General features: G+C 32.2%; 5 protein-coding genes and 1 non-coding gene across 6 annotated transcripts; 3 read left to right on the top strand and 3 right to left on the bottom strand.

The window, feature by feature from the left end:
- Window positions 1-6166: 6166 nt before the first annotated feature.
- On the bottom strand, window positions 6167-6273 carry LOC128040746 (small nucleolar RNA R71). The gene has a single exon (XR_008195552.1). It is a non-coding gene; the product is annotated as a small nucleolar RNA R71 (small nucleolar RNA).
- A 15694-nt stretch (window positions 6274-21967) lies between these two features.
- Window positions 21968-24426, bottom strand: LOC105767967 (hypothetical protein). Its single transcript, XM_012587596.2, has 4 exons — window positions 24298-24426; window positions 24141-24218; window positions 23971-24072; window positions 21968-22231 (listed from the first exon to the last, which is right to left on the bottom strand). Exons 1-4 carry the CDS (start codon window positions 24298-24300, stop codon window positions 22154-22156), a joined length of 261 nt encoding a protein of 86 aa, XP_012443050.1. The 5' UTR covers window positions 24301-24426; the 3' UTR covers window positions 21968-22153.
- Window positions 24427-33460: 9034 nt separating this feature from the next.
- On the bottom strand, window positions 33461-35250 carry LOC105767968 (probable xyloglucan endotransglucosylase/hydrolase protein 32). Its single transcript, XM_012587597.2, has 4 exons — window positions 34925-35250; window positions 34717-34817; window positions 34404-34621; window positions 33461-33978 (listed from the first exon to the last, which is right to left on the bottom strand). Exons 1-4 carry the CDS (start codon window positions 35118-35120, stop codon window positions 33612-33614), a joined length of 882 nt encoding a protein of 293 aa, XP_012443051.1. The 5' UTR covers window positions 35121-35250; the 3' UTR covers window positions 33461-33611.
- Window positions 35251-48471: 13221 nt separating this feature from the next.
- LOC105767969 (pentatricopeptide repeat-containing protein At3g62890) lies at window positions 48472-51550 on the top strand. Its single transcript, XM_012587598.2, has one exon. The coding sequence runs from the start codon at window positions 48852-48854 to the stop codon at window positions 51009-51011; it is 2160 nt and encodes a 719-aa protein (XP_012443052.1). The 5' UTR covers window positions 48472-48851; the 3' UTR covers window positions 51012-51550.
- Window positions 51551-52580: 1030 nt separating this feature from the next.
- Window positions 52581-58410, top strand: LOC105767971 (uncharacterized). The gene is made up of 17 exons (XM_012587599.2): window positions 52581-52949; window positions 53149-53256; window positions 54554-54599; window positions 54683-54840; window positions 54930-55047; window positions 55169-55251; window positions 55458-55517; window positions 55617-55871; window positions 56118-56214; window positions 56450-56500; window positions 56597-56677; window positions 56798-56869; window positions 57270-57332; window positions 57409-57561; window positions 57700-57757; window positions 57851-57903; window positions 58009-58410. Exons 2-17 carry the CDS (start codon window positions 53156-53158, stop codon window positions 58084-58086), a joined length of 1527 nt encoding a protein of 508 aa, XP_012443053.1. The 5' UTR covers window positions 52581-52949; window positions 53149-53155; the 3' UTR covers window positions 58087-58410.
- Window positions 58411-59384: 974 nt separating this feature from the next.
- Window positions 59385-60277, top strand: LOC105767972 (thioredoxin-like 3-3). The gene is made up of 3 exons (XM_012587600.2): window positions 59385-59597; window positions 59719-59744; window positions 59976-60277. Exons 1-3 carry the CDS (start codon window positions 59448-59450, stop codon window positions 60193-60195), a joined length of 396 nt encoding a protein of 131 aa, XP_012443054.1. The 5' UTR covers window positions 59385-59447; the 3' UTR covers window positions 60196-60277.
- The last annotated feature ends 11812 nt before the right edge of the window (window positions 60278-72089 follow it).

Raw genomic sequence — 72089 nt, 5'->3', positions numbered from 1 at the left:
TTCTGCGTTCGAGATGTGAATGACGCCATGCTCCCATATATTTGGGTTAAACAATAGTTGCCTCAACTACTCTACTTTTAAAAATTTTCATGTGTTTTCATGATAATAAATAAATATTTTTATAAATGAATTTATGTAACTATATTAAATAAAATAATGTGTTGATATTATATTAAATAATCTTTATCATTTATCACAAAAATTGTTCTTTATATAGATGGAAAAGATCTTTATTAATACCAAAAAATATCTTTATCATTTAACTTTTATTTTTCATTTAAATAAAATCATTATTTTTAATTTTAATTATTTATTAAAATCCATAATTTGACATAAATCTTGTTACAATCTTTTTAATTATTTATTAATTTAATGATAATTTTTTCTTATCAAAATCTCTCAACTCACCATTATTGTATTATTTAATTTCACTTTACAATAATTATCTCAATTTCACTGTGGGTCAATGCATTTGATACTCCAATCAAAGTGAAAATAGTGTTGTGAATTTCCAAGCATGTGGACCTACATTAACCCCCATCCAACAAGTGGAGCCATACAAGTCTCAACGCTTTAACTTTTAACTCTAAAAAAAGGTGCAAATAGGTTGACCATGAATTGCCATTTGTGTTACACACTCATCTCCCACAAATTTATTCCCATCTTATCCTAAAATAAAATCCATTTATAATTATGTGTTTATTTATTGAAATAAATAGTTTGAATTTTCCATGTTCAAAAATTTCTTAAATTTTATTGACATTTTCTTTCTTTGGTAATACATTATTTTTTCAATACTGTATGATAGATATATGCATATTTATAATTTGATTCATACATGAACGTCATATTTGAATTGACATTTAATGTCTAAAATGTCGATTAAGCTAATGAAAGACTTGATTGATATAATATTAATATTTAAAATTTTAATTAAAATGTTTAAAAGTTTGAGCAATAATTTGATAATAATGGATGAAACTAATGCTTGAATTGATATTTGTAACATATAAGTGCCAAGTTTCATTTTACTCCTTAATTATTGTGATTTTCATCGTAATTGATTATTTTGATATATTTTAATAATTTTTATAAATTCACTATTTTCAATTTCTAATAATTTTTATGGTATTTTAAATCATCTTTAGAATGAATATAGATAAATGAATGTCCACATTTAGATGTACTTGAACTTTCATTTGTTTAGATTCATTCTAAACGTGCATTTTAGTAATTTTTAAATAAATTTTAAAATTTTTTTATTGACTTGACATGCCACACAATATACTTATCCATGTGGCATGGCACATGTCAATTTTTAATTACTTCTATTAATCACATCAACATCTCTTAATGGTGAAATCAGTTAACAATTTCCATTAACCAAAAAAACTAATTGATTTTTTTTCACCGAAAACCTAATTGGATGCGCTTTCTCTCTAATAGCTTAATTGGTTTTTTTTTTTTACTAAGGGCTTTTGAGATCCTGTTAGCATATTTTAAATGACAAATTCTAAACCTTTTTTTTTGTAATAATAGACTGGTTCTTATTCAATAGCATTGCTGGCAAAAACTAAAAAAAAAGTCTCTAACACAAAGACAATAATAAATGACAAACAACAGTTGTCCCTCATAAAACAAAGCATAGATAGTATCGTCCAAAATAAAAGAAAAGAAAAAGCAAGATGAAACGCCAAAACCAGCAGCATCGACTTTTCAATCCCTATGACCAGCCCGGTTGCTCTCCTCAAGCTCAGTAATAAAGGAAATAAAACGAAAAGGGAGCAAAGCTTTGAAGAAACCTGGAGATTACAACGAACCTTCTCCAAAAAATCAAAGCACCAACATCAACATACTTAAGCCCTCTGTTCCCAGTTTGACCGATCCTTCCACACCACCAACCGAACCAACTCCGGTACATCGGCATCCCAACTCCCACAATCGCCTCTTCTTCGACCTTCCATCGCCAGAACGTGGGCTGCCTCATTAACCGCACGATGCACAAAAGAGTATGTAATCTCTGTAAAAAAACTGTTCATTTGTTTGATATGGCATATAATCGGTCTAATAATCGATTTATCCGCTTCATTTCTCCTGACGGTTTTGATAACAGTTAGGGAATCACCTTCCACAACCAGTCGCTGAAAACGCATGTTTCTCGCAAATATTAAAGCACGTTCACAAGCCCGTGCCTCCGCCACAAAAAGGTCTGAAATGTTTTCAAACAGATAAGTCTCTGCCCCAATAACATCACCTTTATAATTTCTAGCAAGAACTGCTGTAGTGGCTAACCCCTTCTCTTTGATAAAAGATGCATCAAAATTAATCTTAATAATACCCACATCCGGAGGCCTCCACAATTCATTAATCTCAGATCCGGTAATAAAGCAGGGGTTCTCATGGCTCAGCCAGGTTTCCTGTTCATATCCTCTAATAAAACCCACCATTTCATGCCTCGAAACTTTGACCACTTCATGCACAAGCTTATTTCTATGAAACCAGTTACTCCATAATGAAATAGCTATGATATTTTTATGGCGGACATCAGCTTCTATAAATGTTTTAACAAATTTGTCCTTTTGGCTCAGTGAAGCATCCGTCGGAGGAAGCCGAACGTGCAACATGGCCCATATATTCTGCAGTACCTCACAAGACCACAATAAGTGCTCAGAATTCTCCAGATCAACCGTACATAGTGGACACACTTTTTCCCCACCCAGAGCTCGGCGCGCCAGATTACAAAAGTGAGGCACCAAATTATTAAACAGCCTCCACACATGTATTTTAATTTTCTGAGGAATTTTAAGTGACCACAAATCTGTGTAGAAATTCTTGTATTCCTCATCTGTAGAGGATAAATTAGAACTACTATGTAACACATCTGTCATAAGGGCCCGATAACCACTCTTCACCGTGTAATCCCTGATCCTTCATACTTCCAGACCAGAATATCCTCCGACCTACTTTCAGAAATGGGAATGGATAGAATTCTATCCGCTGTATTATCATCAAATAACTTATGAATAAGCTCCCTATCCCAGGTATTGCCCTCCATATCCATTAATTGATTAATCATTGTCCAAGTAGTCCGAATGTTCTGACCTTGAACATACATATATTGGAATATACATATAAAATATTTGGAATAAATTATATAGATATTTCAATTCAAATATTGATGTTATTTTCGAATAAAACGAGAATGATTAAAAGAATATTCAAAAAATGAATAGTAGATAAAGAGTAAACGTAAAATATTTAAAAGATAATATAATATTAAAATAAAATAAAATAAAATAAAATTTTTATTTATTAAGTGATAAGTAATTAAATAAAATAAATTGAATTTGTTTTTTATTAAGTGATACGTAACTTTTATCTACTTATCACTTTCAACACCATTTTATAGAAAAATTAGCATTAAATAATGTTCTTTATGTATCTGCTGCGTAGAAATTTGATCAGTGGTGGATTACTAAATAAGGTAAACATTAAATTAGTCTTTGAATCTAATAAATTTGTACTTTCCCGTAATGGAGATTATGTTGAGAAAGGTTATCTTAGTGGAGGTTTATTTGTGATTGAGACTATGCTTAATAATAATAAAGGCATCACTTATGCTTATATTATTGAATCCTTGACATGTGACTTGCTAGATTAGGTCATGTGAATATTCATTCTCTATAAAAACTCATAAAAATGAATATGCTCCCTAATCTAGATAGTAGTAGCTTTAATAAATGCGAAATCTATGTTAAAACCAAGCATGCTAGACCTTCCTTAAAAACTCTTCTTGATAGGAAGACTGAACATTTAGAGTTAGTTCATATTGATCTAGTAGACTTTAAAAACTTAGAGAGCAAGGGTGGAAAATGCTACTATATAGACTTTGTGGATGACTACTCTAGATATACAAATGTTTATCTTCTAATATCAAAAGATGAAACTAGTAAAAGTTTTCTTTTTTATAAAGCAGAAGTAGAAAACCAGTTTGATAGGAGAATAAAATGTCTTAGATCCGATAGATGTGGTGAATATGACATTAATTTTCTTAAAGAGGTTTCTAAAAAAGACGATATTATGAGTTTTTTTTTTTGCTCCCTATTTCCCACAACATAATGGAATAGCTGAAAGGAAAATAGAAATCTAAAAGAAATTATGAATGTTTTACCCCTAAGTTTTGGTTTACCTGACAGTATGAGGGGGGAGGTCGTACTTTCTACAAACCATATTCTTAATAAAGTGCCTCATAAAAAAATAAACTATACCCCATATGAATTGTGGAAAAGTTATGCCCCTAATTTGTAATAGTTGAAAGTGTAGAGGTGCTTAGCAAAAGCAAGTTTGCCTGCTTTTAAAAAGAGCACTATCAGATCTAAAACTATTGATGCTGTATTTGTTGGGTATTGTAACACCCCACCCAACGTATTTTCCAAGTTGGTGGTTTGTGTGGGCGGATTGTTGGCTAAAGTATAAGCTAAGGAAGGTTGATTTATGCCCTATCCGACAAGTTAAGTTAGTGTTGGTTGTCGTGCCATTATTGGCAGATTATTTGGCTAATCAGGTAAGTCTGTAAAGACCTAGTTGAAGGTTCTTCTTTTGGCAAAGTATAGGTTACTAATCTATAAATCTTGGCGTGGTCGCTGTGGAGAACCTGCCAATCAATGGATTCTCTTGGCAAACCTTGTGTTGGCACATGATAGGTGCTAAAATTAACATGTTTTAATCTCATTCTTATTGTGTTTTTGGGTGATTATTCAATGTTGATGGTGAATTTTATGCTCTTAATCCTTTAAATTCATGTTTCTATACTTAAGAGAGCATTTGAGAATAAAAGAAGCGAAAAACAAATGAAAATCAGAAAATCGAAGCGAGTTACAAAAGCCACACAACCTAGACCATTCCACACGGCTGTGTGAGCCACACGGGCTACCACACGACCATGTGGCAGGCCGTGTCGATTTCATGAGTTGCACTCCAAACAGCGGAAAAATATGATTTTTAGGGTTTTTCGAGCATTCTGAGACTTATATATGACAAAAATAAGAAGATAAGAGTGAGTCGTCATAGAATATTCAATTAATCAACCTAGAGTCAGTTGTTTTTATTCTTGAAGAGAGATATTAGCATAATTTAAGGATTTCTACGGATCAAGATACTAAGTGAAGAAATTGCGTAATTTAGATCGATAATGACAGATGAAATCTAGGAGAATTCTTTCTTGGGTATTATTTTTCTTTTTGGTTTTTAATCGGTTATTTTCTTGATTTGTTCTTTTCGCGTTCATAGTTAATTAATTTAGTTCATTTTAGTTTTAATTAATCACTCGAATTAATCAGTTAAATAATAGAAAGACGATAATAACTAGTACTTTTAATCTTCATGGGAACGATATATTTGCTCACTGTAGCTATACTATTAATTAATAGGTGCACTTGTTTTAGATTTTTAGTTGGTTTACGACTGCATCAAGTTTTTTTGTCATTGCCAAGGACTAAAATATTAGAAAAACTTTATTTCTATTAATTTAGCCCTTTTTATTTTTTGTTTTTAATTTTCATTCTAATTTTTTTTGTTTGTTTGATTCTGACAGGTTCTTTTAGTTTATAACTGGAGAAAACCCGTTAGAACCGTTAGTGTTTGATAGTGAAATTGAAAAGATTGGTCACAGAAATCATACAATGGTTAGAGAAGCAAAGTAAGATCAACAGATTTTAATAGACGATCAAGAGGAAAATGATATTACTGTGGAGATGGAAAATAATCAAAATTATCAACAGCCTCTTGCACCTTATGGTCTTCGTACTATGTTTAATTATGCTAAGCCTACCATGATTGGGGTTGAATCGAGTATCTTCAAATCAACTATTGCTACAAATAATTTTGAGCTAAAGCCGAACACAATTCAGATGGTACAACAATATGTTCAGTTTGATAGGTTGCAAGATGAAGATTTGAATGTTCATTTGGCTAACTTTCTAGATATTTGCGACACATTTAAGATTAATGGCGTGTCTGATGATGTCAAACGCTTACGGTTGTTCCTATCTCTTTGAGTATGAAGGAAAAATAGTGGTTGAATTCACTTCCACGGGCTTCTATCACTACTTGGGATCAGATGACTAAAAAGTTTCTGTTGAAGTACTTCCCACCGGCTAAAACAGCTAAGTTGAGGAATGACATCTCTTCTTTTGATCAAATTGATTTGGAGACATTATGTGATGCATAGGAGAAATATAAGAGTCTTTTGAGAAAGTGTCCTCATCATGGGTTACCTTTGTAGTTACAAGTTTAAACCTTTTACAATGGTTTGAATCCCTCGACTAGGCAACTGATTGATGCAACAACTAGCGGAACATTGAATAATAAGACATCTGAGGCAACTTAAGAGTTTATTAAGGAGATGTCATTGAATAACTATTAATGACAAGTCATGAGAACGAAACTGAATAAAATAGTCAGTGTTTTTAATATTGATGAGGTTTCTATGTTAGCAAATCAGGTTGAAGCTCTTGGTAAGAAAATTGATGGTTTGAATTTTTCTAAGTAGGTAAATCCGATAGTACAATGCGATGCAAATGGAGTGGGAATGATTAATTCAGAATGTTTACCCTTCTGTTCTAACATGGAGCATGAGCAAGTCAAATTTATGGGTAACAATTCTAGACCTCAAATTAACCCCTAAAATAATAACTATAATCCAGGATGGAGGAATCATCCAAATTTTTCTTTGGGTGGTTAAGGAAATCAAAGGTCACACCCTCTCCGGGTTTTCAGCAACCTTATCAGCAAGAAATGAAACCAAACCTTGAGGAGATATTAACTAAATTTATTTCGGTGTCCAAAACTCAATTTCAAAACACTGAGACAACTTTGAAAGATCAGCAAGCATTGATTCAAGAGCTTGAAAATCAGATTGGACAACTTGCTAAACTAGTTTCGAAAAGACAGTAAACTAGCTTACCTAGTAACCGGAAGGGTTAGTTTAGCTTGAAAAGAAGATAAATTTAGAAACTGTTTAGAAAAATGATGGGGTTGAGGAAAGGAAGAGCATAAGTCGGTGTTTAGAGAATACATACCATAAATTCCATATCCAGCAGCATTGAAGCAAGACCGCATAAAAGAACAATATGGTAAATTTCTTGAGCTTTTAAAAAAAATTGCATATTAACTTACCTTTTGTTGAAATTCTTTCATAGATGCCCAAATATGCAAAATTTTTAAAAGAGTTGTTAACAAATAAAAGGAAGCTAGACAACTTGTCAACTGTGGAGCTTAATGAGGATTGCTCGGCCATTCTCCAAAATAAACTACCCAACAAGCTTAAAGATTTAGAGAGTTTTACTATTCCTTATCTTATTGGTAGTTTAAATGTTGAAAAAGCTTTGGCTGATTTGGGGGCTAGTATAAATGTTATTGCTTATAAAATGTTCAAACAACTTGGTTTTGGTCAACCAAAACCCACTAGGATCAATATTTAATTAACTAATAGATTAAATAGGTATCCTAGGGATATTATTGAATGTGTACTTGTTAAAGTCGATAAATTTATATTCCCTGTTGATTTTGTTATATTGGACATGAATGAGGATATTGAGGTACACAAGATCTTAGGTAGACCCTTTTTAGCCACTGCTAGAACTGTTATTGATGTGGGTAATGGTGAACTTGTGTTAAGTGTAGGTGATGAAAAGGTTACACTTTAAGCACATGATTTTGTTAGAGTTTCTAGTGAGCGAGATAATACTCATTATTCTGTTAATGTTAGTAACGATGAGACTCGACATTTTTTGTAGGAAACCACTAATGAATACGTGTTCAAACAATATTTGTTTCAAGGTGACAGAAACTAAGGGACAAGTGAAGAGAAAATGGTGCAGCTCAATGAATTAAATGAATGGCGAGCGAAGGCTAATGAGAAACCGAGAAAACACAAAAAAATAACTAAACAACGCCATTTGCATCTAAAGAGAACAAACCAATTCAAAGTTGGGGACAAAGTGCTACTAGACAAATCAGATCATGAATGTTCCCTTCAAAGCTTAAATCAATAGGGTCGAACCCATTTGTGGTACAAAACATATTCTCATACGGAACCATTGAGTAACACACCCTGATTATAGCACATTCAAGGTAAACAGTCTTTGTCTTAAACTTTATTTTGGTGGTAATATTGACAACGAAAGAGAGGAGCTTCGGCTTAGACTTTAAATATGCATTTTTCGGGAGGTAACCCAAGTGTTTTTATTTTATTTATTTTACTTTCATGTTATTTTTATTATTACAAAATTTATTTTTATTATTTAAAAAATTGAAAAAAATTCAAAAAAAAAGGGGATCACATGGTCTGGGGTGATCCACACAACCTGGAGACACACTCATACAGGACACACGGCTTGGACACATGGGCATATCCCAAGCCGTGTGCATACTAGAGCTCATTTTTTAAATTTTAATCTAACCCACACGGGCACAAAAAGTTACACAGTCTGGAGACATGGTTGTGTAAGACACGGCCTGTCACACAGGCGTGTGGTAAGCCATGTGGGTCACATGGCCTTGCACACGGGCATGAGAGAAGCAAACGAGCATCCCACATGGCCTAGTACAAGATCGTGTGTGACACATGGGCATGTCTTCGGCTGTGCGAAAACATGACTTAATTTTTTTCAAATTTTTGAATCACACACAGGCTAAAATAGTCCACGCGGCCTGTCGACACGTTCGTGTGGGACACACGAACTAGACACATGGAAGTCTCCTAGGCCGTGTACATATTGGAGGTTATTTTGTTTTCAATTTTTCAAAAGCCACATAGCCTAGGAGGTATTAAACAGGTGAGAGACACGGCTGTGTGGCCCAACATGGGCCAAACACATGACCGTGTCTTCAACCACCCCCAGCTGTCGCTCCCCCTCTAGTCCTTCCTACCAAGCCGTCGCCGTCACCGTCACTGTCCCTCTCCACTCACACTATTGATTTCTTTTTCTACCCTCCTTCGTCGATCCAATCCTCATTATAACAACCACTCCCTTTTCTCCTTTCTTGATACTGTCCGCTTTATGTTCCCCGTCACACTCGTGGACAACCAAACCTCGACCCTCCACTTTCCCTCACATAACTCTCATTGTCATTCACCTTGGCCTCCACACCTTCGTTCGTTCACCGTATTTTTCTCCCTCCTCCTCTCTCTATCGTCGTCTCACACGTTCATCTTTCTCATCTCTAACTGACCGCCACTGATACCTCACTTTCGACCATCCACCCCATGAGGAGATATACCGACATTTGAAGGATTTAGCACTAGGTTTGGTTCAGTGTATTGATTTGTAAGTCCTTTAGGTTGTGGGTTTATTTTCACTAGTTCATACTCTACTAGACGCGACTCTGTGTGAGCGGTTATTCGCGATCGTGGAGTTGACATATGCTGAGCTTACATTGGAGTTTTGCTCCACTTTTTTCTAGAGATGGTGCTATCGTTGGGGGATGACCCATGAGCTATATCATTCGGTCTTGGGGGTATCACTCAGTATTTTAGTATTGCGGGATTTGGTGTTGCCCTTGGTCTATATTCTGATGATTTCTTGACCACACTCGAGTTTTCCACCCTTTCACGGCACATTTATCAATCGACCTCCCTATGCTGGTCAAACATCTCTGAGGTTGTTGTTCAGTACAACCCGAGCCAGTCTAATGCTTTGAGTAGCGATAGACGGTGAGGATAGATCAACTTAAACAGTTACATTATGAGCATCTCAAGCAGCAGTCAGCACAATTCGATGGCATTGAGGCGTATCTGCAGCGGATGTGCCAGTATTTCCATATTTTTCCACCTGATGTTACGCCTCATGATTCGGACTTACCACCGGACATCAATCACTGATTTATTTTAGTTTTTAGTTTTTTATTTTTATTTTTATTTTTATTTTTATTTTTAGTTGTACTTTTATTTTATTGTTAGTTTTTTTATTTTATTTGTGAGACTTTTTGTTTTATTTTAATTTTATTCTGCACTTTAGTTTTATTATTTTGTTGGTTGTTTTTTCAAGTTTGTTATATCTTTATCCTATTTATTTTTGTCTATTTTCTTATTAGTTTTCTCGTAAACATATACTTCGTTTAGATTCGCCTACGATTCCGATTTTCATTATTCTAGCGAATTCATCCAAATTCAGGGCAGTTTCAGTTCTCTCCCATCCTTATGATATTGTGCTTATTTTGTGATTATAATTGTTTGTACATTAAAGGCAATGTACATCTTAAGTGTGGGGAGATTGTTTATATGCTTATGTGATAAAATCCTTGAATTGTTGTTTGTGTTTAAGTAATTTTCTCACATCTATCATTGAAGTTGTTTTTTTTTTTTTTTAATTTGGAGTTTGTATTGATTTTGTTTTGGAATAATTTGTGGATTTTTGTGAATTTTGTGATTTATACTTTAAGAAACGAGAGAGACAAGCATGATAAGTTATTTTTCAGAAATTATTATTTTAGGTTGTCTCCTAAATTGAAGCATTATCTTGAAATTTTAAATTTGCAATTTTTACATCAAAACCATAATTTTTTGTGAGCTTTTGAGCCTAAAGAGCATATATTTTATTTCGTGCTCATTTTATTTTTGGTTGTGAATATGTCAACTTGATTTGTTATTCTAGAACTTGCTTCGTTTATACATGTCAAGATCACATTATTGATTTGATATACTGAAATAATATAGGCACTTAGGATTTAACCCATCTAACCTTTAATCAGCTTACCTGTTGTATTAAACCCTAGTAAACCCCGTTGATCCTAACACATTTATTTCTTTTCCTATATCCCATTAATGTTAACCCATAACTCATATTTATGTTGTAAATTATCTCTTTTATTGACTTCTTTTTGTTGAGATTTGATTTGGTTAGTTGCTTAACTATGTTTCATTCTTTGTATTGTGAATTTTATTTGTTCTCTAAAAAAAAAGAGAAAAAATCAAGAAATTAAAAAAATTTGATTAAGCTTGAATCATTAGCTTCATATTGTGTTGAAAACACATTTTTATTCTTTATTTCTTGTTGATGTAAATCCTTTTAATTCAACATTTGATTTTTTTCTAGTTTGGTAACTTATCAACTCGACTCTCAATTATAACCAACTTTTCTAACATTTTCCATATCCTTAACCTAAGCTCCATTACAATCTCGTAAAGACCTCTTGATTGGTGTGTCATCTCATTCTATAATGGTGAAGATTTGATTTTCAAGCAAGCCTATGGTGATGACATTTCTTTTTTGACAATTGAGTGCATATTACTTGAACCTTAAACACTTTGAGTGCTTTGAGTGAATCTTTGGTAAGGATGTTATTTCTTGTTGAGGTTAAATTTTAGGTAATTATTGAGATAAGGGAGATGTCTAATGCTTTTAAAGCTTAAAATTCTCTGCTTTGATTGCTTGTGCTGTTTGGTGTCATTTTCATGTAAATTTCCAATGCATGATTATCTGTAAATTATCCTAAGACATTATCAGTGGAAACAATAAACTGAGAGAAGTTAACTTGATTGTGGGTTGAGAATTTTGCTCGAGGACAAACGAATGTTTAAGTGTGGGGATATTTGATAGGTGCTAAAAGTAAAATGTTTTAATCTCATTCTTAATGCGTTTTTGGGTGATTATTTGATGTCAATAGTAAAAATTTATGCTCCTAATTCTTTAAATTCATGTTTTTATACTTAGGAGAGCATTTGGAAGTAAAAGGAGCAAAAATCGAAAAATCAGAGTGAGTTACAGGAGCCATAAGGGCTGAACCATTCCGCATGACCTGGACACATAGTCGTGTGATCCAAACGAGATGCCATACGACCATGTGGTAGGTCGTATCGATTTCATGAATTAAACTCTGAACAGCAGAAAAACATGGTTTGTAGGGTTTTTCGGGCATTTTGAGACTTATATATGATAAAAATAAGAAGATAGGAGAGAGTCGTCATAGAATATTCAAGAAAACAACTCAAAAAAACACCATTAAAGCCGATTCTAAAGTAGATTTCTTTCAAGATTGAATATTCCCTTTTGCTTTCTTTGGACATTATCACGAGTTTCTTTGTTTCTTGTGGTTATAATTTATTTTGGATGTTTTTATTTGCGATCATGAGCTAATTTTCTAAATACCCAGGGAGATGAACCCTATGATGGATTCTATCGTTTGATTTTTATTTTATGCAATAAAGACTTAGATCTTGTTCTAAATTATGTGTGCTTAATTCTTGGTTTAATATTTCTACACTATTGATCCATATTTGATGTGCTTAAATAAAAGGAGGAATAGACCCTGTTTAAGAATAGATCTAACGTAACTGAGTGAAGTTGCATGCAATCCTAGAAATAGGATGACATAAATTTACCAGATTAAAGTCAAATCTAATAGGGGAATCCATAGATCGAGTTAATACGATAATAGGGTTTTAAATAGAAAGAATTTTCAATTAATCAACCTAGAGTTAGTTTCTTTTATTCTTAAAGAGAGATATTAGCATAATTTAAGGATTTCTACGAATCAAGATACTAAGTGAAGAAATTACGTAATTTAGATTAATAGTTACAAATGAAATCTAGGTGAATTCTTTCCTGGGTATTATTTTGCTACTTCATTGTTAATCGGTTATTTTCCTCATTTGTTATTTGTCGCATTCATAGTTAATTAATTTAGTTAATTTTAGTTTTAATCAATCACTCGAATTTATCGGTTACATAATAGAAAGACGATGAATTACTAATATTTTTAGTCTTCGTGGGAATGATATATTTGCCCACCATAGCTATACTATTAATTGATAGGTGTAATTTCCTTAGTCAAATTTTTAGTTGGTTTACGACTGCATCAGTGGACCCTTTTATTAGTATCTGCCAGTGGCTAATTGTTAGGTCATGGACCCGATAGTTTTCTTTTTGAGCACGTGGGTATATTGTTCAGTTTTAATTGGTTTCTTGTTAAGATCTAGTTGAAAATTAACTAGAGTACAATGGATGTTTAAGGTAGGATTTTCCTAGAAATAATTATGTCTGCCACAAAAGGGTGCGGAGTCAGCTTTGCATGGTTGGTCACATAAAGGGTTATTGTGAAAGCTGTAAGGGCTATAAATATCAGTGTGGCTGGTGTAGTAGGGGTTCTTTTTTTTCTTCTCCTTTGTTTTTATTATTGTACCTCAATTAAGAGGGGATAACCTCGTTAGAGAAGAACTTACGATTGTCATAATAACAAGTAAAGGTTATGGCGTGTAGCAAAAGGCTTATGGTGTAACCAACTACTTTGAGATTTTCTATGAGTATCCAATTTGTATTAGTCGTCTGTGAGTTTCCTCTAAATCTTTGTATACTATTAAGTTCTAATTGTCATAGTTACAATATATGAATTCAAGTGAAATTGTCTTCATGGAATATGGTAAGTTGTTACATGTAATCATCTGCATGTGCATGCAAGTGATAGGAAACAGACACAACTTTCTTGTTGTGCTAACTCAGTATCCAAATATGATGGGCCACTAGTAGGGCATGCTAGTTGCTAACCAAAGTGGCAGTTGTTATAGACCACTGCTAGGGCATGTTAGCTACTAACTAGATTAGCGTGTGTGTTGGGTCTCTAGTAGGGCATGTTAGTTTCTAGCCAGCTTGACGATATGGGTGCTACCATCGGTAGGGCATATTAGTTGTTAACCATAGCAAAGAGCCTTGAACTTATCGGAACATGTATGTGTTTGAAATAATATGGAGTATGAGATTCGAGGTTTGCATAAGGAAGGACAAGAAAAAGAGTAGGAAAATGTGAACCTAGATTTGTTGCATGTTATGTATATATGAAGAGAGGTATTAGACGATGGGTAGGAACGTTTGATAATGTAATTACAGTATATGATAATATGCATGATAAGTGGTAAATCATAATCTTATTACTGAGTTGTGTGCATAACGTATTCGTTAAGTTGTTGTGCTTGGTGTACAATATCCGCCCTAGAGAAAGTGAACTTGATAAGCGTGTAAGTACCAGTCAAATAATATGTTTGAAATTATAAAGGTAAAATTTGGTAGCATTCGTGTTTCTTAAGGGAAGTATCTGTTCTATTGATGTTAAGGCAACTGTTTTCTGGGAATGTAAGGGCAAAAGGTATTCGCCCGATAATAGAGTCCACTTGGGGATACTATCCGCCAAGGATAGGTATCCTCTATTGATCTATGTATGAGGGTATACACCCAAATGTCTCTACGTGTAGAATATTGACTTAATAATTTATATGTATGTATATAAACATGTGTTATCTCTACTCTTGTAACTTGATTGGAAAGGGTCGAGCATTTTAACTCTGGAGCTCACAAAGTTCTTTCAAACTTACTTTCTTCCTTTCTCTTTTCTAGGTGGTACCTCGGCATATAAAGCTTGTACAAAGAACTCAGCCAAATAGAGCGACCTCTATTGTAAGCCTTACCTATGTTTGTTTTGTAACATGCATATACTTTCATTTTGGGCGGGTGACGTGTAGCACTATTCTGTAACCAACATTTTTAATAAGTTACATCTTTCGCCAAATTACTATTTTAAAGACAATGTTTATGTACTCTTGAAGTATAGGTCAAACCTTTGTAAATTATGGTTTATGAATCGTTTTTAATCGTATACGCCAAACTAATTTAGATGATATTTAACTGTTAGTGTTGTATTTTAAACTTTTGTGTGGGAAATAACTCGTCTTAGATTTTTTAATAAACCTGTCAGCTTTGTAAGGCTTCCGCTAAAAATTCGTTTTCAATTATGTTTTATATTATATGACATATCACATATTTGATTGTTTTTTCATTTAAAACTTTTTGGGTTAATGTCCTAGTTCAGTGGCTATATATCGAAACCTTAATAAAAGTACAAACTAAGTTTAAGTCTGTTTTTAGTGTAACGCCTCAGTCTGCCAACTGGGGTTGGAGTGTTACAGGTATGCTCGAAATAGTTCTACATATAGATTCATGTCTTTGCATGATCATTCTATTTGTGAATCTAAATATGTTGTTTTCTTTGAGAATGTTTTTTCTTTTAAAAAAATCTAACATAAGTACTGATATACAATTAGATGAGCATGCATCTTCTTCTGGTACACATAATAGAGATGTTCTTAACAATGATGTTGAACCTAAGAAGAGTAAAAGACAAAGAACTGTAACTAGTTTCAGACTTGATTTTCTTATATCCTTTGTAACTAAGATTAGTGATTTAGACCTGATAAGTGATTCTATTGCTCATGTATTTTTTTATAGATGAAAATCCAAAAACTTATTATAAAGCTATATAATCAATAGATGCTGGTTTTTGGAGAGATTTCATTAATGATGAGCTAGAGTCTATTACGTTTAATCACACTTGGGAACTAGTAGACTTGCCTAGAGGTTTTAGACCTATTAGAAATAAATGCGTATTTAGAAAGAAACTTAGACTAGATGGGTTAATATAGAGGTATAAGGCAAGACTAGTTGTAAAAGGATTCACTCGGAAATTTGGAATAGATTATTTTGACACATATTCTCCTGTGACTAAGATCTCAACCATTCATGCTTTTTTTATTTTAGATTTCATTCACAATTTCTTAGTACATCAAATGGATGTGAAGACAGCTTTCTTGAATGATGATTGGGACGAGGAGATCTACATGGAGTAACCTCTAGGTTTTGTGGCACATAGTATGGAAGATAAAGTTTGTAGACTCAAAAAATCTTTGTATGGTCTCAAACAATCTTCAAAATAATAGTATGAGAAATTTTGTAAAACTATTCTTAGTTTTGGTTTTAGTTTTGTAAAACAATAGTGTTTCTCAATCAGAGTATGCTAAAGTTACTGGAAGCCTTATGTTCTTGATGAACTACACTCAGCCTGATATTGCTAATGCAGCCAATAGACTAAGTAAATATACCCATAATCCTAGCAATGAGCATTAGAATGCTCTAAAGCGTTTGCTTAAATACCTTAAAGGTACAATTTGTGTATGAAACCAAATTTTATAACTCTAGACTTAGTTGGGCAAGAGGCTGAGTGGCTTAAGAATCTACTTACAAAGATTCATTTATGGGAAAAACTGACACCTCCCATATTTCTATTATGTGACTCACAAGCCGCAATTTGCGTTACTAAGAGCTAAGCTTACAATGGTAAGAAGAGGCATAACGAAACCATGGAAAGACTCATAGTGTACATTTTACCTATCCCTATGGCTAATGATGTACATGAATAAGGTTGAGTTATGGCTCTTAATGAATTCATATCCCAGCGTTTGGGTGGTCCTATTGAGATGGACTTAATAAATTCACCGGCATATGAGATTGAGTCTCTTAATCTTAATGATTTCATATCTTAGAGTTTGGATGGTCCTGTTGGGGAGACCATGGCAGTTTGAAAGACGAACTAACTATGAAGGAATTACCAATCGGTACTCATTCAGATTCCATGGAAAGACCTTCATGTTGGCATTTTTAATGCCACAACAAAATTCTTGAAGATCGAACTAAGTTAAAAGCTAGTGAGAAAAGAAAAGAGAGTGGGGATGTAAAATCACAAGAGTTTGAGAGAAAAAAGAAAGATAATAAAAAAGATGAGAAATTGAAAGAAAAATCGAGTGAGAGATAAATTGCAAAATCAAGAAAGAAAGAGCTTGAAAGAAAAGAAAAAGAGATTGAAGAACACGAAAAAGAAAAAGAAAGTGAGAAAAGAAAAAGAAAAAGAATTTGAGAAAGTGGAAGGAAAAGAAAGTTTGATTGATGATGTGTTGAGTGAAAATAAATCTGAGGTAAAATTGGAGACAGCTTTAGTAAGGGAAGAAAATTAAAAGCAAGAAACTATTAAAGCAAAAGTAAGGAGTGAATTTGTACTAACCAATCATAACTCAATTTTGTTTAGTTGTGTTTTTTGCCACATGTTTTCAAAAATCCATTGCCGAATTTTTCATTACATTACTCCACTCTCGAAAGACAATTCCATTTGTGTGAGAAAGGAAGGTGGGAAATTAAAGTTTCTGTACAAGAACAAAAAGGTAAGGAAGGTAAGGAAACTGTGGAATTTGATTTAAGAAAGCATTCTTTGAAATTTGATGATAAGTTTGTTTCTGATTTTGTTTTAAAAGAATTTCCTTACGGCAAATTGTTTTCGTGGTCCAATGTTTTCAAAAATGAATTGTCATATATAAATTTTCATTTATTTGTTATGAGACGCCTTTGATTCATTGTGGAAAGTTTTTATGGTTGATCATTCCTTTTCAAGAAAAGTTCGTGAGTGATTCTTATGTGAACATTCATCCACCTAACCTTTCTTTGGTTAATATTGGTGATACATCTTTGAAAAGAAAACATTTGCTTCATGGTGAATCGATATATTAAAATCACATTTTTAAACTCAAAGTTTGTTTTTCTAAGTCATTGTTGAAAGAAGTCAAGCATCATGAATTTATTTTGAGTAATTGTTGAACAACTTTCATTTGTTCAATGTTTCATCTTTGTTTCCGAGAAAGAAGTATTTAAACTGTGATGAATTGCAAAGGCAAAGCCAAGTTTTTGATCTCAGAGTTTTGTGTGTTCAATTTTTGAAAGGGGATTCGGGAAAATGTATTGTGTTCATAATCTGTAATGTCTCTGATCTGTTTTAATTCTGTGTAAGTGACAACTCGAAGACATACCCTTTTAAAGAGGGGGGTTTAGAAAGGCTCTAATGATAGATCGCCCTATAATCATACGTTCGTACAATGAGAGGTGTTCAATTAACCATTTCTCTTTTCAAACTATGTTTGGTTTTCAGGTCTACGAAAGTAATTTCCTCAAATCAACTCTCGAGGAGTGTCCTTTAAGAGGCCGTGATTGAATTAATTTTTTTTCGAGCAAATAGCCTAATTTGAGGACAAATCTATTTCAAGAGGGAGGGTATGATGTGAGCGTGGTCACATCATGTGACTCGACAAAAAGGACTCGAGATTGGTCTAAGCTCGAAGGGCCCAAATGTAAGATGAAATCGTTTAAAACCTATACAATGTTTGCATGTGGGCTTTTTAAGGTCAAATCGTCCATCTAATTTTATTTATAATTCTACAACTTTTATTAATTCTTATTTAGTATGAGTCATTAATATGTGTCTTAAGTGTTTTTAATGCTATTAGCTTTTAGTTAAGTTAGTTGTTAATTGTGTGTTAAATGCATCTTGAGAACTAGTTATTAATTAATATCTTGCATTATTTATCTGCATCTTTAAATTGTGACTTGCATTATGTGTTCGTATTTAATTAAGTCATGCATTAAAACATCTCACATGTTAATAAAGTTTCTATTTTAATTATGTCATGCCTTATGTAACTCATTTGTTTATTTAGTATGCATCTTCATTAAGCCTTCTATTTAAGCATCTTATTTGTTCATTTAGTTTAAGCATGAGTTAGTTTCATAAGTGTGTAAAGTGTGTCCCTTATTTTGGCTGTTACTTTTTATGCATAAGTTATAGTATGTTAATTTTCATTATAAATAAGGTATTTTAAGTTGAATAAGAATATGATAAGTTGCCAATGCTTAATAACTATTTCTTTATCTTGTAGGTGGTTGTTCATATGGATCAAGAAAGACTCTTCAAGTCTATTTCGATTGCAAGCACTCAAAGTTCATTATGGTGGCTGTTCAAATAGATCAATAGTGGCTTTTCAACTTATTATCGATTTTAGTGCACTTAAAGCTCAATCATTGCACCAATAAAATAGATGAATACACAAGCATTAAGGCATTCGATTTTAAGAGAGATGAATGGACTACAAAATAGCACAATTAAGAAGCACTAAGCCTTCATCAAAGTGAAGAGACATGGCTTTTCTTCTAAATCAAGTGAAAAGACATGACTCTTTGGTTGCCTACTATGAGTTATAATCGAAATTAAATGTTTGTTTTAATAGCTAGTTGAATGCTGAATTTGAAAGGACATTTTGGAGGCCTATAAATTTCGGTCTAAGTTACTTATGTAAGAAAAGGCTATGAATGAATACATTTTGTGAGATTTTTTTTCTTGAGTTCTTAAGAACATACAAACCAAACTTATCAAGGCTTATTGCTTTGTGGCGTTCTTCTTTCTTTTCTATACCTTCGGTTCTTGTTTCTTTCATAAACAACGGGTCACGATTTGTTCAAATTCAATTCTTACTTCCAATTGTTTGTCCTGTAGAAAACGGGTCATGTTCAATAGCCTTTGTTCTTTCCTCGTACAAGTTATTGATTCAAGGATTTCTATCTTATTTCTTTCGTACAAGTACCCATTTAGAAATGGTCGAGCAATTGGGTGACTTGTAATTCTAAATCGATTACGGGCTCACATCAATAAATCAAGTAGGACCTAAATTTAAAAAAAAAAAGCAAATTAGTATAGTAAAATAATGTATGCTTTATATTTATATAAAACTTATGGACTAAGTTAACTAGGCACCAACTCAATTAGAATAACTTAAAATTGAAAGTTATTTCACATGCATACATATTTATATATGAAAAAAAATTGGACGTTTAACAATTCCCTTTCAAACATAACCGATATATATATGTAAAAATATCATGACCATGGAGGTCTTTGTACTAGGAGTCGGATTACATTTTGCCCCCTGAACTAAAAAAATGACCAAATTAGTCATTGTACATTAGATCAAAGAGCAAATTGGTCTTTCTGTTAAAAATTCCATCACTTTCTACTGTTAAAAACTGATCCTTATACTTCAATATGAGGTACATGTGACATATCACGTGTCAAATGTCTGGTTATTCCATCAACCACGTTAGTTTTTAATAGTACAAGTGAATGAAATTTTTAACAAAAAGGATCAATTTACTCTTTAATCTAATCTATATAGATTAGTTTGCCATTTTTTTACTAAAAATGACAAAATGCAATCTAACTTTTAGTATAAAGGCCTCCAAGATACGTTTACCCCGATATATAAAATAAGTGGTGTGACTTTCTTAGCTAGATATTTAAACAAAATTTAAAATTTAAAATTATTACTATTGAAAAAGTTTTACCTAGACATAACTCGTACCAATAAGTCATAAAGGAAAGAAAACAAGTGATTTAAAATAAATAAAAACCCATATATGAAGTGGTATTAGTTTCGTTGGTGAGATTGAAAATGTATGCAAATGAATAGTATTGTGCATTGGTACCTACTCTCAAGACTCCAAACTATTATTAAACATGGAAAGTGTTTTTGAGTAATGGGATTTGTGGAATTTGTGAATTTTAGTGGGTGGACAAGGATTGGATTCCCCATTCAAGATTCATTAAGATTCTGGGGGTTAACTTTTTTAATAAAAAGAAATTTGTACATAAATTTACAAATAAATCTATGTGTATGTCACGTATCAATAAAGTTAACCGGTGTTATTTTTTCATCTATTCTAAGATGAATATGAAAAATTAAAATTATTTTTTAAGTTAAAAGGGGATTTGTAGAAGAAATTATCTTCTAACTTTTTAGAAAAAAAATCTAAAATAGTGGGTAGCCCATGCCATTACTGAATTTGAAACGACAACGCAACTGATGTGCATGAAGTTTGAGAAACATGAGGCATACATATAATTCATCTTTCTTTCTTCAAACATCGACCATTGAAATACAAATAACTCCAAACTTCCCTTAGCAACCAAGTAAAGCATTATTAAGGATTATAAGGCATTTTGTTTGACTAGATTTACTCTTTTTGAATTTTATATTTCCTTCTTACAGGTTGGGTTATGTTGTCTCCCTAAGTTAGCTATACCTACCCACATGCTTTTGCCAAAAAATCATCTCACATGCTTCTAATTAGGTGGCCACTTCCAAATTACTACACTCTCTTTTAACCGTCCATGTTTAATCTAATCAATTCATCATTTACAACCTTCTTTCCCTTCAATTTATTTTATTCAGTTGATCACATGTTGGGGTACCCAATTTCCTTTTTAAACAAATAAAAAGTTAGGTTTATACACTACACTATTGCTGATTTTTTTTGAAAAAATTTTTAATTTCTTGATTAAATTAAAATTTTAAAAAATCAACTTGATGTGGTTTTCCATTATATTTTGGTATAAGGAAAGTGGGTCACCACAGAATCGGTGGTGTAGATTCTCAGGGTAAAATGAGAGGGAGAGGTTAAAAAGGAAGACATGAGAGTCCAAAATTTGTTTCAACTTTGGGAAGGCAACATGGAATGAGTCCAAACAATGCCCACTGCTCTTTTTAAATTATTAATTTGGGTTCTTAACATTGAACATCACTATGTTTAAGCTGCCGACAATTTTATAATCATCATTAATTTAGTATAAGGCCGGCTCTTCTTTAATATTATTTTATGAAATAATAGTCAACCTGTGGAAAATCTTGGTATTCAATAGGCTAATGGGTCTAGTGATAGTAAAATTTATCAACACCTTTAACTCGAATACTTCGAACTATCAGTTAAGTTGAATTTAAATCTAATAACACTCAATTCAAACAGTGTGTGAATCTTATCAAGCTTTTCGTTTTTTATATATATTTTAAATATTTTTATATTATTAAATTACATTACCTTACTATATATTATTTAACTCTTAAGTCTCAAGCTTAAATATGTACGAGATTAATCAAGCTTGAGTACAAAAATTGATAAACAAATTTAATCAAGTTCAAGCTTTAAGTAATAGCTCTCTAGATAAACTTAAGCTTAAAAACAAATATATCCAATCGAGCTTGTGCATCAAATTTCAAGTTAAGCTCAAGTTTTCTGTATTTCAACGAACTTGACTTCCCTAAACTTGACTCCTCAGCCTTTTTACATTCTTCTATATAGTAAATTTTTTAAAATTTCAACTACTTTAAAGAATGCATAAGCCAACAGAGCTGAACTTAATCGACTCTGCGCCTTTAACAGACCTTTTGCAGAGGATTAGAGAGGAAGGAGTTTCTTTCCTTTTCAGGTTTCAGGGCTTCCAATAAATGGAAATATTATTATCTGAACCACGTCAAATTTTCAGCTTTAATGCTTAACTGTGTTCATATTGTATAATAAAAACATACAGAGTGATCTTTCCCCCCTACCCATTAACAACCTTAAGAAGTACATCTTCAAAAAGGTTTATGTCTGATTTTAGTACCATGGAAAAGCTTTCAGTATCAATCTTGCTTGCCATTGGTCATACCGACGGGTTTCGAACTAGACTCTGGTGCACCTGGTTCTGTTTCTGGGGTCACCTGTAAAACCACCACAAACTTTAGCAAATCAGCACAGATAAAGAATGGAGTGTGCAGAAACTTGGGTGAGTCCAAAGCCAGGAAAGCAAGCAGCAGCAATCACGGTAACATAAACAATTATTAGTATTTCGAGTTTTTTTACCAACAGCTTATAAAACATAAATAATTATTTGTATTGGCCGTTGCTGGATGAGTGGTGCTTAAGATAAGCTTGCAAAGAAAACAAGCCTGATTAGAATGCTACAAACAAGCATATAACATGCAAGAGTGACACAAAACCAACTCTATGAAACTAAAAATTCGTCTCATGCTGGTATCAACGTCTCCCTCACACAAAACACAAATAACATGGAGTGAATCTGATGTTACCCACTCCTTTGGTTTTCATTGAAGAAATAAAATGAAAGAAGACAGAATATTTTCCCTACAATTGGGACCAGCAAAGTTTCCAAGTTTAATTTGTTTATGGAATCATGCATTCTAGCTACCTACCAGTGAATTTCAGATTATAATAGTAAATTTGGGAACTAAGATGGACAAAGAAGAACAAAAACTACGGTGCTCATAACTGTAAACAAGTTAGCTCCCAAGTACTGCTATAAATCCATTAATAGAGTTTGCATTCGTCGATAGTTGCTTGTGGAGACAAAATAGCATCACCATACAACAAAACCCAAACAGTTTCTACAATCATGAAGAATCACCAGTTCATTAACAAAATTTTCACTGAAATTATCTCTTCTCTTCCCTTGAACTAAAACTAAGACTTGGTAGGAAAGATGGAAAAATTGAAAGAAAAAAGTAATTTTCTTTCAATTCATTGCTTGGTAGAGTTGAAAAATGACGGGAAATAAGATGGACCTTTTGAAAAATGCATAATTTTGAATTAACTTACATCTCACTCTCATTTTGTCTCCTCTTATGATTCCAATTTGGAATGATTTGTTTTTATGCATTAGGATGGAAAATAATCGTCTCTCCTATTTTCTTTCCTCTCACTTTTCTTCACTGCCAAGCACACTCAAAATTTACTTTCTTTCCACTTTTTCATCTGCATTCTCATCTAGTCATCTACTTTCAACTCTGTCCTATCCAGGGTGGGGTGCAAATTTTCCTTCTTTGCTCGTTTTCCTTTCTCCTTCGTCTTTATCCTTATATCTGTGACACCCATCCCTCCACACTCCTAAAACCATAAGGCTAAAGGCTAGCAAGCAAACCAGTTTAAACTTCTGAACAAGAAAATGTGATAGGCCAGAGCACAAAGGCTCAATCCTCATTCCAATAGCAAACAGAATTTCCAAAACTGATTGATGGATGGCTACCACTTAGGCCTTGCTCAAAATAAAAGCTATAACACCAAAGGATAGCCCTTCAATCAAGGCCAGATTAGGCACGGAACTTTTCGATCGATTGGTTTCCCTATTGGAAATTCTTCCAGGCAATTTCAACAAGAGGGGTTAATCTTACGCACACAATTTGACCTCCATTGCTCTGTTTTCATTTGCTAAGAGCCTCAAAACTTGAAGATTTTAGCATTTTACCAAATATATTTTACACATAATGATTGGCATCTTCAAATTGCACAAACGAAAACCTAACAAATTCTATGTATCTCCAAGACCAGTGTTTCCCCCATTAGTTATGATAATTCAGCATAAATAATAAAGCAAAATTAACTTTAAAGGAACACATTGGATTAATATAAACTTAATTAAAGCAGGCAATTAACGGTCACTCACTTTACTATTGTTTTCCAGTTTGGCAGCCGGTTTATACGGACACGCCGGCGGTGCTCTCTCTGGTTTACGGTATTCCCATCCAAGAAGCCTGTAAATTTTACCCTGAACCAAGAAAAGAGGATAATTAATCAAATAGGCAACAAAGGGGATTAAAAATTAAATAATTTTACCATGATGAAATCGAAAAGAAGAGGCAAAATGTTGACGATCGGGACGAGGAAGAGCGGCAACAGGCAAGCTATACAAACCTGAACAAGAGAAAAATTGAAATCTTAAGTGTGAAATTAAATTAAGCAGGAAAAAAAGAAATGAATTCTAAAAATCTACCATCTTTCAATTATTTTCTTTGGAGTTTTCTTTCTCTGCTCTTCGACATTGAGATGCGGTTTTCAACCTTATAGGATTCCAACTAATCTATGAAACGGGCGGGTTCCGCTGGGTGGTTAGATCCGGACTAACGGTTGCGATTGGCGGGTCGGATCAGGCTCCATGACCCAATAAAAAATACATTTCTTCTTACGTAAATGTATCATATTTCGGGAAAGTTAAAAAGGAATTTGGTTGGGATTAAAATTCCGTATTGATTTTTTATATAAATTATTTTTAAAATATAATACATCAAAAATATTAAAATAAATATCTTTAAAATAACAGTAACTTAACAAATATCTCTAAAATAGTAACAAAATTAACAATAAAACAAAAGTTATACAATATTCAAATAATAACAACAAAATAGTGAGAAAACAACAAGAAAATAGTAGTAAAACAGTAAAAAAAAATAGCAAGAAAATTGCAGTTTTCTTTTTTTGCAAATTCGGGTTGAGTCGGGCCAGGATCAGATAAAAAAGCCTTACTCGAGGCTCGACCCATATCATAAACGAGCCTTATTTTTTTGTCCAAATTTATTTTTCGGACATATATTTTTTTCCGAACCCTCCCACTTTTCAAGCAAACCTTCAACCCGACCCATGAACATGTCTAATTTTAATCCATGTGAATTTTATGAATTTATTTTACAACACAAAGTATTGACTTTTTCAAAAGAAAATATTAATTAAAATTCTAAAAAAAAATAGATTACCACATTTAATTCATTAAACACTTTTCTGAAAATATAATTATAATGTGTAGAATTATTTTTATTATATAAAATAATATTCACGTATTTAATATTTTACAATAAATTTAATAATTTTAAAATTATCATTTTATTCATGACAAAATTATTTTTAAAATATAATCTTGCATGGGGATATAAATATTTTAAAAAGCTTTTTTAGTTAAAAAAGGTTGGCCAGTAACCAGACCTATATAAAATTGTCTAGTAATGAGCTAATGATGTTCAAAAACCTCTCAAAGTTACCTCCAAAAAAAAAAAAACGATCTTTCAGTACAACTACTTAATATATAACTGAAGATTTCAATCGGACTTGGTGGCTTAGTGTCTAAACTTTAAATCATTCTAAACTATTAATTAAGTCTTTCTATTATTAAAATTATTAATTTGATTGTTAAATAACATGTCAAATTTTATAAAAACATAATTTAAATTTAAATTTTAAGAAAAATAAATGTTTTAATAATCTTAATTTTGAGGTGTTTGAGGCTTTTACAAAAGCTTTTGGTTCATTCATTCATTTTTTTTTTTTGGTTTTACTTTTATACAATAATCTTCTATTTTCTTTATTTTACATTTAGCTGCATAACATAACAATTTTAGTTATGAAAAGGCTTCATTGATATAACATCAATAATTGAATGATGCAATTAAAAGGTTTTAAAATTTAAAATGAGGGTAATAAATCATGCAATTAACTCAAAAAATTAATGGAAGCAACAGAAAACCAATTAAAGTAGAAGATGTTAGAAAAAGAGCAATAAGCATTCATTTTTTATTTAACATTTAATGGGCTGATACCTTAAAGCAAAATAAAATAGGTTTAATTTTCTCTAAATATTTTTAACTTTTGTTTACACAATAAAATAATTTTCTCACTTTTTATCATGGAAATCATATTAACGTATTTATGGGAAATTAACTCTCAAGAAAAGTTAAATTTCAAGAAAATTAAATAAAATTTAGCACATCAAACGTTTGAATCACTTTCTAACATACCAAAAGTTACCTTAAGGTTTTATTTTTAAGTTACAAATATAATTACAAGTACAATCATAATTAGGTCAAAAAAGGTTTAGAAAAACCTTTAGTTCAAAATCAATTGAGCCATTAGAAAAAAGATACACCCAATTGAACCCTTAGTAGCAAAAAGGATAATTATGCTCTTTCATCGACGAAAATTGTTGTTGATTGATTTGATTGTTAATGGATACTAACGTGGTTGAGGGAAGCAATGAAAAGCCATCAAGTGACACGCCAAGTATAGTTGTCCATGCATTGGCCCTACCCCGACCTAAAAAATGGGCTTAAATTTTTATCCAAGCCCGATCAAGATTATAAATGTTAAACTTGGGCCTGAACCAACCCATATTTTTTAGTTGGTGATCATGGCCCAACCTGGCCCCAACAAAATTTTATGCCCGACTAATAGGCCCGGCTCAAAAAATAAACTTAAATTTTTGTCCAAACCCAACCCAATTTATAAAAGTTAAACCCGATTTTGGACCGATCTGGCCCATATTTTTTAGTTGGTGACTGTTTCTTCTTCTTAATCAACAAATTTTTTTTTCAAATATCTTAATTTAATTTCATTACATTAAAAAAATCATAAAAAATATGAGTAAACCTATAATTCTACGACATAAAGAAAAACATTTATTAAAGCTACTCATTGATAAATGGAAGCAAAGAAGATACATGAGCATGAACTTTAATTCTTTGCAAAACAAATATATGTACTACATGAGTATGAAATAAATAGGTTTAAAGTGTAAAAGTCTTCAATATTTTTCAAAAAAAAATTAAGTTAATATTTTTTTCTTACACTTAATTGGGTACTTGAACTTTCAAAATGCATAAAAAGCCCTTTAACCGTTAACTTTAACAGTTGACCGTTAAAATTAACCGCCCTAAAAATGATAAAAATAAAAATCAATAAAAATTATTAAATTTTAATAAAATATAAAAATATTTAAATTTTATTTAAAAATTTTAAAAAGTTTAAAATATATAGAAATATAGAAAAAAAATTATAAAATTTTACAAAGTCGAAAAAAATTATAAAAAATGTAAAGAAATATAAAATTCGTAAAAAATTATAAAAATTATCGTACCAAAAGAAACATTTTATAATTTTTCTATAAATTTTATTGATTTTTATTTATACCATTTTTCTCCACATCTCACGATGTGTTGCCTCATGTGAACTGGGGTTGCTAACTTTAATGGTCAACTGTTAAAGTTAATGGTTAAAGGATCTCTTTGATGCATTTTATATTTTTTATGATTTTTATAAAATTTTACGATTTTTATAAAATTTTACAATTTTTATATATTTTTACGATTTTTATAATTTTTTTCTAATTTTTAATAAAATTTATTATTTATTATTTATTATAACTTTTATTGGTTTTATTTTTTATAATTTTTTGCCACATGTCACACTGTGATTGTGACATACGATGACTTTAACTGAAAAAAATTACTTTAATGGTCAACTGTTAAAGTTAACGGTCAAATTGACTTTTTGATGCATTTTGACCGTTCAAGCATTCAGTTGAGTGAAAAAAAAAACTTAATTGCTTTTTTGAAAAAGTTTGAGGGCATTTTTTTATGCAATTTAAAAATTCAAGTACCTGATTGAGTGAAAAAACACAAGGGCTTAATTGGTTTTTTTTTTTTAATTTAAGGATTTTTTACAACGTTAAGCCAAAGAAATATAATTGCAGTTTTGCATTCTTTTTTCTCAAATAACATATATATTACTGCAAAAGAAGGGGGGGACAAAAGAAGTGTTCTGCACTATAAACATTTCAACCCTAATGCAATCTAATCTAAAAAAAAAATTATCGAGCAAGCTAGTGGTGTTGTTAATAGGAGATCAAGGAATCGAGCAAACCAGTGGTGAAGTTTGATTCTGAAACCTGAATCTGTTAAACTTAATTTTCTATGCCTTTTTTAGTTTTTCTATTAAAGAGTGAGCTACAAAAATAGAGTGTCTAACTACTTATGGAACGATGATGGTGGTGGCCGATGGAGAAATTGGCGAGACGACGACAGTGGTGAACACCAGTGACTAAGGAAGCAACGAGGCGACGACAGTGTCTTGAATCTTGATGGAAGAATGAGCGACTGATGATAGAGGAAGCAGCGGGAAAATGATAGTGTCTTGAATCTTGATGGAAGAATGAGCAACTGACGAGTACGATTGGTAAGTGGAGGTGGTGAGCAGCACTAGATAATGGCGGTGGTGACTGGTGAGTGGTGAGCAGTAACCGACACTTAGGGATTTTGTTTTTAGGAATTGATTTGGGATTGGGAATAAGGGGAGAGGAGGGTGATTCCCTGACTAGGTGAGGCTCTGAGGTTTAGTATAGAGTATTAGAATAGAGTTGTATAATTAATAAAAATTAGGTTAAAAAAAATTCGAGCTGAGCCGAGCCCATGTTGAAAAACACTTACCTGTGCCCTGGCCCATTTAGAAAACGAGCCTCATTTCGTGTTGATTACACATATTATATGATAAAAATATCAAAGATTAAAATAAAATTTGATACAAATATATGCTCGCACACATATGTATATATATTAAAATTAGTGTTGATATTTTGTGTTTTTGAGTATGCCTATACGTAGGGGTGAGCAAAATTCGATTCAATTCGAAAAAAATAATTTTTTTTAAATTTTGAGTTAATCAAATCGAGTTATTTGAATTATTCAAGTCAACTCGAATAACTCAATTCGAGCAGAGTTGAATTTCACAATTCAAATGTAACACCCCTAACCTACATCCGTCGCCGGAATAGGGTTATGGAGTATTACCGATCAAACAGACATAATTTCAAGCATTTCATATCATATAATATTAAAAACAAAACTAATCAAACTCATACATATTGTCCCTTATTCGATCCCTTGAGGCCCCAATTACATATTAGAAACAAGTCGGGACTAATTTGAAACCTCAGATAATTTTTCAAAAAATAATAAAAAGTTTCAAAGCTGCAGGTTCACAAAGCCATGTGGCCAAAATGTATCTTAAATAACAAGTTTACCATTCCCTACAAGTTTGGACATTAAGCAATTCAAAAATCATTCGTTTAACTTATTCAAAACCCAATCAAACACATCCAAAATATGTCAAAACAATCATCCTAGGTGCCAACCAATTTACCCTCATAGGTACCACAATTATATCATCAAAACGTATAAATAAAACATCATTCAAATCCAATTTGTAAACATGCCAATTTCAATTTATTTTACCTATTTCATGTTCATTTAAACATTAACTTAAATATGTCATATTATGACCTCAAACATAAACACATATTTATATGTATATAACCATCCAATATTAACTTATAATCTTATTTACAATCAGTCCACAAAATGATTAATATATAGACACCCTAGGTACATGCCGACACAAAAGGAAAAAAAAATCACCACATTTGAGTTCAGGAACGTTGTTGGATGCTGATTCGACGATCAAAATTTAGTACCTAACCTGCGCATGGAAAACAAAACCGTACGCTTAGTAAAACTCAGTGGTATTTCTATAATCTGAATATTTAAAAATAAAAAATATATAAAATGTAAAATAAAATGCTAAGCACGATTGAACATTTTAAACCATACAATACTCAATTTTTATCACTTGCTATAAAAATAGCTTTTCACAATTTAACTCACATTTCATTTATGCAATTGCTTTATCCATACCATATTCAATTCACTATTTCACTTCCATTTCAATATAAATTATAAAACTTATTTATACATTTACCCCTATTAACACGACTCGGACTCGGATGGATACATGGATCTAACCAAAACACACTAGTTTAGCACCTAGTGCCTCATTAGATAATTCGAAGTAATAATTTGACATCCAGTGTCTCATCGGCTAAATTGAAGTAATTTGGTACCCAGTGCCTCATCGAATATATCTAAAGTAATAATTTGACACCCAGTATCTCATTGACTCGAAGTCGAAGAAATCCCTGAACTCTTCCAATCCTATGGCATGTCATCTATATCCGGCTTAGCCCGATACAGTTAATAGGGTTTCAATTCACTTTTCAAATACAACCAATATTCAATTCAATTCAATTCAAATAATCAATATATAATCAATATATATACCAATTCAATCAATATAAATTCAATAAATTCATCACATACTAAATCAATTCATTTCAATTGCAAAACACAATAATTCTCACCTCAACACTTACCATATACATTAAATTGAATTATAACAATTAACAACTAAATTCGGATTAGAGAAATACAAACAGGAAATTCCGAGCTATTCTTCGTCGACTTTATCTTTTCCCTTCTTAGTCGAGGGTTCTGGTACGACGTTAGTTATAGAACTAAAACAATTAAAATTCATCAATACAACACAATTCAATCTCATATTTAATATTTCAATTTTTACTCAATATTTACCAAAATTTCAATTTAGTCCCTAAACCGAGACTAATTTTATTTCTTCACAATCAATCCTATATTTTCACACAAATTTCACTTTAAACTAAATTTATCTCCTAATTTCACTTAAATCCCTAAATTTCAAATTTTCACAATTTAGTCCCTATTACTCAAAATTTACAATTTATTTACAATTCAATCCTTTTTCATTTCTAACTTAAAATCTATCAATTTAATCCCTAATACTAAAATTATTCAACATAAACAACATCTAAAAACTCAATAATTTCTAAAATTTTGACATGGGTCGGAAGTATTTAATCTCGAATTCCAAAACCTAAAAGTTACAAGAAGATAGACTAAATTAACTAACCAATTAAGCTTTGAACTTTGAAACCCTAATTTCTCCTTTCTTTCTTTCCCTTTTCTTTTCTTTCTTTTCTCTTTGTTTCGTTTCTATCCTGTTTCTTTCTATTTCTTTTTGTTTCTTTATTTATTCTTATTATATAATATAATATATATAATATATACTTAGACATTAAAAAATATATAATAAACTTACAAAATATCTATCTTATGCTGCCTCATTTAATGCCAATGGCATAATTCCTTCTTTAGTCTCTTTTATTTTTCTGTATTCTATAAAACAACTTTCACCCTTTATGCAATTTAATCTTTTATCTAATTATTCTTAATTCAAGTAAATTCACCTAACTAAAACCTAATTAATTACACAACTAACTTCGTAAATATTTACTATAAATATTTACGAGTCCGATTTTCGGTAACAGAGTCTCGGAAACGAACTTTCCAACACTCGTGACTGTCGGGTCGTTACATCAAATAACTTAATAATTCGAATGGTATAAATACTCTTTTGGTCCCTGTCAACTCTGAAAATAAGCAAATTGGAGTTACAAAAAATTCAAAATAATTTTAAAAATTCAAATTTTATATTTTATAAATTTTAAAAATTCCAATAATATAAAAATTAAAATTTTAAAAAATTCTAAAATAATAATTTTGGGACCTAATTAATTATTCAAATTTATCATACTCAAGTGTCTTTTTTTTTGCTTTGAGTTTTTTCAAATATATATGGTTTTAAATTTATGTGCTCTAACATGAAATTAGTTATACTGTATAATATTTTTATTTGACATATTTAATTTTTAAATTTAACTCGAACAATTTCACTCGATTCGAAAAAATTTCAAATTGAATTAGGATGATAAAATAAGACTAGTGAACTTGATTAATTTGAATTTTTTCACTCGATTCAATTGAACGCTTCACCCTTACCTATATGTGCGAAATATATATACATGTATTTGTGTCTTATTTTATTTTATTTTTCAAATTCCATTTTAGTTCTTAATAACATGTGATATTTTGATCTTATTATATACTATTTTGATAATTTTTAAATAATTTTATTATATTTTAAAAATCCTTCTATGATTTTTATAATTTTTCAATACTTATTAATGATTATTATTATTTATATAAATTTAAATATTTTTTATCATTTTAATAAATTTATAATTTTTCAACAATTCTTTATGATAATGAACCTAGACAGAGGAGTGTCTACATTCAAATGAATTTGGATGTTCACTTGTCCTGGTTCATTTTAAGCGTGTTGTTTAGTAAAATTTTAAAATAATTTTTAAAATTTTTTATTTTTTAAATATATTCTTATGTGACATGCCACGTCAACATATTTACTCATGTAACATGTCATGCGTTAGCTTTTAATTTCAGTTCGTTATGGTAGCGTTCATTATTGGCCAAACTGATCAACGACAATTTCTATTAATGGAATGAACTAATTAATTTGTTATGCCTATGAGAAATCAATCAAATGTATTTTTTTTCTATAAGAACTCAATTTATTTTATTGGAAATTTTTTTTAAAGAAAAGGTCAAAATCTTGCAAAGTTTTGGCTATGGAACCGGTGAAGGTATTCTTCTTTCCCTTTCTCATCTACTCTCTTTTTTGTTGTTCTTTTTTCCCTTTGATTTCCCAATTTAATTTTGCCCTAATATGAAATCATAGAATTTTACTGAATTTGGGGATTAATATGGGATAGGTTGAGAGGGAGAGGGAATGGGTAGGGGGAGGCGAGGGCATTTTTATTTTATTTAATACTAATATAAAATATAAAATTTTTATTATTTTTTTAAATTATTTATTTTTATATATTTTTAAATTTTATATATTATTATTTATTGCCAACAATATGATATTATTTATATATACATTTAAAATTTTTACTATTGTAACTCCTCTTTAATAAACAAAAGCCATCAATTACTGTTTTACCATAACACTTAAGTTGGGCTTGGATAGTTAGTGTAAAAATAGCGGTGGTAGTGAGACTAGATGCTGTAACGATACTATAGTGTAGGATAAAAAGTAAATTAAACGCACTGCACCGTACTGTACCACATCCAATCGCCCATTCAAATCCACCCTTTTTTAGTGATCTTTACAAACTATTTTTAGTGTAATTTTGTTGATGAATTTACAATTTACATGGAGGATGAGGAGGAGGAGGACATGGAACACCTAATATCCCACCATACACACCTCAATGAATAATCAAGGTTGAACGTGGTCTCCCATACTTTTGCATACACTTTAGTTATCATTGTGTCTGCTCATCACTTCAACAACAGCGAAATTTATTTTAATTTGGAAAATAACACGTGGGATATTTTATCTCTTCAACTCAAAAACTCTCTACGAATTAATCAACATATTACTTCTACTATTATCAATATACCCTTTTTAACTTTCACTGTTGATTCACAGGTTTTACTTTCTTTTTACATGTCCCTGCATTATTTTGGGGGGAAATTCATCATCATGCTCTAAACTTGTCTCTTCTTGATGGTTTCACATTTCATACAAGTGGCTTTCACTCATTTTCAGACACTCAAATTCAATCACAATTTTTTATAATAAAGAAGAAAAATGCGAGGGTTGCCAAGTGGGATCCATCTCAAACAAATAGTGGAATTCTTTTCACAAAAAGGAAGTGCAAATTTTTTAGTAAACTCATCTTCTTAAATTTAACTAGCTCCGACACTCCGGGGTTAAGGCATGGTTCCTCTTGGGGTCCCTGCAGTAGTTATAAACCATATGGTATCTTTGAACCCATCTCATTGCTCTACGTTGTTGCCTTGTTAACCCGCCCGACCGGAAAAGCGAGGCAGAAACCGGGTGGCACCAAGCTGGAGCATAGGCAGAGCAACCACTTGCTTTGAAATTGGTGTACTTTGCTACAAATGGTTGGTATTTGTAATCAGCTTTGTACTTTCCATCTTCAGTTGCCCATGATGAAGCATCCCATATTGAACCATACACCCACATTGGCCTTAGAGGAAATGTTGCAGCACTCTTCCTTGGATACCTCCTTATGGGCACATCATCCACTAGGAATCTAATATAAATCAACCAATGTAGCAAATTCATACATTTTTGACAAAATAATATTTTTTTTAAAAGTATCTATATTTGACTTATATTCCTTCAAATGTATTAATGTTTATGATTAATATAATATACATACTTTATAGCATGATGATTTTGAGAAAGCAAAATCACTAAAATGTTAACTATTCCAAATCTAAATTATTAAACCTGAAAAAGGCAACAATACTTTTAAGACTTTAGAGCCAATAGGGAAAAGAAGCCTACATCCTCTCCAACACCTCATCAATTCCCATGATGATGACTATTATATTTATTATACTTCTCCTAACCCATTAGACACTGTAATATGGGTTGCAAATGCAATCATCCTTTATTTTAACAAACACTTAATTAATGGCCATAAGCAAGATGTGAGGTATGGGATACACTCACATGATCTCCTTAGGAGTCCAAAGAATGGCATAGTGATGAAAGTCTTGTGTTGGATCAAACCAAAGATGAAACTTCATTTCCCTTCCAATGATTTTCCCATCCCCACTCCCTCTGACATAAACATTGGTTTGTAAAGTATAAGGCTTCCCAAATGTTGTTCCAAGGAACTCTATGTCCACTTCATCATGGAACCCCGGATGAGCTTCGTTGTTTGATAGCTGCCATTGTTATAATCAAATCAATAATCAATAATCAATAATTACTATGTTTATTGAAATGCAAATGTTGCATTAAGAAAGATTACGATTCTCACATAGAATGCTGTTATAACCCCTGCAGTGTAACCGGGTTGGACCTTAATCGAGGCACTGAAGTAACCGGATCGAAATGGACGAACTGACTTGAATCCACTTCCTGTCCATTAACCAACAACCGAGCAAGTAAACAAGTTAAAAAAATAAAAGCTCGAATTGATTGCAGAATGAGATGAAGGGGAAGGGGTTTGATTAAATATAAGGCACCTGAAGTTTTGTCAAGCCAGATGGTTAATGCATTGTGGTTAACACTTTGATGGGAAGGACCCCAGAGATTTTTAAAGCCTTTGTGAAAGCTCATAGGCCTAAATTTAGAGCTTGGCCAGTAACCAGGAGAAGGTGGCCAGTCCGCATTGGTTGAAGGAAACAAAAGAATGAGAAGAAGTGAGAGAAAGAGAGCCATCAAGATTGAAGAGAAAGCAGAAATGAGGATGAGAAACTCGATGGGCTAAATTAGAATGATTTTGGGACTGTATAAATGCTGGGAGATTGTCACTTGTGACTTTGTGTGTGAGGGAGAAAGCGATGGGACATTGTGTATATGGATGGATGAAGAGTATGGCAGTGTATTTATATATATTTTAAAGGACAATTAGTGGATCCTCAATTGGAAAGAAAAGAGCTAACGAGGAAGCTCATGGTTTTGTATATTAAGTGTTAAATTATATTTTATTCTCTTTAGTAGATTAAATAGTAAATTGATTGTTTCTGTTAAAAAATTTATTCATCTCTATTATTAAAAACTGAATATATTACGTGTATCTCATACTAACATACAAGATCAATTTTTAAAAGTAGAAATGAATAAAATACTAGTAATGATGGTGTTTGAGAAATGAAACTTCATAAATGGTGTGGGTCATTAGCCATACTGTGTGGGGACTCAACTTGATGGTAGATACTATTATTTCTGCCTTGGTTTATTCATACAAATTACAGCAAAATGCACATTGCCCCTAATTTGTTGCAATACAATAAAATAAATGAAATGGTAGAAAGGCCATCCATTGTCATTTTCGAGTGCAGATGAAAAACCCAGTAATCCATCATTGATAATGACACAGTTTTCTTATTCTCCTACAGTGTTTTTATGTTAGATACCAAAATTATAACCTCTTTACCATCCATTTTTTCCCCCCAAAACCCAATTGCACAATAGACAAATAAATAAAATTATATATTTAGAAAAAGAAAGGAAAACAGAGAAGTGGCACTGTTGTGTCGGTAATAGGCAAAAGGAAATGGGGACCCGTTTTCACCGACAAATCTAGGATGCTTTATTATTTCTTCATATAAATATTTTACTATTTTAAGATAAAAATATATGTATTTTAGTGAAATACTTGTTCCTTTTATGTATCGAGAGATTTGTTTTTTAAATCCCACGATTTAACTCCATTAAATTTGATTTTAAAAGTCACCAAATGTATAAATAAGACAAAGAAATTAAATTCAAATTTTATGAGAAATAAGGATTAGTTTTTGTTTTTGTTTTTCATTTGTGCTTAACAATTTTCATTTTAGATTATATCACATAAGATCTCACGTCTCGTTTAATAGTTAAATTTAATTATTTTAATAAAAAATCTTATTAATATAACATCAATAATTTTAAGATGTAATTACAATATTTATTCTAAAATTTAAGTACAAAACTAAAGATTTGAGAATATTTGGTGCAATTAAGAAAAATGTAATCCGAATTTAAAATGTGGAAATTTGATCCACAATCATAGCCATTAGTCGTAAGCAATTTTAATTTCATAAAGGAAAAGAAGTGCGATAATTATAATGGATAAATATATATATAAACTTTGATTTTGGTGTATACATGAAATTTTGGTTTTGATTCAAATGTACTCATTTAGAGAAATGTTTACATGCCTTTATTTTCATATTGAATTAATATAATCATTTATGCATGTAATGTATCAACGTAAAATGGTGCTAATGTGATAATATTATTAATGAGTTGTGAAAATAAATCAAATCAAAATTTCATATTTTAGATATATACGCCTAAATTATAATTCCATGCGGAGAAATTCATCACTTCACTTACAGTAATTACGAAAAAAGGAACCCTTAAAAGTGATCGAATATCAATGGCTATAATAATATATAAAATATAGCAAGGCTTTTGGTATAACAAGTTGAAAAAGGATGGTTGATGATGAATAATGCAAATTAGGTAGTGTCATAGTGGCACATGTTAGGTAAGGATTAAGGGCTGAATCTAAAAATCATTGGGATTAAATTATAAGTACATGTATACACGTACCAAAAGGTTCTAGGAATATTATATAACAAATAGAATTTTGTTTATGTAATTTTTAGTTGGGTGAAGTAAAGAGGAAGAAGATGTTTCGGTGAAGAGGAAGATAAAATGTATCGTCTCTTAAGAGCTGACCCCCTTAATATGGTCTTTAGAAATGTATGTACAAGGTGGCTTTTTCCAAGTTGGATTTTGGATCGGGTTAAGATATATTTTATAATAATTTATTTCCCACATTGTTAAAGAAAAGTTATAAAGTGACTTTTCTGAGACAAACTTACACGCTTGCAACGTATAATTGGGGGCTTACTATGTAAGTTTTAACTCGAAAATTTATTGAGTTCGACAGTGCGGTACATGAGTTAAAAGATCATTGGAGAAATGATTTTAAGGAAAGGAACCGTATTGTAGAATACTGCGAACTGTATGTTTAAAAATGTCGCAAACTGTATTGTAGAATACTACGAACTGTATTCCTCGTAAGTAAAAGTTTGCGATCATAAATCAGCGAACCATGAGAAAGCTAAAGGTCGTGATAGTAAATCAGCGAACCGTAATAAAGCCAAAGGTCATGATCGTAAATTAGTGAACTGCGAGATTCATTAAATCCCGTAAGTAAAAGGTCGTGATTGTAAATCAACGGATCGTAAGAAAGCCAAAGGTCATGATCGTAAATCAGTAGACCGCAAGATTCGTAAAATCCCGTAAGTAAAAGGTCGTGATCGTAAATCAACGGACCGTAATAAAGCTAAAGGTTGTGATCGTAAATCAGCAGACCACGAGATTCGTAAAATCCCATAAGTAAAAGGTCGTGATCATAAATCAGCTAACGCGAGATTCGTAAAATCCAATAAGTAAAAGGTCATGATCATAAATCAACAGACCGCGAGATTCATAAAATCTCGTAAGTAAAAGGTTGTGATCATAAATCAGAAGACCGCGAGATTCATTAAATCCCATAAGTAAAAGGTTGTAATCTTAAATTAGCGGACTGCGAGATTTGTAAAATCCCGTAAGTAAAACATCGTGATCGTAAATCAGCGGACCGTAAGAAAGCCAAATGTCGTGATCGTAAATCAGCAGACCATGAGATTCGTAAAATTCTATAAGTAAAAGGTCTTAATCGTAAAAAAGTCAAAGGTCGTGACTGTAAATCAGTGGATCGTGAGATTTGTAAAATCCCGTAAGTAAAAGGTCGTAATCGTAAATCAACAGACCATAAGAAAGCCAAAAGTAGTCATGATCATAAATCAGCGGACCATGAAATTCGTAAAATCCCATATGTAAAAAATCGTGATCGTAAATCAACGGGCCACGAGATTTGTAAAATCCCATTTGTAAAAGGTTGTGACCATAAATCAACGGATGGTAAGAAAGCAGAAGGTCATGATTGTAAATTAGTGGACCATAAGAAAGTCAAATGTGGTTGTGGTCGTAAATTAGCAAACCATAAAAAACCGAAGGTGGTCTTGATCATAAATTAGCGGACCATAAGAAAGCCGAAATTAGTTGTGATCGTAAATTAAAGGACCATGAGATTCATAAAATCTCATATGTAAAAGGCCATGATCGTAAATCAACAGACTGCGAGATTTATAAAATCCTGTAAGTAAAAGGTCGTGATAATAAATCAGTGAATAGTAAGAAAGCCAAAGGTTGTGACCGTAAATCAACAAACTGCGAGATTCGTAAAATCCCGTAAGTAAAAGGTCGTGATCGTAAATCAACGAACCGTGAGATCCATAAAATCTCGTAAGTAAAAGGTCATGATCGTAAATCAATGGGCCATAAGAAAGCCAAAAGTAGTTTTGATTGTAAATTAGTGGACCGCAAGATTTGTAAAATCATGTATGTAAAAGGTCATGATCGTAAATCAGTAGACGTAAGAAAGCCGAAAGTCGTGATCATAAATTAGCAAACCATAAGAAAGCCGAAGGTGGTCATGATCGTAAATTGACAAACCATAAGAAAGCCGAAGATGGCCATGATCGTAAATTAACAGATTATACAAAAGTCAAAGGTGGTCGTGGTCGTAAATCAACAGACCATAAAAAAGTCGAAAGTGGTCATGATCATAAACCAATGGACCATAAGAAAGCTGAAAGTAGTCGTGATCGTAAAGCAGCGGACCGCGAGATTTGTAAAATCCCGTCTGTAAAAGGTCGTGATCGTAAATCAATGGACCACGAGATTTGTAAAATCCCATAAGTAAAAGGTCGTGATCGTAAATTAGCGGACCGCGATATTCGTAAAATCCCGTAAGTAAAAGGTCGTGATCCTAAATCAACAGATCATAAGAAAGCCAATGGTTGTGACCGTAAATCAGCGGATTACGAGATTCGTAAAATCCCGTAAGTAAAATGTCGTGATTGTAAATTAATGGACCGTGAGATCCATAAAATCCCATAAGTAAAAAAGTTGTGATCATAAATCAGCGGACCATAAGAAAGTGAAAAGTAGTCGTGATTGTAAATCAGTAGACCGCGAGATTTGTAAAATCTTGTATGTAAAAGGTCATGATCATAAATCAGCAAACTGTAAGAAAGCCGAAGGTCGTGATCATAAATCAGCAGACCATAAAAAAGTCGAAGGTAGTAATGATCGTAAATTAATGGGCCATAAGAAAGCCGAAGGTGGTCGTGATCGTAAATCAGTAGACTATAAGAAAGTCAAAGGTGGTCGTGATCATAAATTAATGGGCCATAAGAAAGCCGAAGGTGGTCGTGATCGTAAATCAGTGGACAATAAGAAAGTCAAAGGTCGTCGTGATCATAAACCAGTAGACCATAAGAAAGTCAAAAGTAGTCGTGATCGTAAATCAGCGGATTGCAAGATTTGTAAAATCTCGTATGTAAAAGGTCATGATCGTAAATCAATGGACCGTGAGATTTGTAAAATCCCATAAGTAAAAGGTTGTGATCGTAAATTAAGAAATCGTAAGAAAACCAATGGTTGTGACCATAAATCAGCAGACAACGAGATTTATAAAATCACGTAAGTAAAGGGTTGTGATTGTAAATCAACGAACCGTAAGATTCATAAAATCTCATAAGTAAAAGGTCGTGATCGTAAATCAGTAGACTATAAAAAAGCCGAAAGTAGTCGTGATCGTATGTGCACTAAAAAACATAACACATGGAGTTCTACCCAAACAACATAAAGGAAATTGAATTTCATATAAATAAAACTAACATAAAAGAAGCCTAAGCTCCAACCATGTTACCCTAAACAACATGAAGGAAGTCAAAGCTCCACAAAAATTAATCAATTTAAATTAAATCATGGCAGTTGCATTCAAAAACAACAAGAAGAAAGTTAAAGCTTAGATCTATAGAGCATAACCACAGAGGTTATATTGCAAGATTTGTAGAATGTATTTACAAAGGCTGTAGAGTTAAAGAAACCAATATGATGGATCTACAAAATAAAACTATAGAAGTTACAGAGCTGGAGCTTTGCAAAAACAAAACCAATGAACAACATGATAGTTGAACCAACAAACAACTTGAAGGTAGCCCGAGCTTCACAGAAATGAAGTGAATAAGTGAACAATACTTACCCATTTTGCAAGCAACAACTTTTTCATCCATTTTTTACCCATAAAAAATAGTGCTATAAGAAAACATGCGATTGAATTGAATGTTCAAAGAGAACTTCTCCAATGTAAAAGTACAATATAATAAGACATTAGTTGTTTCTGTTTATCTCAAATCATCTTTCAACAGTTCTATCAAATAATAAAAACATATAAAACTTCAACTTCTTTTGAAAATATCATCATACATCACTTATTAAATCCTATATAATGTAAATACATACAATCCAAACATTTTTCCTTCACATCCTTATAAAATCGATTACTTATATATGTTAAAATGGTCCAAAACCTATTAAATAAGGATACGTGAGCCTATCATTGGACTAAATGCTTAGCTGAAACAGTATCAACTAAATCAATTTCTTAGGAATATTAAATCAAGACCCTCATAGGTTAGAATTAGTTTTATATTATTTTCTTTCGACTTTTAGATACTTTCTTGTTTTTCTTCTTGAATCAGTTTTGATTCAAGAACTTGTTTATTTAATTAATGTATTCAGTTTATATTCTTCTTTGCACTTGTTTTATTTTGTTACTCTAATCGAGAGATGTACTACTCCATTTCCCATTCAATACTCAATCCATAAATATTGAAATCTCTTTTCTTCTTCGAATCGATCATGTTTGTTACATGGTATTCATTTGAAGTTAAGATTATGAATAACATGGGTAGCCAAATCCCTTAGGGGAGATTAATGAGTGAATGAGGATGTGATTAATGGAGGATTTGAGATTTCTCGAGATAGATTAGTTAGTATAAATTACATTTTCTTAAACTGTTAGGCTTGACAACCCTAATAAGTTATCATAAGGTAGACGAGATTGGAAGATGAAGTCGGACCTAGTAATTCGTAATTTATCCTGGTTGAGAAAGTGATATCGAATGATAAGCAAATATCAACCAATCGATTAAGTTAATTAGAGTTGGGAGGTAATAATTGTCTGAAGTGATGACTAGTCTACTCTAGAACCCCAATCCGAAGTTAGTTACAAACCCTGAAGCGAGTTAACCTTCCTGATTGGTTTATCGGTTTAGTTCATTTGTTTTTCTTTCTTTTTTTCTTTTTCTTTTTGTTAGTTATTTCTTTCTAATTTTCTTAATCTACTTTATGATCCATCATGATATAGGAATTAACTATTACTACTTAGCCTTAGTATTGTAAAAAATATTATCATTATTTGTTCCATCTTCCATTGGGTACGATCCTTGGAATACTTACGATATTTCGTTGTACAACTATATTACAATTTGATCCGTGTACTTGTGGATATCACCATTCTTAATTCTTATATTTTTTTGTGTTAGATTTATTCTATAAACGATAACTTGTTTATAGGCAGTCAGTAAACTACTAAATTCAGTAGGAAAAAAAATCAAAGCAACATCATTTATCAATTATCGACTCCACATTTGAACTTTGGAATAGAAAAATCAAGATATATACTTCATGGAATCAAATTTAATCAGGTTCCACAGTAGCTAAGGCTCCAATCTACTGTTATTCACCTCAAAATGAAATTATTTAAATCCAAAGACCCTAGTATCAATACAAAATTGATAACTTCTAAGAAAAAAAATAAACCAAGAGGTGAGAAACTAGGAAAAAAGAACATACAAGTATTCAATCCTCATGAAATGTTGATGAACATTAAGCTCAAACAACAATTGTAATCATCTCCAATTAAAGTAGTAAAACAATACCTGAACCGGTAAAATGACCAAAATTCTGGTTGGAAACCAAATCGCTCATAACCACTGTAGAACCACAAGTTTTATAGCGAAAGAGTGTGAGACTTAAAAGCTAATTGTACCATTCAACTTATTTGATTTTGCTGCTCTTCCCGGATTTGTAGCCGTTAGTGGCGTCGAAGGGTGATGATGCTAGATACCAAATGGTGGTAGGTGTTGAAACTATCTGAAGGTCAGATGCTCTGCCCACGCTCACCGCACCATTGTTGATACAGTTGTTGGAACATTTTCAAATATTTATAGTGTTCCAATAATTATAAATGAATGGGTGTAATTAATCAAAAGTTATATCATTTGATTTTTTGAAAAAGAATTATAACTATTTAAATAATATTATTTGAATAATTATAATATTAAATGAATAATTATGTGTTTATTTTAAATACATTATTATTCAGAAAGACACCTATTGATGAAAGATGTCTCTATGAAGAGACAAAAAATTCCTATAAATAAGAATGGGATTTCATTTGGAAAACATACCAACAAATTCTAATATTTTTTATTTCCTTCCTTCATTTTCTAATATTATTAGATTATTCTATAAAGTATTACTGCATAAATCCTTTGTAGAAATTGAGTTTTTGTTATACATTGCTCAGTGCGTAGTGGACTATTCTCGTCAGTACAAAATGCAAATAGTCATTGGTTTCATTGTATCTTTGAGGCTAATTTACTTGGAACTCATTTGCACACCGAAGATAGGTGGGGGCGAATATAACCTTAAAGATAGTGACTTGATAGACACCTTGGAGCCTTATCCTATGTCTTCTTTTTCTATTCGAGTTTTGTTCGTGTGTTCAAGATTTTCTTTACTGGAGATTTGTACTAATAACAGTTTCTGGTTGGGTGGAGTAGGGAGGAAGAAAATGTTCTGGTGAAGATGAAGATAAAAGGAATTGTCTCTCAAGAGCTGACCTCCCTCAAGAAGGTCTTTAGAAATGTATATAAGGTGACTTCTTCCAGGTCAGATCCCAAGTTGGATTCCGAATCAAATTAAAATATATTTTATAACAAATTGAATAATAATAAGAAGAGAGTAAGATTACGATCAATTCAATGTAATTGAACATATGTTAAGCTATTATTTTATAAATTAAAGCCTATTTTTGCATCAAAAGTTAAATATTCCCACCATTGAAATGCTTGTTAGTATTTTAAAAAAGACTAGCAAGTTAATTATTAGTTGTTTATTATCAAAGAAAAAGTGGAACATTTTGTCTTGTCTTTAACATTGATTAGATATGCAGCTTAGAATATATACATATTGGATGCTGATAACATCAAGTGATAAAATTCTAAATGATTGGAAGTTTCATATCTCATTCTTTGAGGCCTGTCTGATTTATTGAAGAAGAAAATTTGCATTAGGAGGGTGACCCTCTTAAAATTTAAAGTTAAGTTAAATTATGCTCTCTTTAAAATACATTTACAGTTTAATCCCTAAAAATTGTAAAATTTAAAATGACAAAATTACATTTTTAATTTATTCAAAAAATTATAATTTAAATTGGATTCCTCCAAAAATAATTTTAACTTCGCCTCTATATTTAGGTGAAACCGAATGTCTGAGAAAGAAGTCCACTTCCACTCGTTCCACTTATTTCTCGATTTCTTCTGGCAACTTTAAAGTCGGTTTCCATATCAACAAGGTTTATATTGATAAAATTAAGATTTTAAAATTTGTAAAAATTATGTGTGGGGTGATTAGTTAAAATGTAAGGAAAACGTTGCTTGGAGGAGACGCATTGGAATGCATGTGAAGAAAAGGAAAGGGATGTAGGTTGATAATAATGAGCACTTTATTTGGGTAGGATTGCTAAACGGTGTGAAATCTTGGACCCCCGCTTCACCTGATGTTTCAATATATGTTGACTCATCTATAACGTAATTTTATAAAATTTAACTAAAGATTTAGTTGAAATAATAAAATTAAATTATTTGAAAAGTTCAATATATGATTTAGTACGTGAATTTATTTATATTTTTTCTAATGTGGTATCTATATTTTTTCAGTCCAAGATTTGTAATTGACAAAAGTTATATATTTTGGTATCCAAAAGTAATAATGTTATCTATTTAGTGTTTTATTCGGTTTTACAGATTAATTTGATGAATGTAAATTGCTAATATTATTAGGTTTAAATTTTCATGATTTTGATAATAGAATAAGTTTAGTGCTAATTATGAATTTGTTTAATTTGTCAAAAACAATTTGATGAATGTGTTTTAATTGGGTTTTAAGGTTGATTTGATGAAAATCAATTGCTAATATTATTAACTAATTATGTTTTTCATCAAATTAACTCTAGAGCTTGAATTAAATATGAAAAAGCTAATGCGGTTGCCTTTGAGTACCAAAATATATAACTTTTGTTAAATATATGTATCAAATTGGACCAATAAATAGTACAAGTACTAGATTAGAAAAAAAAGAGGTCAAACCCATGTACCAAGTTATGTATTAAACCTATTAAAACCATGATGTCATAGCTTCAAAATTTATCATATGTATATGGCTAAGATATGCTACAAGTCCTCGTACTTTTGTACATATGAATTAAATATTTAAAAATAAAAGTAAAGTACAATGTCAACAACATTAAAAGTCTTTTCCTAAATTCACGAGTGTGCATTTTGAAATATATATATATAAAAAACATATTTAATAGCCATGTAACAAAAATATTTATGTATAATGAGCTTGAGTTCAACAAAATAATTTTAGTGGTGTTCACAATTGAATTTAAATTTTGAAATCTAAAAAGTAAAGGGACTAAATTTTTAAAATAAAATTCTAAAAACTAAATTCCAAATTTATCAACTTAAAGCATATTTTAAGTTACGTAGATATTTTTAATATTTCTTGGTTGATGGGTGGTGGTGATTTAGATTTCAGAAGCTTTTTTCATTTTGTAGTTTTAGTATGATGAAAATATCATTAATTGGAATGTTAAAATTTATTTCCTTTTCTAAAAATGTAGCTATTTTTCCATAAACATATCATTTTATATTAAATAGTAGGTTTAGTAACAAAATTGACCACCAACGTTTATATATTTTGTCAAAATAACTTTAATTATATTTTGAGTTTTTTTTGGCCATCAATCTTTATTCTTTTTTCTTTTGTTAATTTGTTTTTCTTAACAAATTTGATGTAAGCACCATTTAAAAAATTAATGGGATGATGTAGAATATTTTTAATGAGATGTAATTTATTATTTAGGTAATCCAATAAGATAATTACATATGAAAAATAATAAAATAAATAAATCATACATGAAATTAAAAAATAACTCTTAATTTAAAGAAAATAAACGTAATTATCTAAAAAAAATTCAAAATGGATGCATACATTTGTTTACTAAAAGATTTCAAAATATAATTAATAAATCAAACCTATGTGTGCATTTATTTTAATTTTTTTTTAAATAATTACGTTTATTTTTTTAAATTAAGAGTTATTTATTTTATTAATTTTCTCGTGTAATTAGTTTTAGTATCAAGTTTTCTTTTCTTCAAAAACATGAATGAAGAAGATATCTATTCTTTTATTATGGAAAGAATTTGTGGCAAACTGACTGGCTGGAAGGCCAACCTTTTATCACCAGCGGGTCAATTAGTTCTGATTAAATCCACCACTACTACATGCAATGCCACAAGTTACCTGCTACTATTTACTCATCCATAGATCGAATCAAAAGTCTAAAATTCACAGCCTAAATTAGACTGCCAGATCAAGGCCCAACATAAAACCAAATTAATTAAGCTTTGTTGGTGACTACCGCACAATCCGGGCCTCCTTTGGGATGAATTCTCTCGCCAAAATAACTTCAACGCTCTTCTCCTTCCTTCACTCACATGGACTTAACATTCGGGATATCTACCCTTTATGTTCTATGGCTTCCGATTCATTACTACATATCTTTTAGGGGTTAGTGATGGACCGATTAAGTAACGAATAAATAAAAAATAGTTAAAGAAATTAAAAAATTAAATACACAAATTTAATGTGAAAAAGAGGATAAGAAAATCACGTGTAAAAATAATTTTATTATAATGACAAAAGAACGAATAATACAAAAGATGGAGATAAAATTAACCCAAAACTTGAAAAACAAAGAACCTTCTAATCATTGTTGTAAAAGAGTATTTATAGGTTAAATTTCTAGGTCAAATAAATTATGCTAATAAATACTAAATATATTATACTAATAAATACAAAATCTTTTAAAAAGAAAATATATTTTGTTTAACTTAACTTGCAAACAATCTCTTATTTTATTTAAAAGGAATTTGGATCACACGACTTTAAGATTAAAGATTAAAGATTGCAATAGTGTTGTGGCACTTTAGAATGATTTACAAGTTTTGTAACAATTTCTTCCTTGTTTTCATTTTCCTCACACTGATTGGATCAAGGTGAACATGAACTCAAAGTTGTTCTACGATTGTCCCATTGAATCTTCTATTCATTTATTTCCTTCGACATTTGTGACTTTGCAAAAATTTTAAACTCATCCTTCGATCTTAACTCTACCATTCAGCAAACTATTGCAAGTGCATGGAAGTCTTTGCTCTCTCTAATAGCCAAAAATTTGTCGGGTTTCCCAAAATTGATTATAATTGTTCCGATAACGAATGTGACATCTTGAAGCTCGGATCCAACAATCAAGTCAGGTGAGGGGTATTAAAATTACAATATAAAAAAATACTAAAGTGTGATAATAATGAAATTTAAAAATAAAAAAAACTTTTACTAGGGTGAAGATATAATTCGGTATGTTGTAAAGTATTTAGGGTTAAAGAAAGGAAATGGTATATTTATTTCTTAGTTAAAATTTATAAAGGAAATGAATTATTTTACATATATTTTTCCAATTTTAAATTTTATATAAATAATATATAATTAAATTAGGATTTATAGAAAAATATAAATGTTTTGCATTCATTTTATAATTAAAGTGTTGACCAATAATATATCCACATATTTTTGTATAAAACAAGCTTAATTGATCAAATTATATAAAAAAATCTTAACCAAATTACAAATTAAGGACTCCTAGTAATCTAACAAAATAAAATAAAATAAGGTTGTTAAAATTTTTAAGAAATAAAGACATAATAATCTAAAATATAATTTAAAACATTGAGACCTAATAATTCAAAAAATATATCAAACAAATTTAAAATTAAATAATCCTATTAATTTAAAAATAGAAAATCAAAATAAGATTGCTACACGGTAAAAAAATTGATAATTTAAATATTTAACAACTTAAAGCATTAAAGATAAAATTAAGGAAAGCAAGAGTCTCAACTCCCTTTTTCTTTCTCTCTCTTTATAAAAATCACTTATCCAACACAAAAGAAAGGAATCCTCTTTCTCTCACTTTATTTACCTTTCCTCTTTCTTATTTTTTTCTTTTCACTTTATAAAAATCACGAATCAATTATACATAATTTTAATTGATATAATAATAAATTTAACCTTTAGTATTTACATATTTTGTTAATTTCGTCTTGATTCTAAAAAATATAAAAATTTAGCCTCAATATTTAAACATTTACAAGAATATTGTGGGCTAAATTTGTTAAATCATGACTAAATTGATAAAATGTGTAAATCTTGAGAGTTAATTTGTTATTATACCTATCAAATTTATGTAAAATAAATAAAAAGATTAACATTATGATTAATCATTTTTAGTTGCTCACTTTCTAAATTAACAGGGATTAAATTGTTTCAATTTTTTAGAGAGACCAATTTTTTGAATATTAAAATTGAGAGGTACTGGAATAGTTTTTTTTACCAAAAAAGAGTAATGGGGTAAAAGAATTTATTTTTGTTTTCGCTATAGGCAGTTAAAATGCTTCAAAAGCACTAAAAAAGGTGAATGGAGAGGCCTTTCGAATTCAGGGTGCGTTTGGATGGATGATTGGGTGTGGTGTGTTTAGTTTACTTTTTGTCCCACGCTACAGTATTTAATCTCACCGGCACCACTGTTTTTACACTAACCGCAGTAAACGCGCCGCACGTCCAAACTCACCCTCATTGTCCATGAACAATTAGAGTACCCACTTCCTACAGAAATCACCTGATAAACTATTTAAAAACCTGTAGGGATTATAGCCTAATCCTCCGGGACCGAGGCTGCGGGGCTCTTGCCTACACACCAGCTTTATGGTACATGGATCATAACCACATGGAAAGAACAAAAAAAAAAAAAAGAGAGTTTCAATTTTGATGGATGATCTTAGACTTGTTGCTTGTCATAACAATTTTGAATTTTGATTCAAAGTACTGTATTTCGTGCTGCAAGGGAAATGCCAAAGAGCTGTTAAGTCAGTCAGGGAGTAATTGCCCGGTAAGAGCAGAGGAGAAAGATATGTTATGATATGATATGATATGATTTGCCTTTTGTTGATTCTTCAATGTTCATATTCTCTCTGTATCCTCTAACATAGGCAGAGCTCGGTGGGTGTTCTTTCTTCTCAGCTACCCTTGAAAATGCTACCTTTTGAAATCTCACCACTATTGCCTTTGTTAGAATCTTGTAAAACCATCAAACAAGCATTTCAAGTTCATGCTCAAATAATCCTCAATGGATTCCAACACCATGTCTTCCCCATTAGCAGACTCATCTCTTTCTTTGCCTTGCTGGGTTCCGAAGAGGGTCTTAACTACTCTCAGATTCTCTTCTGCCAAATTGAACACCCAAATCGGTTCATATACAACACCATGATAAGGGGGTTTTCCCATAGTAAATTCCCTGAAAAAGCACTTGTCTTCTACTCATCCATGCTCCACCAAGTAAACCAATCTCCGAACAACTTCACTTTCCCATTCTTACTCAATTCCTGTGCAAGACTATCTACCCTTAAACCAGGAGTTCAAGTTCACAGTCATATCATAAAATTTGGGTTTGACTTGGATCTTTATGTTGGGAATGCTTTGATGCATTTCTATTCGGTTTTCAAACATTTAAATGATGCCCAGATTGTATTTGAAGGAAGTCTTGTTAGAGACCTTGTTTCTTATAATACCATGATAAATGGGTATGGTTTAGTGGGCCGACCAGGGCCTGCTCTGCGTCTATTTAGAAAAATGCAAGTGTCTGGCGTTGTGCCTGATGAGTTCACTTTTGTTGCTTTGTTGTCTGCATTTTCATCATTGGATGATTGTAGGATTGGGAAACAGATTCATGGTTTTGTTTACAGGAACCTCTCTTGTGTTGACTCTAACGGATTGCTTAAGACTGCTATTCTTGATATGTATGCAAAGTCTGGGTTGATGGATTTGGCTGAGAGGGTGTTTAGCTCAATGGCAAGTAATAAAAGCACTGCAGCTTGGAGTTCCATGATATCGGGATATGCTCGACGTGGAGAAACTGCGGCTGCTAGAAGGATGTTTGATCAGATGGACCGACGGGATTTGATTTGTTGGACGGTTATGATTAGTGGTTATTCTCAGTCAGGACAATATAGTGAAGCATTGGAACTTTTTGCACAGATGGAAGATTTGGGAATAAGACCAGATGAATGTACTATGGCTGCTGTTCTTTCAGCCTGTGCCGGACTCGGAGCTCTTAGTTTAGGTGAGAGGCTTCATAGTAGGTACATAGGGGGTGAGTTATGCAGCCAAAATATTATTCTTTCGACTGCATTAATCGATATGTATTCAAAAAGTGGAAAGATAAATTCTTCTCTAAATATGTTTCACGGGATCCCGAAGGGTTTAAGGACTGTTTCACTTTTCAATTCCATGATCTCTGGTCTAGCTCAGCATGGTCTTGGTGAGTCTGCTTTAGCTGTTTTTAGGGAAATGGAATCATTAGGGCTGAGACCAGATAGTGTTAGCTTTGTGGCAGTTTTATCCGCTTGCAGCCACAGTGGGCTAATTGAAGAGGGCAAAGAATTATTTAGATCAATGTTGGATGTCTATGGTATTAGACCACATAAGGAACATTATGGTTGCATGGTTGACCTCCTTGGCAGAGATGGTTGCTTGGATGAAGCTTATGATTTAATTCGAAGTATGCCATTTGAGGCCAATTCAGTAATATGGAGAGCTTTATTGGGTTCTTGTAAACTCCATGGAAATGTTAAGATTGGTGAAGTTGCTGCCCAAAAACTTATCGAACTGGAGCCTGATCATGGAGCTCATTACATTTTGTTGTCCAACATGCTTGCCAATACGAACAAATGGGAACAAGCTGTGAGAGTTCGGAAGTTGATGGAAGATAAGGGCATCCAGAAGCCACCTGGGTGGAGCTATACTGAGTTTCAGGGGACCATTCATTGGTTTTTGGCTAGTGACAAGTCTCACTTGCAAGACAAGAGGATTGAATCCATGCTCCAGGATATGGCAATGCAGCTTAAATCTGCCGGGTATGTTCCCAATACCGTACAAGTAGTGTTTGATATTGATGAAGAAGAGAAGGAAACTGTTGTCTCATATCACAGTGAGAAATTGGCATTGGCATTTGGGCTAGTCAACTCCAGTACCGGAGAAACCATAAGAATAATGAAGAACCTTCGTGTTTGCGGAGATTGTCACTCAGCCTTTAAGCTTCTATCTAAAATTTACTGTCGAGAAATCATAGTTAGGGATGCCAGCAGGTTCCACCATTTTAAGAATGGATGTTGCTCTTGTAAGGACTTTTGGTGACCTATCTATTATCGATAACCGTATGAATGGAAGTGTTAACTATAGGCCGCAGAACTGCAGAAGCTGATGGTGTCTCTCACATGAGGTAATCTGATTGTTTGAGGTGGCATATTCCACTTGTTATGTGACGGCTGAATCATTATACAGCTCCGTCTGCTTTGCTTTCAAGATGAAAATGGTAGTTTGACACAGCAAGCCTTGATCCGAGGATTGAGATATTAGACTGCGATGGCTATCCGTCAAACTTTGCATCTTGCAGCTACCATTGAAACTTATTCAACATACCTTGTTCGATTCAGCAGTTTCGATCAAGAACTGAACATGGTTTCATTTTCAACTAATCTTTGTGGTGAGATTGGACTGCCATTTTCAGGTTTCATTTGCTGCCTTGTTCTAACCTCATATGCAACATGGTTGCTCATTGTATTGAGGAATTAAGATCTTCCAAACTGTAGTTCTAGAGAATGAAGGGAAAACTGTTGCCATGAGTCAGCATTTTATTCTAAGAAAACTAATAAATCTTTCTCGGATTGTTTGCACATGTATGTTGACAATTTTGTTGGAAGAGCTGTCCTTAATAAAAAAAATACATTGTACTTGGTCCTAATAATCTAAGAAAACTGTTGCCATGAGTCGGCACGTTTTCATGTGCTTCAGCAAATCCATTTAAAATGCATGAACAATGACATGTTCAAAGCACAAATTTATGGAATCATTCACCATTTTATTTCCCCTAAGCTAAATCCAATTCCTAACAGGCCAAACTAGTTAACATTAAGAACTCTTCCTTCAACATATCCACATTAAACATACATACATCACTGAATTTTGAATTTGAGTAATATTGATCATAGTCTAATCTTAGAAATAAATCCATTTCTTTCTTGTAATTGATATTTGTAAGACTGTGTTGGGAAGTTTTCATAAAATTATCATGGAAACAAAAGGAAAGTAGGGTTGAATTTAGAAAGGCTTGAAGGTAAAGCCAATGCCAAATTTAAAAGGTTGAACCCTGAATATTCCCAGCCTCCATTTTCCTTGAACTTTCTCCATATGGTGCCCTTTGGCCAAGAAACATAGCTTTTAGAAACCTGGATTAAGTGTTTGAATTTTGGAGAACACAAGAAGCAAATTAGGGGAAGAAAACAACTCTTTTGGCTCTATATTGGTTGTATTTTATTCATATTTCACAGAATTTTATAAAAACAGAATTCTGTATTTTCAATATTAAAATTTTAAAATCCCTATTTTTAATATTAAAAATTATTTCAAAATATAGTAAATAAGAGAATTAGGTGTTAAAAATATATAATTTTGGGATAAATTGTGCTCAATTCGAAAATATTATTACTAATAAATCATAGAAAAAGAAATTACAATTAAAATTTTTAAAAGCAATGCTAATTTTAATTAATATTGGTAAATTAGTTGATTAGAAACGTAATTGGGAGATTATCAGTTTCAATATTATTAATGAATGATAATTTTGCTGTCACTATCATACTTCCACTAAATTTAGGGGCATCCTTTTTAAGCATCAAAACTTAATTCTTGCAAAATATTCCATGCCAAAACCCAAAATCTCCTAATTCAATTTCAAGTTCAATTTTTTTTAGTTAAAAAAATGTTTTTTTTATTTTGATCTGCTGTTTTTTAGTTTTTTTGGGGGCTAATTTCTAACAAAATGTCAATGCAAACAAAAGCATGATAACTAGAAAACCCTCTTAGATAAACAACTTGTGGCGTCTAGAAAAGATCCCATCCTTTCGCTCCTTCAACAAAAATTACAATATCTCTTCAAATTTGTTTTTGTTCTTTATTCTACCAAAACCCCCTCATTAAATAAGGAGGCAAAAAGGAAGAGGAAAGGAGGATTCTGCATCTCTTTTAGAGCTTTCTTTAGCTTGGAAGTCCAAAGAAAGTCCTTTCCTTTAAAAGGTGAAATTTCAATTTTTCGTGGATTCTTACAAAAAAAAAAAGGAAAAAAAAGGGCAATGGATACCCTTTCTGCGTAATTTGCCAATGATCCAATGTTCGAACTTTTTTTTTATTTTCTTTCTGGTTTAATTCTGGGTGTTTCTGTTTAAGTTTTTATAAACCCCATTTGCTTATAGAAGTTTCATTTTTGATGTGGCAGTGTGGATATGGAGATCGATAAAGCAATCACAGAAAGTGATGATAAGAGGCTTAAGACCAAGTACAACAACGCCATCTATGTTATTAAAAGAGCTCTTGCTCTTTACTCGTGAGTTCGTTTCCTTTTTCCTTCTGGGATTTCTTGATTCTTTGTGAAGTTTCTAGCTTTGTAATTAATCGAATTTTCTATCAACTGGGTTCTGATTGTTTTAACAAAAAGAATTTGATTGATTCCTCCATTTGGTTGTCTACAGAAATTGAGGAAATGAGGACAGTAAATTGTTTAATCTTGATTTTTCTTTTTGAGGAAAAAACTTGTTGACCATGTTTAAACTGAGCCAAGAATTGGGAGGTGCCCTTTTTGTTTCTCTGGTCTTTGATAGTAATTTTATGTATTATGGTCTCCTACATTTTTCTAGCAAGCAAATGATTGATATTATCATCAATGTATGATTTTGTCCTGTGCCAGTAGAAGTTGTCTCCTTTTTGATGTTTCAATAGCTTCATATCAGGAATGTTTCAGTAGAAGTTGACTTTTCAGTCCAATATATCTGTCTTGTTAGTAATTAGGAATGCTTTTGATGTTAAACTTGGAGATTTATTCATTTTTAGCTTCATATCAGGACATGCTTTAATTGTGAGTCGTTTCTGAGGCAATATAGCAGAGGAGTACTCGTTTTATTTTTAATTTGATAACGTTTGCATAAACGACACTTGTAAAGATTCATATACAGATGCTTTTGAAATTATTCTGGTTTGTTTCGATCGGATCTGAATTAATGATGGTTGGCATTTTGCTTCCTAATGCATTCTACTTATTTGTCTTTTTTCTTTCTTTGCTGTCCTTGTAGTGGTTGAAAGTATTAGTGTTATGAGAATGCAAATGAGATACAAATAAGGTTGCTTTTTAACTTCCATTTTGAGCATTCACGTGTCGAGTGGAGAGGATGTTGCTTTCTAGATTCCTCTTTTTTATGTGTGTTTGTATGTATACATGTAAGCCGAAAAAAGTGAAGGTGATAGAGTGGACTTGGTAGAACTGGTATAACTGGCTTACTTATGTGGAGTTTCTGGCCACCTCTGTTACAAGGATTAGATTGGCATAAATCTTTTTCCCGTTCTAAACATTTTCCCGAAGCATTTTTGTAAAGTTGGAACAGTTGATACAATCTTACAAATAAGTACATAGTTCATTGGTAATAATTTTTCTAGGCATTCACTTTTATCCTTCATATTAAAAAAAGTATATTATAGGTTGGAGCCATTTTGCAGCCTGTAGTAGAAAGTAGTTTCTTATATTCTTTATGGACTTGCACTGTAACGTTAATTCATTTTTTCTTTTCTTTTTTGCTAAAAAAGAAAAATTTGCTTATGCTTGCAAGTTCTAAAAGTTTTTACTTCTGCAGTATTGAAGAGGTTGCTTTCAGCTTCAATGGAGGAAAGGATTCTACTGTAAGTGTAGCTTACATATATATATTTTTAAAGCAATCCTTCTATTTTTGTGTTGATACTGATATCGTCCTTTGATGTTATAGGTTTTGCTGCACCTTCTTAGGGCTGGCTATTTTTTGCATAGAGTGGAACAAAGTTGTTCTAATGGGGTTCAGATAGATTTTCCAATTCGAACAATATATTTTGAGAGCACTTCTGTGTTCCCCGAAATAAATACATTTACCTATGATACATCCAAGACGTAAGAATTTTTTTTATCATTCTATACTTCAGTATATTTGACAGGTTCTGATGCATTGCTGGGTGTTTTTCTATTTCTTCTATGACCAGTTATGGCTTGCAAATGGATATTATCCGCACGGATTTCAAGTCCGGTTTAGAGGCTTTGCTAAAGTCTAAACCAATCAGAGCGATATTTCTTGGTGTCCGAATCGGTGATCCTACTGCAGTAATTTCCAATCATACAATTACATCTGAGCTATATATATATTTATATATATATCGCTTCATCTTGTAAAATCCTGTTATTTAATTCTCTATGTTAAAAGAAGGCTTAAAAAATCTTGCAGGTAGGCCAAGAGCAGTTCTCCCCTAGCTCACCAGGATGGCCACCTTTCATGAGAGTAAATCCTATCTTGGACTGGTCATACAGGTCTGTCAATAAATTCTCCTCGTTTCTGTTAAATGAAAAGTTCTTTGCAACATACAAAATCTCATGAGACCTAAAAGGGTGGAAAAAATGGAGCAATGTTGCTTAGACTATATTGCTCTTATTCTGTTTCGGTGGGCGAGTGATGTTATTGCATTTTGCATACATTTGTTATGGGATTAATTTGAGTTGTGTGTGGCTTTTGTCAGAGATGTGTGGGCTTTCCTCTTAACCTGCAAGGTCCAATACTGCAGCCTTTATGACCAAGGGTAATGATTCTTCTACCTTGCATGAAATATAAGCTCTATTGCTCTTTCTTTAACACTAACAAACTATTCTCTATTTGATTGTCATCTATATTTGCACAGTTACACTTCAATTGGAAGCATTTATGATACAGTGCCAAATGCATTGCTTTCCATCAGCAGCACCTCCAGCAAAGAGAAATTTAAACCTGCATATTTGCTTCCTGATGGAAGACTAGAAAGGGCTGGGAGAGTTAAAAAGAATTCTCCTCTAGATGGCACTCGTTCTCCTGCTGTCAACAATGGCCTAGACAGTGTGAATTCACACAAAAACAGGATGTTTACTGCCTCAGTAATTGGTGTGGGGGATGAGATTCTGTAAGTCCTTCGTACCCTTTTATTTTGGGGGGGTGGTTGTGGGTTGGGGGGGGGGGGGTTGATTCAGTGTTAGTGAAAAGGGAAGAGGAACTACAACTACAAGATAAAAATATACTGAACGGGTGACTACACATTGTAGATAGATACTCTCCATTATTGCCACTTTCTCAACCTTTTTTCTTTCTTCTTCTCTGTGTACTGTTATTGATGAAATCCTATGGTACTTTTATCTGTTACATAGCTCAGGTTTGGCACTGTTGAGGATCAGTTGGGACCTTTATTGTGCAAAAAGCTCCATTCTATAGGTTGGATGACATCACGATCTACTGTTGTTAGGAATGATGTGAGTTTTCTATCTCTAATTTTCACCTTGATTAAATGAGTTTGCATGGTTTTGCTTAGTTAATGAAATAGCACATATAGGCTAGGCTTCTGAATTTATAATCTGCATTGACGTCTGATGATAAGCTAGTCCTGTACAAGGAAACTTATATGGAGCTTTTTGGAAAACCATACAATCTCAATTTACCGAGTGTATCTTACAATTCCATCTTTCTTTTTGACTTTTCTTTAACCAGATAGATTCTGTGGCTGAAGAGGTTGATCGATGTAAATCTGTCAGTGACTTGGTAAACTTTTGACAGTTGTTTGAAAAGCTATTTAGTGCTTATTTGTGGTGATTGCATCAGGCAGATAAGGAATGTTGATTTTTAATATCATTGTAGGTATTTTTGTATGGAGGAGTGGGCCCTTTGCATTCTGATGTTACTTCAGCTGGCGTGGCAAAGGCTTTTGGGGTTCGCCTGGTACCTGGTTTTATTTGACTTTTGTCTTAAATCTGCCTCTTTTTTTTTTTTGACAACTGACCTTATGGTTTAGTTGTGAGAAATGTCGTATAAATTTGGTTAAGTCACCCTGTTTTATAGGCTCCTGATGAAGAGTTTGAGGAATTTCTAAGGCATCTTATTGGTGACCACTGCACTGGTGATCGAAATGAGGTAAAGTACTTTGAAGGTTAATTTATACCCTAAATATTGCTGGATTTCATTGCACATGCATTATATCTAGAGATAACAACTCAATATCCCGCAGTTGCCATCCTTAAGAGTTTTATTTTGCGATTGGGAGAATAGTTTTTGGTAAACCAAGGAGAGTTGATGCTGTTTAGATGGAAACTTAAACACCCATGACATCCCATTCTTTTTTAAAGCTAGTGCATTCATATAAGGAAACAACAATGTGAGAAGAAAAGCAGGTTTTACCAAAATTCAGCCTAACACTGCCGCTAGTCGTTGCTTAGCACATATATTTCTTCATTTGGATTCCACACAAAATTCAAGTACTGGGTAGTTTTTTTCTTTTTTGTATGTGATCTCATCATCAGGTTTTCTTCTCCAGATGGCTCAGTTACCCGAAGGCATCACTGAACTATTGCATCACGAAAAGCTGCCGGTGCCTCTGGTGGGTGTTTACTTTAAAACCTTACTACGGAAAATGAACTTGAATCATTAATTATCTAATGATTCTCTTGTACCAGATCAAATGCTGTAATGTAATTGTACTTTCTGCAACAAATGCTACCGAGCTGGAAAAGCAGTGGGATTGTCTGATCGAATTGACTGAATCTGATGGCTTCTTAGTGACAATCGAATCATACTCCTCAAAGCGCTTGACGACAAATCTAACAGATGTACATATTACAATCTCTTGCTGTTGTCAATAATAATCTGCTTTCTAGGTTATAGTGTGCTTTCCTTTCGGAGTTGATTTAAAATGGTTTGTTTTCAATATTCTTTTGCTTTTAACATCATTATGTTTGGAAATGCAGGTAGAAACTGCTCAACCCCTATCCAAACTTTGTCTTGAATTTCCAGACCTTTACATTGGTAAGGGATGTCAAAATCATTAAGGTTCTTTCCTAAAATATGATATTTACTTCCATCTTTTGCTGAATATTGCTCTCTTTGTGCGTTGTTAAGGCTGTTTCCGCAGATCTAGACAAGGACCTCTCGTAATTAGCTTTGAGGGCAAGGTACAGGAGAAATATTATGAAGATATAAAGCATTTCTTGTTAAACTTCGTACCATAAGGTTGCTCTCGATTTCACATGATAATGCTTTGCGAATTTGTTTTACAGGATCCATCTAGAGTTCAGGCAGGTGTTGAAGCATTGTGCAAGAAGTTCAATGCAGGGGCATTCTCTGAAGTCAACTAGACAAATACCTGCTGTTCTTTCTTTTGCTTGATAAGCTTCAAAAGCTGAGAAGATTCTTTGACTGCTGCGACTATCACTCCCGAGTTTCAGAGTATAAATGGTAGATTAGCGCCTTCGGATAGCTGAGAAGGGAGAAGGAAAGGTGAAGATGACGTAAGGATTTATTATGTATTGGGGTATATGATCTTATGAACATTAATACTACCAGCTGTCACAATGAAAGTGAACTTACTGGTGAAAACCAGAGTGACAGTTTAGGACTATTAACAATTTGTACTTGTTCTTATTACCCAAGATCAAGGAATCTCACACTTCTATTCTCAACCATTTTTCTTGAAGTATTATGAAGCATAATGAAAAAAAATTAGAATAAAAAATCAAATATTATTTATGTTGAACTTATATTTGTATTTGAGATATATCCAGGAGGACCAAAGGGAACAATCTTGTTAAATGATGTGATTGTCTTGATAAGTTTGAACCTTCATGGTCTGTGTTAATCACATGTATTCCTCCACATGCTTGGTTTGCCTGAAATATCCTTCCACTTTGGCACCAATCCAGACTTCTCAGTTACCACCATTGCCTTAGCTGACAGATTGCAAACAAAGCCTACTAGCAGTTGCTATATATCATCCCCATTTATATGTAATAATGTTGAGTCTTTTGGTTAAGAAAATGAAAGATTCTTTGTTTTTGATAAATTAAACATTTTAATACATAATTGCAAGTTAATAAATAGAAGAGTTAATGGGTTGGATTGGGTTTAAGCATGATATTTTTATACCTAAGTCCGGCTCGAAATATGACCTAAAATTTTCTAAACTTACCCATATTATTTTCAAAAAATATTTATATTATTCTTAATTTAATATTTAATAATTTTACATGTAGTTAGTTTAACATATTTTAATGTTTACATTATATAATAATAAGAAAAATTATGGAAATTAAAAAGATGGAAAATATAACTAAAATTAGAAAATTAGGAAAATTATATTTAAATGAAAAAAAGAACATAATGAAAATCTTGTGTTTTAAAAAAGAGAGTAAAAAATCAAAATTTTATTCTTTCGTTCTACAGGTTTCAGTTGGTTATTTAAAATTTCAATTCACAAATGGTTTTGGATTTAACCAGTTGAGGAGATTCGATTTGTATGATCCTAATTTAAAGTATATTTATTATTTTCAAAGAAATACTAGAAAAATTGTACTTTGTTATTTATTAATTTTTTATTCTAATTAATTTAAAAGTATATTAATATTGCTATTTATTAATTTCAAAGAAATACTATAAAGAAAAGGAAAAAGAGAAAAGATTTAAAGGATAAACTGAGAATATCTGAGTTAGAAGTCAAACAATGGAGAACTCTGGAGAGAGCAGCAAGAAGAAAGGGTTGGAAGGCACAGGCTTGGATCTGCCACCCAATAAGCATGGCAACTTGAAGAGTGCTTCCAGCGATGAAAACCTTAAGCACATTCTTCTTCGTGTCAAAACCTCTAAAACTCCTGTATACACCCTTTCCTTCTACCTTTCTATATCTTAATGAGCTTCGTAAATTTTCATCTAATTGAAACTTTCTTAACTTGATATGCACTTTATTACTCTCTTTTTTTTTTATGTATTTGCAGACGGTTATCAATTACGGAGCCTCATGGTAAGTCGATTTGGATGTACGGGTTCCCTCGTAATTACGCAGACAAGCTATTTTATGAAATGTTTCTATGACACGGCAGGAATTTGCATGCAAAATCTGGAAATGGGTAGTTTCAAATTGAGAAAATGAAGGATATTATTTATTGGTTTTGGATGTTTTAACTCAATTAACTTTTGCTGATTACTTATGGGTTGTGTTAAATGTTGTTCTAATTTGGCTCGTTGTTTTCAGGTGCGGTGTTTGTAGCCAGATTCTTCCTGCATTTTGCAAGTTGAGCAACCAGTTCCCAAACTTATCATTCGTGTATGCTGATATTGATGAATGTCCTGAAACAACGCAGCATATTCGTTACACTCCTACGTTTCATTTTTATCGAGATGGTGAAAGAGTGGACGAGATGTTCGGTGCTGGGGAAGAGCGGCTTCATGATCGCTTGTGGTTACATTCCTGAACAACCCCATTTATGTTTATGCTGGCTTGGGATGCTTTCATGTATCTAATCTATTTATGCCAATCTTCTGTCTTTCAGGCTATTCACACTTGTTAAATTATATCCTTTATGGATGGCTGTCATTGCACAAAACATTTTTATAGCTCAAATTTGAATAGAATAGTAGACAAGATTAAAAAAAATCCCATGTTTCTTTCTTCTTCTGCTTTATACCAGAATCATGGCTACAATAGTAACCATTTGCTGAAATTTTACTCTAAGCAAACCAAGTTTAAATCTGGGTCATCACGTCCAAAATGACCATAAGCAGCGGTATTTTGGTACCTAAACTTGCCTCCTCTCTTCAAATCAAGATTTATAGAGATCATCCTTGGCCTGAAGTCAAAGTTCTCCTTAATTGCAATATATCCTTGTCTAGGATCTTGACTGTCTTGTATGTGTCTACGGATACCGACAACGGTTCAGGCTCACCGATTGCATAGGGTACTTGAATGATACAGTGGCGAGCAAGCCTTGAGGCGACCACACTCTTTGCTGCTTGCTTAACAATGTATGCACCACTACAGTCCACCTTTGTAAGATCCTTTCCCGAGAAGGTTCTATGTCAATGGGCCTTTCTAAACATCGGTAGGTTTAGATTCTTCTAATGGACTCTCTACATCCTCATTTGGCACTTTTAAAGGACTTTCTAAAGCCTACTCAGTTATCGACACCCAACTCTTTCCCATGATCTCCAATCATCTCCCAATCAATTATCTCAAGTACTAGACTTCTTCTGTGGCAATGAATTCTCTACTACCTTATCCGACCTAAGTTGAATTTCCTTAGCATGCTCTTTACCCTCTCATTCCGAATTGTTTTGGTATTACTAGGGATATCAACTATGGGTTGGAGTGTAACATCCTCAAAACCCCCTTGATAGAAAATAATATGAGATAGATTCTTAACGAAATAAGATATAAAGAAAGTAAAGGATAAGAGATGTTAGAGAAAAATGAAATAAGAAGTCTGTTGTGAAATATTAATTTGACTCAGGGACTAAATTGTAAGGATATAAAAAGTTTTGTGGTCCAAGTGTAAATATTTAAAATCTGTGGGGTTAAAGTATAAATATGAAAAGTTAGACCAAAAGTGCAAATATCTTAAGGATGGAAGAGTCTAGAAAATAAGGAAAATAGATGAATAAGGACTAAATTGAATAAATGGATAATTATGAGGGAATAAATTGCAATTTTACTAAATTAAGTGACGATTCAAAGATGGAATTTTGAGGACAAAATGGTCAATTAGCATGAGGAATATTTTAATGATATTTTAAATTAAATAATTACATAAATATTATAATATTATTATTTTAATTAGATTTTTATTAATATTTTATTATGAAAATGTTAGTATAAAAAGGGAGGAAAGATGAACATAAATTATCATCCTTTCATGCTCCGACGTGAGAGAGAGCTAGAAAAGAGAAAGTTTTATTTTTCTTGCAATTTGGTCATTTTCTATGAAAACCCTTTTTTTCATCAAATTTCCTTAGACACAGAGAAAAGATAAAGTAGAGATTCTAGAGAATATTTTCATTAATTTAGAAGCAAGAAAATAGTAGATGAAAGTGAATTAAATGGGAAGAAAAGGGAAGGAAAGTGACAAAGATGAGAAAGGAATGGAGATGAAGAAGAAAGGAAGAAATTCTTGACAAAAGAGGTAAGTTTCATACTAACCCTACTTATATTTCAACAGATTGAATATGTTGTGAATGAGATGTATGAAACATGTATTTTAATCTAAATACTAGAAATAAAAAGTATTTGATAAAGTATATAGACTTAAAACACTAAATTGATCAATAGGAGAGAATGTGATTTTATTATGAAAAGTACTAAGATTAAGAAATATATATGTATCTACATATAAACATAAGTGATTAGATTCAATAGTAATCAAAAGTATGGTGAATATGTATGATTGAATGAATGATAGTGCAAAAACCATGGAAAGAAAATATTTTCAATAAAAGCAGTTTGAACAGTAGCAAAAGCTTAACTTTGAGAATTCACTGAAAAATTTATTTAGAGGTTGAATTAAATATTAAATTACATCTTATTGAGTCTAGTTTTGTATGGAAGAAACGGTGTAAGCAACCGAATTTTAGATTTTGAGATATATTAGTTTTTGTAAGACAATGTTAGAATGGATTTGGGTTCCCCGATCTGACTTTGGAAAATCATCAAAAATTGTACAAAAATATTTAGGATATGAAATTTATATTTCAAAAGCTTAATAAGTCTATTTTCAAGTGAAATAAACAATAACATGATACAAATTCTAAACTAAAAGATAATTAATGTTTAGTGAAGAAGGGTCAAGCTGTTAAGCAATAGAACATGGGAAAATTTGAAAATAAATTGTATTAATTGGCTTATTTAGAAATTTCGAAATTTTTATGGTAAAAAGTTCATTGAGTCTAATTTCAAATACAATGAGTAGATCCTAATTTCAATTCTATAACTCAAGATATAAATAATTTAGTGACACTAGTGGACGCTTTGATATGAACACATAAGTAAATGGTGGGATTATAGTTAATGTTACATATAAGCATGTCATACTAAAACTAAAGATATATATACATAAAGGATGTGGAATGGAGAGGAGGAAAAAAATTAGATGAATTTGAAATGTTACAAAATGGTTATAAGTGATGGAATGATTAATACATGTGAGAATGTTTAAATGAATTGATAAAATAATAAGTGAATAATTGTTAATTGATCTAATTTTGGAATCTTGACTAAAAGTTTACGAAGAATTAAATTAATTGAGACAATTTAGAAATAAATATGAAATATACATAAAGTGGGTAAACTACTTTAGAAAGTGCAAGTCCTCCAATAGACTTATTTGTAAAACTTTAATAATTGTGTTAATTTTATAAACTTTGTTATCTTTGATTGAATATTATGTTTTAATGAGCTCCTTTAACTTAAAAATAGCTTTGTCATAAATGCAATTATTACTAAAATGAGTAAAGTGGTCTTCAATAATAAAATAACATGATAAATATAAAATTTTTATAGTTGCTTCGTTAATGAATGTGACATCCCAATACCTTGACCCGACGATCGGGTCAGGTATGGGGGTGTTACATGGAGAAGTTGAGCTAATTGGTTCTCGACATTGTTTGATTGTAGCCTTAAACGAACGATTTTCTTCCTCCAACTTACTTATTCTCGCATCTAAAGGTAACTCTTTTGACGTGTCGTGCTTTTGTATTGGTCTTTTGCAATGTAACATTCTTTTGACTATTGTTAATCATACTCACATCGTCTTGTTACCTAAGGTTAAAAGTCCTTGAAGCATATCCCATTTTAGACCCATTAGTCTTTGTAACGTTATCTACAAAGTTGCCTTGAAAGTGCTAGTTAACAGGTTTTAAGAGGTGCTCCACTTTTGTATTGATGAAGCTCAGATTGCCTTTGTATAGGGATGTCTTATCTCAGATAATATTATAGCTGCTTATGAAATACTGCATACTTTGAAGAACAAGAGGCTTGGTCGGCAAGGGTCGTTTGCGCTCAAATTTGATATGAGCAAAACTTATGACTGTATTGAGTGGCAGTTTCTCGAGGTGATGTTATTGAAAATGGGTTTTTCTGTTGCATGGGTAGTGGTGAGTATTCGATCAAGTCGAGTCCAATCGAGTAAAAAAATTTGAGTTAGTCGAGTTGACGAATCCTATTTTAGCAACAGAACTCAATTTTAAGTTTTTCGAATCAAATCGAATCAAGTCAAAAAATTTCGAGTCAAGTCTAGTCGAGTTAATGAATCCTATTATTTATTCTCAATGTTACGTTTACGTGGACCGATTATTTAACTAGTAAACGAAGTACAAGATTATTTAACTACATAAACAATATAATGGTTTTGCCTTTTAACTTAATGGGTAAACATTTTTCAAAACGACGTAGTTTTGCCTTTTAACTTAATGGTTTTGACTTTTAACTTTAAAAAAGTAAACATTTATCAAAACGACTTAGTTTTGCCTTTTCTTATTTGGATTTTTGGATAACTCGAATTGTGTAATTCATATTCAAGTTAAACCGAAAAACTTAATTTTTAATTCGAGTTGATCCGAATGACTTGATTAACTCAAATAACTTGAACTATTTAATTCAAAATTGAATCTTTTGTCGAGTTTTTTTAATCGAATCGGATTTTGCTCACCCCTATGGGTCAAGTGTGTCATGAGTTTTTTTTTTTTTACTTTGGTTAGTTATTCGGTGGTGATAAATGACGTGGTTAGTTAGAAGTTTTTGTCGATTTGTGGGCTTCAGCAAGGGGATCCCTTGAGTCCCTACTTGTTTCTTATCTGTGGGGAAGGGTTTCTACGCTGTTACACTTGGCAACCCTCAGTGGCAAGATATTAGAGGCAAGGGTTATGAGGGGTGCTCCACGGATTACTCACCTTTTAGTTGCTGACGATAGCCTTATCTTTGGGGAAGCTACGGCTATGGAGGCTCCAATCTCATGCAAGTATTGCAGCATTATGCAGGTTGCTCGGGTCAACTTATCAATTTTGAGAAGTTGAGTGTATTTTTTAGTGCAAATGTGTAACACCCCTCACCCGGTCCGGTCGCCGGGCCTGAGCAATAGAATGCTACGAACTAATACCATACAATTACAAACAATTTATAATCCAAAATCACAAATAATTATTAACTAATCACATACTACATGCATAATCACATTATTTAATCAATTTCCTCTAAATGTTGACTATACAGAAAATTAAAAACAATTCAGAACTGAACCGAGATTAATTTGAATTTAAAACAAAAAGTTGAGAAAATTTTGAAACAGGGATCACATTGCTGTGTGATAGAGCCCAGACATTGTGGCTCAGAAACATGGTCGTGTGACCAAATTGTGTACAAATTGAAATATGGGTCACATGGCTGTGTCCTAGCCCGTGTGCTCGCTCATGTGAGTATTTGAATTAAGGTCACACGGCCATGTCTCAGACCATGTGTATGTTCGAAGTAAGGTCACACGACTGTGCCACTAGGTCGTGTGGAAAAACCTGCACTTAAAATCAATAAGACACACGGCCGTGTGAGAGCTCGTGTCTCAGGCCGTGTGCCCTATTTGAACCTTCAAATGCAAGCTTACCAAACACACTTACTTGGGCAACAAGCAACACATTAACCAGCAATTAAACCTACTTAAAACATACTAAATCGAGCCCGAAATATGCTGAAAACACTCAACCTAAGTGCCTAACCAATAGCCTTCTACGGTACCTCAATTTACAATTTAAACAAATTAATATAAGGCACCAAACCATTCAACCACTTATTCATACGAAATTTCCATATTGAGCTAATGACCTAGCTACCTAAGTCACCAAAATATAAAGCTAAACACATGTAAATAATCAAGCTTAACTAAACATACCAAGACATCGTTTAAACGTCAACCATATGAATATATACACTTATACACATAGTATTCAATATGTCATCACATTACCAAAACAACTATTAACCTAAAGACGTCCTAGGTACATGCCATAACAAAATAGAAGCATCACCACACTTGAGACCAAGATCGTTGTTGGATATTGAGTCGACAACAAACTGTAATATACCTAAACTGTGCACGGAACACAAAACACATGCTAAGCATATCTTGTATTTCTATAATCCAAACATTAAGTATAACATAAAACATTAAGAAATATGATTATGGAATAAAATGACATGTAAGATTATAAAGTCTATTATCAAAATGTGACCGCCTCCAGACGTACGAACATCTAGAGTGTGAATAATGCTACAAAATATATTAAATTTGAGGCATTGTTCGCAAGTATACGGGTCAGGTTGTAATATAGTTTGTTTACAACAAAATACTTCGTAAGTATTCTGAGGATTGTACCCGGGGAGGCTTATACTAAATTAATTCTAACCTAAATGCCAATAGATCTAATTAGTACTTTAAATAAACTATATTATGAATAAACATAAATAAAGGATTTTTAGGGGTTTTATAATAATAAAAATAAAATAACTTAAAAGATAAATTTCAAGAGACTAAAGAGTAGAGTAAAGCAAATCTTGATTATGGATGATTAGCTCACTTCGATAATCCCCATCAACTGTATCATCGGGTTTCTCATCAATCAACTAGTCGTTACCCCAATAGGATCTATTGATCTTCCACTAACAAAACGAGTCAGTAAGGACTACTTATCTTTCGACCTTACAGTCTAGGCTAGTTTGGGTTAAAAGTGTTTATGGATGGGACATACCAATTTTGGGCTAATTCCCACCTTAATAACTTCTCGGGGTTGTCAGGCCTAGGTTTTGTTTCACGTTCTTTCTTTTTCAAATAGTTGACCAGCTGAGTAACCTTACAAAATAGTTAATAGATCATACCTCCACTCGTTAATTCCCTATAAAGGGATTAGTTTCTCATGGCTTCCATAAACAATATAAGATCATTATAACGAGCAAACATACTAAATAAATTGCCAGTATATAGTTTATGGAAGTACTTAATTGTGTTAAAAATTGATTGCAAATCCACAAAATTTGACGATCTCCCCAAATCAGATCTCTTGAAAACAAATAACAATTGAAAATAAATTCTAAAAACCTAAGAAAGAAAGAAAACTAAACTAAAAACTAAATTCTACAAAGGAAACTAATAATATCAAAAGATGTCCTTTTTTAAGAGCCTATTTATAGAGTTAAGGTTGCTGTCGCCCTCAACCTTAGGTCAGTTGACGCTATTCGTATTTAACTTTTGATTGTGCGGGGTAAAAATCCTTTTTCTCATAAGTGTTTCTCGTATAGGACCGATGTCGCGACACCCTAGTGCCTGTGTCACGACATCGAAGGCAGTATGCTCATATTTAGGGTATCTTCAAGGATGTGTCGCAACATCTTCAGACTATGTTGTGACACCGAAGGCAGTCTTGGAATTCTTCTATTCTGCTCCCTATGTTGCGACATAAAACTCTCCGTATTGCAACATAGCGACCAGTATCAAGTTAGCACGCCTTCTAACGGTCTCCTGCACATTCACAAAGTATATTAACTCACCCATAGGCCTCATTCGGCCCCTAAGGTCAATAAAATACTCAAATTACACTTTTTATTGAATGTAAATGAAATTATGAAAACTTGACTAAAACATAACAAAAGTGTTTTTAGTCATTCTCTTCAAATGCGAAAACTAGTTTAATATGCTACACTAAATTATGGCAGATCAAATTCCCCCAGGCTTAAATCATTGTTTATCCTCAAGCAATGTAGACACATAATTAAAATAAATGAAAATGAAGGTACGAAAACAAAAAAGAAAAAGAATTAGTTGTAAATAAAAGTAAACTAAATGACAAAAAAATAAAAAAAAATTGACTTGGTTTCTTTCTTTAAACAAGCTAGAATTAGTGAAGATGGATATAAATAAGAATCTCACACCTAGACTCCCCCACACTTAACTTTTTGCTTGTCTCAAGCAAACCTGGTCTACACACATAGCATGCAATAAGAAGACATCTCTTGGATTTTATTACTACTAAGAACAAAATTGTCAAATATTAAAGTTATAACAATTCTTATTGCACAAGTAACTTAATCTTAATAGTTCGTTGCCTTGAAATTTTTTAAAGCAAATCAGGATTAGTTTACAAAGTTACATTACTAACAAATTAGAAGTAATTCCCATGACCAAATATTTAACAATATCACCATTAACATAAATCAAACAGATATGTAGTAGACACAATCATGTGAATCAAAAACATTAATTAAATAAAATTGTTAGCAATTTTAGAAGATTATGCATAGAGAATGTTTAAGTCACATTGGTCTTCTAGGCTTGTAACGTTTTGAGGTTTAGGATGGTATGAGTTTAAAGAAAAATATGGCTCAAAACAGTTCAAAAACTAGAAATAGTTAGGCACATGACATTGTTCCTTCTCTTCCCCCTTAATGTCCCATCCAAGCTCACCGCCTTTTGTCTCCCTCTCTCTCCTACTTTATCTTTCCATATAGGAAGATACAATATAATACTAGCAACTATGGTTGGCTTAACGAGTTTTTGTGCACTGATGACTGAGTTTTCTTAATTTTGTAACTTTTTGTTTTGTAACTGGACTTTTTACTCTTTTCTTAGTCATAGTGTTTTGTTCGATACTTTTTCCACTCATTTTTACTTGTCTTTCTCTAGATTTTTTCATTTTCGCATATGTTTGGTCAACCTATAATCACTATATCACATTGTTTCTTCCTTTTTTTTTTGAAACTGCCGTAATGTATCTACCTAAACCCTCAATATCTATGACCTGACGTCTATTTTGTAATATATTAAAGGACCAAGGATAGGGAAGAGTTCAAGTTTTCAATTAATGTATGGTCTTTGGGTTTCACTTTTTGTAGGTTTATCAAAAAGGAGTTATCAGGCTCAAATAAGGATATTAGGGATTCATAGCATTAATGTATATTCATTTGAGAATTGACTATTCAAACAATGCCTTAGGTCATCCCTAAGCATCCCACCATACACAATTTCTTTCATGCTTCAATTTAAAATGAATGAATAATAATCAATTCAGGCATTCATGTCTTTATGACTATCTATAAGACTTATACCTCATATGGCATCATCAAGCATTCTTACTTAGGTACTTCTAATCTATTATGCAATTTAACTAGGTAACCTAATCAATTTCCCTTAAAAGTAATCAATTTATCTTATATCAATAAAAATATTCATGCTTGACAAGAACCATTACATGTTTTACTATCTTCAATCGCTATTCACAGTATTAATATAATCCAAGTATCATGTAACAAAAATAATATTTTTTAATAAATAATCAATTAAATCAAAGTAAACACAAACGAAAACACAAAAAAAATTAATCTTATGTACTTCCCCCCACACTTTAGAACATACATTGCCCTTAGTGTAAAATAATTAAAGTGCAAACAAGGAAACTTCCTTGAGTAGGTCAAATCTTTGTTATTATGATAATCTCGGGGTTTGTGTGCTTCAAGTGGATGATGAGTACCTAAAAAAATTCTACTAAAAGAAATATGAAATATAACATAAAGAAAATAAGGAAAAAAATAAGAAAAAAAAGACGAAGTGTCGATAATGGATGACAGAATGTCTATAAATATTCGGATGAACTTGGGCTTTCCATGTTGCAAAGTGCAGTCTGTCTAGGATTTCGTGACATTAGGGTGTGATGTCACGACGTCGAGCTCAGTTTCTACCTTTTTCGATTTTTTTCGATTTTTTCGCTCCATGGTGTCTCCACCTGTTGTGGGAAAACTAAACACAATAAAGATTAATAAAAATTAAATAAACAAATAAACATAAAAATAAAAATGAAACAAAATTTAAAATAGGGAATAGAAGTTCTTTAAAAATTGGGACGATCCATGTCGCCACCAGAGAAGAACTTTCAGCTGGCTCTTGACACTTTGATCCGACATTTGTTTCTCTGTTGATGTATATGAACCAGCCTTTTCGGTCAATTCCAACAATGTTGCCTTATCTTCGATTGACGCAACATCCACATTACAAGTCATTTGGTAAAAAATCTAATCCAATCCCAAATCATTTTTTAGGGTATTATTGCCTCGAGCTTTCTCCCCTCTATGTCGCATAAAGTTTCAATCCTTCGAGCTTTATTGCTTTTTTCGAATGAAAATGGATCAAACTCATCAACTTCTTCGGCTAGCACCTTCTTTACTACGGCCAGAAAGTGTATTGGCTCTTCTACACTTTCATTCAATATTGGTTTAAGCTCTATGTTAGTGGTTAGTTCATCTTCCACTTCTACCTTTATGGTTAGTTCTGGTGCTATGTCAATTGGATCAGAGACCGTTTCAACTATGTTCAACTCATCCTCATGATCTTCAATTACAAGCTTCGGTTGAATCTCACCATAATTCTCATAATGGTCATTGATAATACAAGGGTTCTCTTGATCCAAGTTGTAAGCATCAAGCATGTCCTCTTTCCTGGAAGGTAGCATTTTGGATATTTCTTGCATCATTTTAAACATTTACGCCATCATATCTGACATGAGTGACAATACCTCAGAGTTGTCCGTCTTGGTGGTTTCACATGAAGGCATCGCATACGAGTCATAGGGAGACTTGTTTGGATGTTTGGATATATCATCATCTTCTTCAAGTGCCTCATATAAATTACCAGTGATCTCATTTGGATGTTTGACTATATCAGTACCTTGTTTATTGTTCAATTGGTTCGTTGAAGCTTCATTTCCGCGTTGGCTCATCTCGATCATGAACAATTTTTTTTATTTTCCATGATCTCTCATTCTCCATATACTCCCTCCTCGTATATTTTATCATCAAAGCTCATCCTATCATTGAACCATAAGTAACCAGTTTCATCCATGTTTGAATGATTTTCTCATATTAGTCCCTATGGATCAGTGACTGACTAAACAAGTATTACTCTTCTCTAAGGCATAAACTAAAATTAACAAAGAAAAATAAAGAAGTTAGTAAACTAAATTAATAATATTAATAATGAAAAATTGCATCTATAATTCAAAATTTTCCTAATTATTCTATTAAAACGTAAAAGTTAAAATCAATTTAGTAACGTTGCCTCCTTGGCAACGGTACCAACAACTTGACTGCCTCTGGACGTACTAACGTCCAGAGTGTGAATACTGCTACAAAATATATGGAATTCGAGGCGGTTTCTGCAAGTATATGGGTCATGTTGTAATATAGTTTGTTTACAACAAAATACTTCGTAAGTATTTCGAGGATCATACCTAAGGGAGGCTAGTACTAAATTAATTCTAACCTAAACGCCAATAGATCTAATTAGTACTTTAAATAAACTATATTACGAATAAACATAAATAAATGATTTTTATGGTTTTTATAATAATAAAAATAAAAAAAACATAAAAAGATAGGAATTCAAGAGATTAAAGAGTAGAGTAAAACAAATTTTGATTATGAGTGATTAGCTCGCTTCGGTAATCCCCACCAACTGTCCCTTCGGGTTCCCTGTCAATCAACTAGTCGTTACCCTAGCAGGATCTTCTAATATTCCACTAACATAACTAGTCAGCAAGGATACTTATCTTCCGACCTCACAGTCCAGACTAGTTTGAGGTGAAGGTGTTCATGGATGAGCAATAGCAATTTTGAGTTAATTCCTACATTAATAACTTCCCGAGGTTGTCAAGCCTAGGGTTTGTTTCATGTTCTCCCTTTCCCAAACAGCTGATCTGTTGAGTAACCCTACAAAACAATTAATATATCATACCTCCACTAGTTGATCCCCCATAGAGGGATTAGTTCCTCATGGCTTCCATAGACAATATAAGATCAATATAAAGAGCAAACATGCTAAATAAATTGCCAGTATATAGTTTACGGAAGAGTTTGATTGTATTAAAAATTGATTGTGAATCCACAAATTTTGACGATCTCCCCAAATCAGATCTCTTGAAAGCAAAGAACAAATGAAAATAAATTCTAAAAACCTAAGAAAAAAAGAAAACTAAACTAAAAACTAAATTCTACAAAGGAAACTAATAATATCAAAAGATGTCATTTAACAAGTGTTTAAAAGTCTATTTATAGAGTTAGGGTTGTCATTGTCCTCAACCCTAGGTCAGCTGACGCTCTTCGTATTTAACTTTTGATTGTGTGGACCAAAACGCCCCTGGCTTGTAATTATTTCCCATACATGACCGATGTCGTGACACCCTAGTGCCTGTGTCGGGACATTGAAGGCAATTTGTTCATATTCAGGGTATCTTCAGGGGTGTGTCGCGACATCCTCAGACTATGTCGTAACAGTAAAGACAGTATTGGAAT

This window comes from Gossypium raimondii, chromosome 4 (genome assembly GCF_025698545.1).
Source record: "Gossypium raimondii isolate GPD5lz chromosome 4, ASM2569854v1, whole genome shotgun sequence".
In the NCBI taxonomy this organism is placed as follows: domain Eukaryota; kingdom Viridiplantae; phylum Streptophyta; class Magnoliopsida; order Malvales; family Malvaceae; genus Gossypium; species Gossypium raimondii.
This window is presented reverse-complemented; position numbering and strand designations above follow the sequence as displayed.

Bases quoted from the DNA above. Each gene is read 5' to 3' on its own strand.
- LOC105767971 (XM_012587599.2), top strand. From the start codon at position 53,156: ATGGAGATCGATAAAGCAATCACAGAAAGTGATGATAAGAGGCTTAAG. The intron at 53,257-54,553 runs GTGAGTTCGTTT...TTACTTCTGCAG, and splicing joins AGAGCTCTTGCTCTTTACTC to TATTGAAGAGGTTGCTTTCA. The intron at 55,252-55,457 runs GTCTGTCAATAA...GGCTTTTGTCAG, and splicing joins ATCTTGGACTGGTCATACAG to AGATGTGTGGGCTTTCCTCT.
- LOC105767969 (XM_012587598.2), top strand. From the start codon at position 48,852: ATGCTACCTTTTGAAATCTCACCACTATTGCCTTTGTTAGAATCTTGT.
- LOC105767967 (XM_012587596.2), bottom strand. The intron at 24,073-24,140 runs GTAAAATTATTT...TTCTTGGTTCAG, and splicing joins TTCTTTTCGATTTCATCATG to GGTAAAATTTACAGGCTTCT. The intron at 22,232-23,970 runs GTGAGTGACCGT...GTGGTTTTACAG, and splicing joins AACTGGAAAACAATAGTAAA to GTGACCCCAGAAACAGAACC.
- LOC105767968 (XM_012587597.2), bottom strand. From the start codon at position 35,120: ATGGCTCTCTTTCTCTCACTTCTTCTCATTCTTTTGTTTCCTTCAACC. The intron at 34,818-34,924 runs GTGCCTTATATT...GTTAATGGACAG, and splicing joins CTGGCTTGACAAAACTTCAG to GAAGTGGATTCAAGTCAGTT. The intron at 34,622-34,716 runs GTGAGAATCGTA...TAACAATGGCAG, and splicing joins GGGTTATAACAGCATTCTAT to CTATCAAACAACGAAGCTCA.
- LOC105767972 (XM_012587600.2), top strand. From the start codon at position 59,448: ATGGAGAACTCTGGAGAGAGCAGCAAGAAGAAAGGGTTGGAAGGCACA. The intron at 59,598-59,718 runs GTATACACCCTT...ATGTATTTGCAG, and splicing joins TCAAAACCTCTAAAACTCCT to ACGGTTATCAATTACGGAGC. The intron at 59,745-59,975 runs GTAAGTCGATTT...CGTTGTTTTCAG, and splicing joins ATCAATTACGGAGCCTCATG to GTGCGGTGTTTGTAGCCAGA.